Source organism: Schistocerca cancellata, chromosome 3 (assembly GCF_023864275.1).
Source record: "Schistocerca cancellata isolate TAMUIC-IGC-003103 chromosome 3, iqSchCanc2.1, whole genome shotgun sequence".
Classification (NCBI taxonomy): Eukaryota; Metazoa; Arthropoda; class Insecta; order Orthoptera; family Acrididae; genus Schistocerca; species Schistocerca cancellata.
The window spans coordinates 947,155,700-947,227,788 of NC_064628.1; positions in this window are offsets into that span (position 1 = coordinate 947,155,700).

Below are 72,089 nucleotides of genomic sequence, written 5' to 3' on the forward strand. Positions count from 1 at the left end.
GGTTATGGGTCTTGTGTCATTCAGATCATCATCTACATTTGTAGATAAGTTAGTGAACTGATCCGAAAGTTCGGCTACTTTCTCCGATACTGAACTGATTTGCTCAGTGTGTTTTTCTTAACCAAGTTTCATAGTGTCCATTTGTGTTGAAATCGTATCTACTGTGTCCTTCAAGTTTTCCTGAGTTTTTGCAAGTTGCGTAACCGAATCGGTAGATGCAACTGAGTCAGTTTTAGCTTGGAAGGTGTCGTGATTTTCATGAACAATAGTTTGCAGTTCTTTTATAGCTGCTTCGTGATTTTGTAATGCATTTTTATGACGCGAAAAAATAGGTTGAAAATGCTAACAAATTTGTGTTTTTACGTCATTACAGACTTTTTGACATTTACATTCGATTTTAAATAACTCAGCAGTTAACCCTTCACGTGTTTGTTCAAGCGTGGTGTCTAACTTTTGAAGCTGTTGCTGTGACTGTTATTGATTTTGTTCCATTGCGTCTAACTTTTGAAGATTTTGATCCATTGTCTAACTTTTGAAGATTTTGTTCCATTGTGTCTAACTTTTGCTGTGTTTGTCTCTGATTTTGTTCCATTATGTATAACTTTTGAAGCTTTTGTCCCATTTGTTGCATTAGTTGTAATAACAATGCAATGGTGTCTGAAACATGTTCCTTAGTGCTATTCGGCAGTGCATTTGAACCGGCAATATTCGCATTTTGAAAAGCAGAAAATGTGCCTTGACTTATTTGAGAAAACGGTGAGGACGCAAAACCTGAATCTACAGTATTTGCAAGATTGTGTCCTGTCATTTCGGATTCCTGTGGCGGCGCTGTTCACATCCAACTGCCCAACACTACAATAGCAAATAACAATGCAAACCAGCCCCAGACTGCACACAGCACAGCCAGTGATTTTCATACAGAGCACTACCTGGCGTTACCAACATAAAAATCTAAACAGCCCACTTAAAAGTTTTACAAACTATAAGTTCATACATCAATATCAATAATTAAGTTGAATGTAATGAAGTTATTGCTTAAATTGATAATTCTGGACAACAGTAACCGATAAAATACAAATAAGGTTTTCTTTCTATTTTTATTTTTTTGCAATTTTTCGTCTTTTCCAAAATCTAGAGACACAGGGGTACGTCTTTTCCCTTTCCTATGGGGCCCACATTATACGCAACTCACGTTTTTATTCAGTGGAACAAACCAGGGGGCAGCACAGACAAAAAAATCAAACCTGAAAAATAAGAGCCACCCGTATAATCAGGTAATGCTGAATGGTAGACAACTACATAGACAGCAAAAAAAATCGCTATACCAAAAATTAATTAACATAGAGTAACGAGATTTCTGTATTACATATGACTAGGTAACCGCTCCCTGCGGTTTATCCCCGCTAACTTGACAATTTCAAAGACTGTATTCCTCTCAGCATAGTCAAAAATTTTCTTTTTTATCTTAAAGTATTACAAATGTATGTATGTCTTTTCCAGTCTTTTCTCTAAGATAAGTCATTGCCTCAGTTTTGTCTTCTAACAATTTTTCTATTATTCTGTATGTAATTAGAGCAATATTTTGAAACTGTGACTTATTTAACTGATTGTTCGGTAGAATTATTACAGTCTTCTTGAAGTTGAGGGTTTTCCAACTGTCTCATTTATCCTGTAGTCCAGGATGAATAGTTCTGTCATGTCTTGCCGTCGCAAGAATCACTCAGATTCTGAGAGAATGTCGTTCATTCCAGGGCCCTTAATTCCGCTTCGGTTTCCAGTGCTTCGTCAGGATCTTCTCGATGTATCACACTTCCCACCTCATATTCACCTGCTTCCTGTTCTCTTTCTATGGCACTGCCTTCATGCTTGTTTCCTATATGTAGAACTCCTCTAATATTCCTGCCGTATTTCAGCTTCCCATTCGTTTCTTAGCCATGATCTGCCAGCCGAGTTCTTAATATTTATATAGTTACTTCTGTTTCATCCATATGTTTCTATTTTCCCTGTAGGCGGCATTTACTTACCTTTCCCCTAGACATGCATATTTCTACAGCTTTTGAGTAGTTCTCTAACCATTTCTGCTCAGTCACCTCATTTTTAGTCGCCTACGTTTCGCGTGGCTTATTTGCCCTGTCGTCAGTTCAATTCAATATCTACATCCATCTACATCCACAACTACACTCCGCAAGCCACCCAACGGTGTGTGGCGGAGGGCACTTTACGTGTCATTGTCATTACCTCCCTTTCCTGTTCCAGTCGCGTATGGTTCGCGGGAAGAACGACTGTCTGAAAGCCTCCGTGCGCGCTCTAATCTCTCTAATTTGACATTCGTGATCTCCTCGGGAGGTATAAGTAGGGGAAAGCAACATATATGATACCTCACCCAGAAACGCACCCTCTCGAAACCTGGCGAGCAAGCTACACCGCGATGCAGAGCGCCTCTCTTGCAGAGTCTGCCACTTGAGTTTGTTAAACATCTCCGTAACGCTATCACGGTTACCAAATAACCCTTTGACGAAACGCGCCACTCTTCTTTGGTCTTCTCTATCTCCTCCGCCAACCCTATCTGGTACGGATCCCACACTGATGAGCAATACTCAAGTATAGGTCGCACAAGTGTTTTGAAAGCCACCTCCTTTGCTGATGGACTACATTTTCTAAGGACTCTCCCAATGAATCTCAACCTGGTACCCGCCTTACCAACAATTAATTTTATATGATCATTCCACTTCAAATCGTTCCGCACGCATACTCCCAGATATTTTACAGAGGTAACTGCTACCAGTGTTTGTTCCGCTATCTTATAATCATACAATAAAGGATCCTTCTTTCTATGTATTCGCAATACATTACATTTGTCTATGTTAAGGGTCAGTTGCCACTCCCTGCACCAAGTGCCTATCCGCTGCAGATCTTCCTGCATTTCGCTACAATTTTCTAATGCTGCAACTTCTCTGTATACTACAGCATCATCCGCGAAAAGCCGCATGGAACTTCCGACACTATCTATTAGGTCATTTATATATATTGTGAAAAGCAATGGTCCCATAACACTCCCATGTGGCACGCCAGAGGTTACTTTAACGTCTGTAGACGTCTCTCCATTGATAACAACATGCTGTGTTCTGTTTGCTAAAAACTCTTCAATACAGCCACAAAGCTGGTCTGATATTCCGTAGGCTCTTACTTTGTTTATCAGGCGACAGTGCGGAACTGTATCGAACGCCTTCCGGAAGTCAAGAAAAATAGCATCTACCTGGGAGGCTGTGTCTAATATTTTCTGGGTCTCATGAACAAATAAAGCGAGTTGGGTCTCACACGATCGCTGTTTCCGGAATCCATGTAGATTCCTACATAGTAGATTCTGAGTTTCCAAAACGACATGATACTCGAGCAAAAAACATGTTCTAAAATTCTACAACAGATCGACGTCAGAGATATAGGTCTATAGTTTTGCGCATCTGCTCGACGACCCTTTTTGAAGACTGGGACGACCTGTGCTCTTTTCTAATCATTTGGAACCTTCCGTTCCTCTACAGACTTGCGGTACACGGCTGTTAGAAGGGGGGCAAGTTCTTTCGCGTACTCTGTGTAGAATCGAATTGGTATCCCGTCAGGTCCAGTGGACTTTCCTCTGTTGAGTGATTCCAGTTGCTTTTCTATTCCTTGGACACTTATTTCGATGTCAGCCATTTTTTCGTTTGTGCGAGGATTTAGAGAAGGAACTGAAGTGCGGTCTTCCTCTGTGAAACAGCTTTGGAAAAAGGTGTTTAGTATTTCAGCTTTACGCGTGTCATCCTCTGTTTCAATGCCTTCATCATCCCGGAGTGTCTGGATATGCTGTTTCGAGCCACTTACTGATTTAACGTAAGACCAGAACTTCCTAGGATTTTCTGTCAAGTCGGTACATAGAATTTTACTTTCGAATTCACTGAACGCTTCACGCATAGCCCTCCTTACGCTAACTTTGACATCGTTTAGCTTCTGTTTGTCTGAGAGGTTTTGGCTGCGTTTAAACTTGGAGTGAAGCTCTCTTTGCTTTCGCAGTAGTTTCGTAACCTTGTTGTTGTACCACGGTGGGTTTTTCCCGTCCCTCACAGTTTTACTCGGCACATACCTGTCTAAAACGCATTTTACGATTGCCTTGAACTTTTTCCACAAAAACTCAACATTGTAAGAGTCGGAATAGAAATTTTCGCTTTGATCTGTTAGGTAGTCTGAAATCTGCCTTCTATTACTCTTGCTAAACAGATAAACCTTCCTCCCTTTTTTTATATTCCTATTAACTTCCATATTCAGGGGTGCTGCAACGGCCTTATGATCACTGATTCCCTGTTCTGCACATACAGAGTCGAAAAGTTCGGGTCTGTTTGTTATCAGTAGGTCCAAGATGTTATCTCCACGAGTCGGTTCTCTGTTTAATTGCTCGAGGTAATTTTCGGATAGTGCACTCAGTATAATGTCACTCGATGCTCTGTCCCTACCACCCGTCCTAAACGTCTGAGTGTCCCAGTCTATATCAGGTAAATTGAAATCTCCACCTAAGACTATAACATGCTGAGAAAATTTATGTGAAATGTATTCCAAATTTTCTCTCAGTTGTTCTGCCACTAATGCTGCTGAGTCGGGAGGTCGGTAAAAGGAGCCAATTATTAACCTAGCTCGGTTGTTGAGTGTAACCTCCACCCATAATAATTCACAGGAACTATCCACTTCTACTTCACTACAGGATAAACTACTACTAACAGCGACGAACACCCGTCCTAAACGTCTGAGTGTCCCAGTCTATATCTGGTAAATTGAAATCTCCACCTAAGACTATAACATGCTGAGAAAATTTATGTGAAATGTATTCCAAATTTTCTCTCAGTTGTTCTGTCACTAATGCTGCTGAGTCGGGAGGTCGGTAAAAGGAGCCAATTATTAACCTAGCTCGGTTGTTGAGTGTAACCTCCACCCATAATAATTCACAGGAACTATCCATTTCTACTTCACTACAGGATAAACTACTACTAACAGCGACGTACGCTCCACCACCGGTTGCATGCAATCTATCCTTTCTAAACACCGCCTGTACCTTTGTAAAAATTTCGGCAGAATTTAACTCTGGCTTCAGCCAGCTTTCTGTACCTATAACGATTTCAGCTTCGGTGCTTTCTATCAGCGCTTGAAGTTCCGTTACTTTACCAACGCAGCTTCGACAGTTTACAATTACAATACCGATTTTGCTTGGTCCCCGCATGTCCTGACTTTGCCCCGCACCCGTTGATGCCGTTGCCCTTTCTGTACTTGCCCAAGGCCTTCTAACCGCCCAGTCCACGCCACACAACCCCTGCTACCCGTGTAGCCGCTTGTTGCGTGTAGTGGACGCCTGACCTATCCAGCGGAACCCGAAACCCCACAACCCTATGGCGCAAGTCGAGGAATCTGCAGCCCACACGGTCGCAGAACCGTCTCAGCCTCTGATTCAGACCCTCCACTTGGCTCTGTACCAAAGGTCCGCAGTCAGTCCTGTCGACGATGCTGCAGATAGTGAGCTCTGCTTTCATCCCACTAGCGAGACTGGCAGTCTTCACCAAACCAGATAGCCGCCGGAAGCCAGAGAGGATTTCCTCCGATCCATAGCGACACACATCATTGATGCCGACATGAGCGACCACCTGCTGGTGGGTGCACCCTGTACCCTTCATGTCATCCGGAAGGACCCTTTCCACATCTGGAATGACTCCCCTCGGTATGCACACGGAGTGCACATTGGTTTTCTTCCCCTCTCTTGCTGCCATATCCCTAAGGGGCCCCATTACGCGCCTGACGTTGGAGCTCCCAACTACCAGTAAGCCCACCCTCTGCGACCTCCCGGATCTTGCAGACTGAGGGGCAATCTCTGGAACAGGACAAGCAGCTATGTCAGGCCGAAGATCAGTATCAGCCTGAGACAGAGCCTGAAACCGGTTCGTCAGACAAACTGGAGAGGCCTTCCGTTCAGCCCTCCGGAATGTCTTTCGCCCCCTGCCACACCTTGAGACGACCTCCCACTCTACCACAGGTGAGGGATCAGCCTGAGTGCGGGCAGTATCCCGGGCAAGCACAGTCGTAGTCTGATCGGGGGATGCGTGGGACGAGCTGGCCGTCCCCGACAAACCCCCATCCGGACCCCCACAGTGATGCCCATTGGCAACAGCCTCAAGCTGTGTGACCGAAGCCAACACTGCCTGAAGCTGGGAGCGAAGGGATGCCAACTCAGCCTGCATCCGAACACAGCAGTTGCAGTCCCTATCCATGCTAAAAACTGTTGTGCAAAGAACGTCTGAACTAATCTACAGAGAGCGCAAACAAATCGACACAAAATTTAAACGGTTATTAAAATACAAGATTGCCTAATAAATGCAGTAATGCTGCTACTTGCGCACTGCTGACACACTGCTCGGCGGCGGAAGGAGACTACGCGATTTTACACTATTCAGGTACTAAAACGCGATGCTGCAACTCTCAAATACTGTAATACGCCCGAAATTTATGAATTAAACAATGCAAGTACCAAAAACACGCAAAGAATTTAAGAATTAAACTATGTAACAAATGAGTGAGGTAGGAGTATACGACTTGCTGCTGCAGCTGCTTATCCAACGGCGGCAGGGAGCCTACTGAGTTCTCCAAATAATCGCACTGCAGCTTCTCTTGCCACATTTCATCCTAAACTTCTGTTTCATGCCTAAAATTAGCCACTCGTCATCTGTTTCTTACGTAACCCCTGTTTCAGTCATTCGTGACCTAATGTTCTCTCTGAAACTGTCAAAAACCTCTGGTCGTTTGTGTTTCACCAGGTTCCATTTACTTTGTTTTTCAACACCTTCAATTGTAATCTACAATTCTAAATCGATACATCCCACATGACCTTCTGGAAGTGTAGTACTGTTTGAAATACGTATTCGAAATCCCCAGCCTATCATAACATAACCAACTAGAAGCCTTTATCCAGGGTGAGTTACTAAATATTGCCACCAAGAATAACTCCGGAAATGTGATAGGAGCTGAAAAGTTTGTCGGAAAAATGTTGCATGGGACAACGGGGGCCTTAATACGACGTTGGTTTTTTGTTGCTAGGTGGGGTCACTTCAGAGATATGAAGGTCAACTTCGTTTCTTTAAATGCGGTGCTATAGTTCGGTACTTATTTTCTGATAGCGGCTACCGAGACAAATCCAATTATGTGAAGCAGTAAGGTCTTTGAAGATCAACGAAGGTCACAAAGGTGGCATGAACGTCCATTTACAGAAGGCGTTAGAAGTGATGACCATTGGTATCAATGCAGTGCTGCAATCTTCTTATCATGGATTGAGTGGTATTCCTTGTCTTTGGCACTTGTCGAAGCACATGCTCTGAGAATTATATATCGTATGCCGTGCAAATAGTAAATATTCGCCGAAGACTTGTAAACACCATTTACGGAAAATACCAACGAAATTCGGTGAGAGCTAGAGACTTAAACGCTAAAAGATATACTCAACGTACTCGCCCTACATGTCGTACATTTGAATATGTGTATGATAAAATGAGAACAAGTGGATCTTTAACGCATCGGAAACATATCCCGCAAAGGAAAGTTACTAACGAGGGAACGAGAATTGGTACCCTTGCCACTGTGGTTCGTTTTCCTTGCGTTAGTTCGCGTCAAATCGCAAGAGAATCTGGCATGAGTCAGACTAGTGTTGTTCGTGTTCTGCATCGCCATAAATAGCATCATTATAGTATCAGTCTCCATCAAGAATTAACTGGACGGCTTTTATGCGTCGCATTGAATTTTTCCGATGGGCTCAACTTCAGATTCAGAGGGATGACACATTTATTAATTTGATTTTATTTACTGACGAGGCTACATTCACGAACCATAGAAATGTTAATTAGCTTAGTATGCATTATTGGGCAACTGAAAACCCGTGTTGACTGCTGCATGTTGCACACCAAAAACTGTTGTCGGTGAATGTATGGTGTGGAATTCTGGAGAACGGAAATATAGGCCGCTTTTTCATCGAAGGAAATTTATTATTAGTGCGTCATCTAATCGTGGAAACGTCGCTGAACAATCTGCATCTACATCTACATCTATACTCCGCGAGCCACCTTACGGTGTGTGGCGGAGGGTACTTATTGTACCACTATCTGATCCCCCCTTCCCTGTTCCATTCACGAATTGTGCGTGGGAAGAACGACTGCTTGTAAGTCTCCGTATTTGCTCTAATTTCTCGGATCTTTTCGTTGTGATCATTACGCGAGATATATGTGGGCGGTAGTAATATGTTGCCCATCTCTTCCCGGAATGTGCTCTCTCGTAATTTCGATAATAAACCTCTCCGTATTGCGTAACGCCTTTCTTGAAGTGTCCGCCACTGGAGCTTGTTCAGCATCTCCGTAACGCTCTCGCGCTGACTAAATGTCCCCATGACGAATCGCGCTGCTTTTCGCTGGATCATGTCTATCTCTTCTATTAATCCAACCTGGTAAGGGTCCCATACTGATGAGCAATACTCAAGAATCGGACGAACAAGCGTTTTGTAAGCTACTTCTTTCGTCGATGAGTCACATTTTCTTAGAATTCTTCCTATGAATCTCAACCTGGCGCCTGCTTTTCCCACTATTTGTTTTATGTGATCATTCCACTTCAGATCGCTCCGGATAGTAACTCCTAAGTATTTTACGGTCGTTACCGCTTCCAATGATTTACCACCTATGGCATAATCGTACTGGAATGGATTTCTGCCCCTATGTATGCGCATTATATTACATTTATCCACGTTTAGGGAAAGCTGCCAGCTGTCGCACCATGCATTAATCCTCTGCAGGTCTTCCTGGAGTACGTACGAGTCTTCTGATGTTGCTACTTTCTTGTAGACAACCGTGTCATCTGCAAATAGCCTCACGGAGCTACCGATGTTGTCAACTAAGTCATTTATGTATATTGTAAACAATAAAGGTCCTATCACGCTTCCTTGCGGTACTCCCGAAATTACCTCTACATCTGCAGATTTTGAACCGTTAAGAATGACATGTTGTGTTCTTTCTTCTAGGAAATCCTGAATCCAATCACAAACCTGGTCCGATATTCCGTAAGCTCGTATTTTTTTCACTAAACGTAAGTGCGGAACCGTATCAAATGCCTTCCTGAAGTCCAGGAATACGGCATCAATCTGCTCGCCAGTGTCTACGGCACTGTGAATTTCTTGGGCAAATAGGGCGAGCTGAGTTTCACATGATCTCTGTTTGCGGAATCCATGTTGGTTATGATAAAGGAGATTTGTATTATCTAAGAACGTCATAATACGAGAACACAAAACATGTTCCATTATTCTACAACAGATTGACGTAAGCGAAATAGGCCTATAATTATTCGCATCTGATTTATGACCCTTCTTGAAAATGGGAACGACCTGCGCTTTCTTCCAGTCGCTAGGTACTTTACGTTCTTCCAGCGATCTACGATAAATTGCTGATAGAAAGGGGGCAAGTTCTTTAGCATAATCACTGTAGAATCTTAAGGGTATCTCGTCTGGTCCGGATGCTTTTCCGCTACTAAGTGATAGCAGTTGTTTTTCAATTCCGATATCGTTTATTTCAATATTTTCCATTTTGGCGTCCGTGCGACGGCTGAAGTCAGGGACCGTGTTACGATTTTCCGCAGTGAAACAGTTTCGGAACACTGAATTCAGTTTTTCTGCCTTTCTTCGGTCGTCCTCTGTTTCGGTGCCATCGTGGTCAACGAGTGACTGAATAGGGGATTTAGATCCGCTTACCGATTTTACATATGACCAAAACTTTTTAGGGTTCTTGTTTAGATTGTTTGCCAATGTTTTATGTTCGAATTCGTTGAATGCTTCTCTCATTGCTCTCTTTACGCTCTTTTTCGCTTCGTTCAGCTTTTCCTTATCAGCTATGATTCGACTACTCTTAAACCTATGATGAAGCTTTCTTTGTTTCCGTAGTACCTTTCGTACATGATTGTTATACCACGGTGGATCTTTCCCCTCGCTTTGGACCTTAGTCGGTACGAACTTATCTAAGGCGTACTGGACGATGTTTCTGAATTTTTTCCATTTTTGTTCCACATCCTCTTCCTCAGAAATGAACGTTTGATGGTGGTCACTCAGATATTCTGCGATTTGTGCCCTATCACTCTTGTTAAGAAAATATATTTTCCTTCCTTTCTTGGCATTTCTTATTACACTTGTAGTCATTGATGCAACCACTGACTTATGATCACTGATACCCTCTTCTACATTCACGGAGTCGAAAAGTTCCGGTCTATTTGTTGCTATGAGGTCTAAAACGTTAGCTTCACGAGTTGGTTCTCTAACTATCTGCTCGAAGTAATTCTCGGACAAGGCAGTCAGGATAATGTCACAAGAGTCTCTGTCCCTGGCTCCAGTTCTGATTGTGTGACTATCCCATTCTATACCTGGTAGATTGAAGTCTCCCCCTATTACAATAGTATGATCACGAAACTTCTTCACGACGTTCTGCAGGTTCTCTCTGAGGCGCTCAACTACTACGGTTGTAAACATCTTGCAGTTTATGCAACACTGAGATTAACATTTATTTGCTCTAATAACTGAAAAAACAGCAATAGTAATTAACAGACAACAAAGTTCTGTAAAACTCGAACCAAATTACAAAATAACGCTAACATCGCGGGGAAGTACGAAAAAGTGTGGGACGCTGTACGGGGAAGGTGCAACAATATCTGCTCGTGTCGGCAGTTCGCGAAACCAAAGCTAACGATACGACAAGGTATTATGTTACACCAAGATATTATGTTACACCAGTTGCGTAGCAATGCTACCGTGTAACGAGCTGCTCTGAATATCGATCTCACTACCGCAGAACGTTTCCCTGAAACTAGCAGACCACGCGCGCATCAGCACCAGACGAACGGCTGCCAGGCGGCGAGTGGCACTAGCGGCGAGCCTCGATCGGACGATCACATAACGTTGATCTTCCTCCGCAAACTATATGGAGCGGATGACTCACTGCTGTTACCATTTTGACGGACGAGAACGCCGGCAGGTGTGGCCGAGCGGTTGTAGGCGCTACAGTCTGGAACAGCGCGACCGCTACGGTCGCATGTTCGAATCCTGCCTCGGTCATGGATGTGTCTGATGTCCTTAGGTTAGTTACGTTTAAGTAGTTCTAAGTTCTCTTCCAAATTCTGAAGGTGGCAAGGGTAAAATACAGGGAGCGAAAGGCTATTTACAATTTGTATAGAAACCAAATGGCAGTTATAAGAGTTGAGGGGCATGAAAGGGAATCAGTGGTTGGGAAGGGAGTGAGACAGGGTTGTAGCCTCTCCCCGATGTTATTCAATCTGTATATTGAGATAGCAGTAAAGGTAACGAAAGAATAATTCGGAGTGGGTATTAAAATCCATGGAGAAGAAATAATAACTTTGAGGTTCGCCGATGACATTGTAATTCTGTCAGAGACAGCAAAGGATGGAAGAGCAGTTGAACGGAATGGATAGTGTCTTATAAAATGAACATCAACAAAAGCAAAACGAGGATAATGGAATGTAGTCGAATTAAGTCGGGTGATGCTGAGGGTATTAGCTTGGGAAATGAGACACTTAAAGTAGTAAAGGAGTTTTGCTATTTGGGGATCAAAAAAACAGATGATGGTCGAAGTAGAGAGGATATAAAATGTAGACTGGCAATGGTAAGGAAAGCGTTTGTGAAGAAGAGAAATTTGTTAACATCGAGTATAGATTTAAGAGTCAGGAAGTCGTTTCTGAAAGTATTTGTATTGATGTAGCCATGTATGGAAGTGAAACGTGGACGATAAATAGTTTAGATAAGAAGAGAATAGAAGCTTTCGAAGTGTGGTGCTACAAAAGAATGCTCAAGATTAGATGGGTAGATCACATAACTAATGCGGAGGTATTGAATAGGATTGGGGAGAAGAGAAGTTTGTGGTACAACTTGACTACAAGAAGTGATCGATTGGTAGGACATGTTCTGAGGCATCCAGGGATCACCAATTTAGTATTGGAGGGCAGCGTGGAGGGTAAAAATCGTAGAGGGAGATAAAGAGATGAATACACCAAGCAGATTCAGAAGGATGTACGTTGCAGTAGCTACTGGGAGATGAAGAAGCTTGCACAGGATAGAGTAGCATGGAGAGCTGCATCAAACCAGTGTCAGGACTGAAGACCACAACAACAACAACAACAAGTTCTAGGGGACTGATGACTTCAGCTGTTAAGTCCTATAGTGCGCAGAGCCATTTGAACCATTTTGGACGAGAACATATATTATTTGACGAAAAATGGGAAATTCTGCAGAAACAAGCCATGCTTGGTGTACAAAACGCTCCTTAACAAGTAAGAGGATAATACTGGGTTGGAGCAGTGTCTCCCATGAATTGGAGGGCTTCTTTGCCCAAGTACAACGATGGGGCGACTCAAATCGATTGAGTACACCAAATTTTGGAGCGAAAGCAGCTGACCTTCTCGCGCTGGTTGGCAGTGTCAGTGCCTCGTCTTTGACGTCTGAACAGAATAGGCAAAAATGTCGAGCTCGGTTATTTTCTGGGGATGTCAGCGGCGGCATGGCGCCATCTGCTCAGGGCCAGCAGAGACGCCGGGTCTGCGAACAAAAGCACACACCAGGCTGCCAAGCCTTACTTCGGAGAAAACTGCCCGGCTCCCAGGGGACCTAATAAGATTCACACCGCGAGAACGCATTCCCAGTGAGAAAAACGCAACACCTTCCTGCCAACAAACGTACCCAGTACACTCTAAATAAAATTAACCGTGAAATAATGGCAAAAATGAATCAATACCGCGTAGTGACGTATGACAGTAATGTCACAAGTTCAACAATTAATTACTCTTATACAGGGTGAAAAAAAGAAGTATTCCATAGTTTCATAGGTGGTAGTACAGATCAAAACAAAAAAAAAATCCAGTAAACAAGGGCTCGTAAATGCATACCTTCACAGGTTTACTGCGGAACATTTCTCTTCCATTACGAACTCTTTGCTATTACGAATTATCTACAGAACGCAGTAAACGAATGAATAAACGAATAATAATGGATCTTTCTGCTACGGGGAAACAGCAGAACGTGTAACCTAGTCTGTTTACTGGTACGTACGAACTTCATCTGTGAGCCGTCACTGAAGGAGGTGCACAATATGGTGCCCATTCATAGTAAAACACGCCCTTGCCGCCGCTTTAGGGAATCACTTCCTCTATGCAAACTCCAGGCTGGTCTCGGAAGAGCTGCAGGTACTGATGACGCTTCCCTGTAGTGTCTGTACATCGTTAGTGTGGCCTGCCTACACTAAAGACTTCAAGTGTCCCACCAACCAATAATCCAAGGGACTCAGATAGGAGAATCGAGCTGCTAAACGTACTGGACCCCCCCCACCCCACCCCTCGACCAATAAATTGGCCGTTAAATGTCTGTGTGACTTGGTCTAGGACATTTCGGAGAAAATGGGATGGTGCTCCATCCTGCGTCATCTACATCTCGAGCCATTGTTGGAGTGGTACCTCTTCTAGCAGCAGAGGCAACTCGTTTGATAGGACCTGAAGATACCTTGCAGCAGTCAACCTGTTATGTAGCGTTAAGATCATATAACTCAACTGCCAATAGTTCCTGATAGAAAATTGAGTGAAAAACAGCGCTGACGCCTTGCTTCTTCAACTGCGTGCGGATTTGCATCCGCCTACACATGCTGACAATGCCATCACGCGTGAAACCAGCCTCATCTGCGAACACTATCATTGTTGTCAAAAGCGGACCTTGAAAATATCTTTACAACTGCGTTCTGGCAGGCTGATTTTGTGGCCGAAGGACTTGGACACGCTGTACATGATAAGGGTCTGTTTGCATCCACATCTGCGTTCACATTCCGGAAGCCACTGTGGGATGCGTGTGCCTCTACTAGTCGTTTCCTTTCCTGTTCCAGTCGCAAGCAGAGCGAGGGAAAAACGACTCTAGATATGCCTCCGTATGGATCTTAATTTCTCTTATCTTATATTCGTGGTCCTTACGCGAAATATATATTGGCGGCAGTAAAATCGTTCTGCAGTCAGCTTCAAATGCCGGTACTCTAAATTTTCTCGGTAGTGTTTGCCGAAAAGAACGCCGCCTCCCCTCGAGGGATTTCCACTGGAGTTCCCGAAGCATCTCCCTAGCACTCGGATGTTGTTCGAACCTACCGGTAACAAATCTGGCAGCCTGCCTCTGAAGTGCTTCGATGTCTCCCTCTAATCCGACATGGTGTGGATCTGAACGCTCGAGCAGTACTCAGGAATAGGTTGCACTAGTGTTCTACATGCGGACCACTTTGCAAGTGGACCACGCTTTCCTAGAATTCTCGCAATAAACCTAAGTCGACCATTCGCTTTTCCTACCACAATTCTCACATGCTCGTTCCACTTCTTATCGCTTTGCAGCGTTACGCACAGATGTTTAAACGACGTGACTGTATCAAGCAGGCACTACCAATGCTGTACCACAACATGATGGGTTTCCTTTCCCTATTCATCCGCACTAACTTACACTTTTGTACATTTAGAGTCTGCTGCCACTCATCAAACGAACTAGAAGTTTTGTCTATTACATCTTGTATTATCCTACAGCCACTCAACTTTGGCACCCTCCAATATACCACGCATCATCAGGAAACAACGGCAGATTGGTTGGTTGGTTGATTGGTTGTTTGGGGAAGGAGACCAGACAGCGTGGTCATCGGTCTCATCGGATTAGGGAAGGAAGTCGGCCGTGCCCTTTCAGAGGAACCATCCCGTCATTTGCCTGGAGTGATTTAGGGAAATCACGGAAAACTTAAATCAGGATGGCCGGACGCGGGATTGAACCGTCGTCCTCCCGAATGCGAGTCCAGTGTCTAACCACTGCGCCACCTAGCTCGGTCGGCAGATTGGTGTCCACTCTGTCCCCGCCATATCGTTTACGTATACAGAAAGTAACAGCCGTCCTATCGCACTTTCCTGCAGCACTCCTGACGATAGCCTTGCCTGAATGAACACTCGCCGTCGAGGACAGCATACTGCATTCTATTACTTAAGAAGTCTTCAAGCCACTCACGTATCCGGGTACCTATTCCTTCTTTCGTTAGCAGTTTACTGTGGGATACCGACTCAAATGCTTTCCGGAAATCTAGAAATATGAAACCTGCCTGTTGCCCTTCATCCATAGTTCGCAGTAAATGATGTGAGAAAAGGGCAAGCTGAGTTTCACACGAGCGATGCTGTCTAAGACTGTGCTGATTCGTGGTCATAAGATTTTCGGTCTCTAGGAAATTTATTGTATTCGAAATCAGAATAACTTCTAGAAGTCTGCAGCACACCAATGCTAGAGATATTTATGTAGCACCTGTTTATGCGTGATCGCCCAAACTAGAGGATGAGTAATCCCGATAGATGCTGAAATTCTACGCACACGAGTTCCAGGATCTTGTTCTACTCGCAGAGGTACTCCGTTCCTCCATAACAGGGGAGCGAACCACCGTTGTTGGAGCTATGGAGCCAGCGTCTCCTAGTCGCTGGAAAAGACGGCTGAATAACTGTGCCTTCTGCACGTTGTTCAGCCGGGGCACGACGGTTGCTTCCACTTGTCACACCGTAACGGAAGACCGTGTCTGCTACTGCCCGTCTTGAGTGCTAGGCTTCTGTTATGCTTCTTAGTGCTAAAAGTAGAGTCTAACATCATTTTACAAACTTGCTCCATCAGAAATATTGCATACGCTGCACTAACGAAGAGGTAGGAATACGACTCATAGTAACAGTTACAAATGTTTACTGAATGCTGTATCTATGGATAACATCAGAGCAAAGTGACCTCGTTTGTTCACTGCATTCTGTAAGTCGATCCTAACAGCAAAGAGTTTTTAACAGTAGAGATATATTTCACAGTAGTGCTGATGAAAAGTGTTCAGAGCTCTTAAGGTATGAGTTTTAGAACGCACGTTTACTGGATATTTGTGTGTTATTTTGAGCCACACTACTGCCTCTCAAAAAATGGAATAGTTTAGTTTAACACCTTGCAGGGCTGTACCATACTGGGAGAGGTGTCTTACAATGACCTTACTCTTGTAGCTCACTAGTCTATCCCCTTCAAAAGAGGGTTACATTATAACAATCTGTAACGGTACGTATTGGTTCCTGTCCACAACGGACGTGTGCTGTACCATGACTGATTCACACTCTTTACGGAAACACACACATCAGCTCACTAGTAGTAACAACTGCAGACGTTCTGTTTATTCTGTTATCTGCCACATAGACGTAGATATCCAACTTTTCTGTTGCTCCGCATTTATCTAACACAGTTGCTCTCCGAAATGGAATACGCTCTTCTCTTGCTTATTGTTACGTGGCTCTTGGCTCTATAATGTCGAGGTTTCACTGGTGAGCTTATGTGTACCTAGGTACGGCCTCTGGTAAGGAATCCTCCTGTACTACGCTGGCTATCATACTACAGCTCATAATCGTGATGATCTTTTATTTATTCTATGCTGATGGCTACTAGTTTTGTTTTCTCAGGTTGTCTTGTTTCACAGCTTCTAGTTTCCCTAACTGCGTTTCCAATTTCGGCCAATTTCAGTCTCGGTCGGAGCGATTTCCAAATTTATGTGGTCTTGTTACCATGTCCCTGTTTCACCTGCCCAGCCGTCCACTATTACCTAGAGATACGTTATCGCACTACTTCCCATTCAGCAAATTAACATCGCTACGTTTGCTCAGTACGACCGGTCCTGTGTAACGCGTTTCAATGAGGACCTTCCTCACGTGAGTAATGTGCGTTCTTTCATATTTAAGATCAACGAAATTTGACAGCCATGGCAATACACAATACTGGAAATCTAGCAGCGAGAAAGCTGGATGTTCAGCCTCTACCGCCACGTATTAATTTGTTCGGCACATGACTATAAGAAGAGAAATTCGTTAACATCGAATATGGAGTCCGCCGCTCGTGGTCTCGCGGTAGCGTTCTCGCTTCCCGATAACGGGGTCCCGGGTTCGATTCCCGGCGGGGTCAGGGATTTTCACCTGCCTCGAGATGACTGGGTGTTTATGTTGTCCTCATCATTTCATCATCATCCAGGAAAGTGGCGAAATTGGACTGAGCAAAGATTGGATAATTGTACGGGCGCTGATAACCACGCAGTTGAGCGCCCCACAAACCAAACATCATCATCATCATCATCATCATCATCGAATATGGATTTAAGTGTCAGGAAGTCGTTTCTGAAAGTATTTGTATGGAGTGTAGCCATGTATGGAAGTGAAACATGGACGATAAATAGTTTGGACAAGAAGAGAATAGCAGCTTCCGAAATGTGGTGCTACAAAAGAATGCTGAAGATTAGATGGGTAGATCACATAACTAATGAGGAGGTATTGAATAGAATTGGAGAGAAGAGAAATTTGTGGCACCACGTGAGCAGAAGAAGGGACCGGTTGGTAGGGCATATTCTGAGGCATCAAGGGATCACCAATTTAGTATTGGAGGGCAGCGTGGAGGGTAAAAATCGTAGAGGGAGACCAAGAGATGAATACACTAAGCCAGGGGCGGGCAAACGTTGCACGCGGCTCACGAGCGCACAGCGCTGCACGTGTGCTGCTCGCATGCAGTCGTCGAATGGGACAGTGCCGACAGCCTGCAGGTTGCGGCAGTGCCGTACCAGGCTAAGCTGCGGACGTTGATGCGAAGCGACCACTACGTAGTGAACGTTGTATTTCAAGAACCGGAAAATGCAGAGTGAAACAAGGAAACGGAGAAGTGGAGATTTGCTATCTTTTAAAAAGTAATGGGAGAATAATTTTTTCTTTGTGCAAAAACGTGAAAATTCAAAATGTTTAATAAGTGGCAGTATTCTCGCTGGTCAGCGGAAGTTTAGTATTGAAGGCCATTATAACAAATTTCACAAGGACGAGTACAATTTATTGTCGGATTCTGAGCGGATGGGGAAATTGACTGATCTTCAGAAGAGCGATCTAACGATACTAGATGAATCTGTCGTAGTTGCTGTGGTCACGAGAGATCTGCGACTTCCTTTCGTCATGTCTCTCATGTAACTGATTTAACATTTTATGGAGCACCGTTTTCAGTTTTTCAGGACGACAACAATAATAGCCTAGCAGTACGAGCTTAATATAGCGAGAGCTGGAAAACCATTTGCTGAATTAGTAAGTGTCGGTTAAGAGCAAACATCAGTGATGAAAATTTAAGTAACTGCTTGCGTTTGTCTGTATGTAGAAATTTTGTTCCACTCCACCTGTGATAATTAAATAAAACGTATCGTAGGTAATAGGTACTCTTTCAAAACACGACATCTTTCAAGCACTCCTACTAACGTTATTTTGTTCCACCCCACCTGTGATAATTAAATAAAACGTATCTTAGGTAATAGCTACTCTTTCAAACCACGATATCTTTCAAGCACTACTACTACTACTAAACTTATTCCTACATTCAATAAAGCAAGCTAGGAAACAAAACGCATTGCAGAGGAAGGAGCGGACAGAAGGTATGGTGGGGAGGGGAGATAAGCGGGTGACCAGCTTGCCCCTGTGTGCACGCAGAACACCTGTTAACTGCACGCGTGCAAGTGCACCGCACACGTGCAGGATTCCTGCCCGCCCCTGCACTAAGCAGATTGAGAAGGATGTACGTTGCAGTAAGTACTGGGAGATGAAGAAGCTTGCACAGGATAGGTTAGCGTGGAGAGCTGCATCAAACCAGAAGACCACAACAACAACAATGACTATAACGAAACTGAAACGCAAATAGTCTGTGAGTGTTGGGAGGCGGAATGATGGGGCACGAGACTGAAGAGCCGAACTACCGAGTCAGGTTGTCGCCTGCTTATGTTGCGGGCACCAGAATCGGAAAGGAAAGTATGTAGGCGGAGCAGGCGAGTGAGGAGTCATTGTAGCGAAAACACAGGCCGCAAGTTGGCCAATCCGCTGCCGTAACCGCCTTTGACAAATGACGGAGTGCAGTGGCTCAGTTGACGCGAAAAACCACCAGTGTAGGTCAGCGCTTTGCGTGCTTCTGCAGTGAGGTCGGTGAAACCACGTGTAGGCGACGAGGTGTCGGGTCCCGTCCATCATCACACAAGGCGGAGCTCAGGGGGCTGCAAGCTCTGTAAACCTCGGGCAGCGTGAGATCTGTGGCAGGCCTGAGGGCAGAGGGTGTGCGGACATTTGCCACGCCGGACATGCGCCACGATTTTACCTGCTCCGAAGGGTTGGGTCCCTTGTCTCCCCCTCCTCCTCCTCCTCCTCCTCCTCCTCCTCCTCATCGGTTACTGAGCCTTTCCGCTGGTTTACTTAATATAGAACCTGAATCTCTCTGGATTTTCCACCACACATCTAGAGGGAGCTTCGTTGTGGAAAGTATTAAATGCATCTCGCATTGAAATCCGCACCAAATTTCGAGCCTCAGTAAAACTTCGCCAATCTTGGAGATTTTGCGTTCGTCTAAATTATAGTTGCCTTTTTCGGTGCTCCTGCACCAGCTTTCTGTCTTGTTTTGTGTACCATTTGAGATCAGTACCGTCTCTTATTAATTTATTTTGTATGAGTCTCTCGAGTGCTGTTGATACTATTTCTTTGAACTTAAGCCACATATCGTCTTCATTTACATAGTTAGGAAGGATTGGAGACTGTCTCTTAGGAAGACGTCAACCGAATTTTTGGTTGCTTTTATAAACAGATATATTTCGCGTTTGGTATTGGTGAATTTCTTTGTTACAGAACTGAGCCTTGCTACGACTGTATGTTCACTAATCCCTATATCCGTCGTGATGCTCAGGATTATTTGTGGCTAAGAGATCAAGTGTGTTTTCGTAACCATTTACAATTTGAATGTCGTCGTGAACTAATTGTTAAAATTATTTTTAAAAAGCATTTAGAACAGTTACGGAAGTTATTTTCTATCTACAATAGGGTCTGAAAATATATTTTTGTCAACATACGGAAGGTAGATTGAAGTCACTGCCCACTATAATTGTATGAGTAGGGTACCTATTTGCGATATGACTCAAGTTTTCTTTCAACTGTTAAGCAACTGTTTCATCTGAGACCGGGGGTCGGTAAAAGGAGCCAATTATTAATTTATTTCGGTTGTCGAATACAACCTCTGCCCATACTAAGTCACAGGGACTATCTGCTTCAATGTCGCTTGTGAACTGGAACGTACATTACATTACTTTTCCTTAATTTGTGTTTCTTGTTTCTCTTGTAGTGCAGATCATTACAATTACAGCTTTTCCCTCCAAAACCTAGGATGCTTTCTCTGTGACCCTGTAAATACCACAGCTAAACAATGTAGAACAACAACGTACGTTACAAGCGTATTACTTCATTTCCTTATTTCTAACATTTTAAAATTGTACGTCGACTTTAAATGACATGTCAATCATAGATGTTCTTATCTCTATTTAGTGAACGTATTTTCAGTCATGTTTTGAACATTTTCCCGCTACACTTTATTAACTGATGTTTCGCCGCAAGGGATATCGCATTTTAGATTGGTTGGTTTGTTAGGGGAAGGAGACCAGACAGCGAGGTCATCGGTCTCATCAGATTAGGGAAGGATGGGGAACGAAGTCGGCCGTGCCCTTTGAAAGGAGCCATCCCGGCATTTGCCTGGAGCGATTTAGGGAAATCACGGAAAACCTAAATCAGGATGGCCGGACGCGGGATCGCATTTTAGAGAGTACATTAATATGGAGTATGTCGTTCTTCTTTTCAAACATTCACGTACACATTTCTTCTTTCCTTATATTCTTTTGGGGCATGCAGTTGTAGTAATTAAAGTAGGCACAAACGCAGTGATCAAAAAGAAATGATAAGCGTACGTTCGCATTCTCTTTACACCGTCCCCTTCTTGTTGCTGCCATGGTGATGGACTGTTTCTATCGCAATCAGTAAGCGTGAAAGGAAGCTACCGTACAGACAGAGGGATCTATATTTATATTTGACAGAACTAATTACATACTGACATAGTCGTCGGTATTGCTTTTGTTTCCCAAAAGTTATAAATATTTCGATTTCGGAAAAGAAGCTCTGTATTTCGCCAAGATGTCGAAGAAGAAGGTCCCTTACGTACTGGTTGTATCGAGTAAGATGTGGAGACGGCGGTTTGAAAGCGGACAGAAGAAGTACGAGGAAGGGCGTCCCTTACCTGAGGGATCGCTACTCAAGCTACCTGGCGAAGGGCAAGTGTGGCAAATGTCCGGCGTGGCAAATGTCCGGCATTTGGGCAGAGTACAAGCAAAAGTGTTTCGGAACGCTGCGTTTTCAGGTAACACCGTTGAGCGCAGGGCTTTGCAGAAGATAACTCCTACGTGTCGCTACGTTGACCCATCGACACGATCGTGTTAAAGTTCTTGTGCTGTTGGTGACACGGACCTGGGCTTCCGTGCGACCTATAGTGAACTCAAGTTGACGTTTTGTCAACGAAATTCGTTTGATCTGCACCCGATGTAACACCTCTGGGCCGCTATCGGATATCAGCTCCGCTCGCACGAATCGTCGGGTCTAGTTTACGAGAAATGTGTGGCCTGTGAGAAGGAATGCCTCCAGAAAGGCACAGACGACTTGTCGGATCCGTGGGACAAGAATCGCTGCCGTACCGCGTTCCCAAGGTGGACCAGAATTCAAGTGGTCACAATGTCTTCGCTCGTCACTGCATTTTCGACCACGGGACAGCAGAACGCAGTTAAGCACACACCAGGCGAAACCTTAGTCGCCCTTAGGTGATGTCACGCTAGTACAGCGTTAACACCCCCTCCCGCTCTGATACTAGCTTCAGTACAGGAAAGAATGGAGTCTACAATTTTTTTTCGCTTGAGCCGTATACAGCTGAATCCACTCACTGATAATTGTGTCTTGTAGATGTACCTGATTACCGAGATGCTGATTGTTTCACTACGTCGCACATTTCTTGTTTTAGCTTGTCAGTCATGTTGCGACAGTGTGCTTGACTCTTCGTCACACTAGTAACGTATGCATGCAGCCCCATAAACACGTCTGCACTCATCTTGAAACGCATGAATGTCCCCAGAAAACTCATCACGAAGAGAAGGGCAACGCTCGGTCGTCGAGAGCGTTGGAATGAACATCCGGGCTCACGTTGTTGGCAATGAGGCGGTGCACTCACCACGCTGCATCATCTGAGGACAGAAAAGCACGGGTCGGCGGACCGCACTAGACGCCTCCAGCAGCTGCAGCGCAGTTTGCGTGTTGTTTGACCCACGAAGTAAGTGGAGCATCGTGTGCCACTATGAACAATGGCCGTCTGGAAGGCACCTGACTCTACTGCGTGTTTCCTTACCTCGAGTCGCCCGCAAACTGATTGATATTGGCTTCCATCCACTGACAGCAGTAGACTTTCCTTGACCATATGTGATACTCATCTTTGGTGCTCGTCGGTGAGGATCTGTTTACCACGATTGTTCTAACGCAGTCTTACGTCGGTGCGGATGGTACTCCATTCTTGCTGACAACCTCGACAGTCCGCACTGATACACCAACAAATCAGGCGGCCTCTACCACAGTATGGTCTTGATCAAAACACGATACTTCTTTTCTGCCATTCTGTCATGTCAAGTACATACCGGGAGATCAAAAAGTCAGGATAAATTTGAAAACTTAATAAACCACGGAATAAAGTAGATAGAGAGGTAAAAATTGACACACATGCTACGAATGACTTGGGGTTTTATTAGAACCAAAAAAAAAAAAGAACACCCCATATTGCTAGATGCATGAAAGATCTTTTGCGCGCGTCGTTTGGTGATGATCGTGTGCTCAGCTGCCACTTTCGTCATGCTTGGTCTCCCAGGCCCCCAGACCTCAGTCCGTGCGATTATTGGCTTTGGGGTTACCTGAAGTCGCAAGTGTATCGTGATCGACCGACATCTCTAGGGATGCTGAAAGACAACATCTGACGTCAATGCCCCACCATGACTCCGGACATCCTTTACATTGCTGTTCACAACATTATTCCTCGACTACAGCTCTTGTTGAGGTGTGATGGTAGACGTATTGAGCATTTCCTGTAAAGAACATTAGCTTTGATTTGTCTTACTTTGTTATGCTAATTATTGTTATTCTGATCAGATGAAGCGCCACCTGTCGGACATTTTCTGAACTTTTGTATTTGTTTGGTTCTAATAAAACCTCATGTCATCCCAAGCATGTGTGTCAATTTATACCTCTCTATCTACATTATTCCGTGATTTATTCAGTTTTCAAATTTATACTGACGTTTTGATCACCTGGTACTCCACGAAAGGTTCAACAGCAAATTGAGGTGATAGAAATCTGTGGTAGCAAGTAATTTTTGTTATATACGAGGGCTATCCACAAAGTGCATTACGTTTTGGAATTAAAAATAAATAAAGTATTGGAATTTTTTTATTATATACAGATGAAAGCCACACTTAAATACTACTTTTCTACATAGTTGCCATTTAAAGTAAGGCACTTATCGTAGCCATGGACGAGCTTGGAAATTCCTTCGTTGTAAAATTCGGCCGCCTGCGCCTTCAACCACGTGGTTACCTTTTCTTGAAGCTGTGCGTCGTCATCAAAACGCTGCATAGCCAACCACATTTTCATTGCTGGGAATAAGTGGAAGTCGCTCGGTGCCAGGTCGGGACTGTACGGCGGATGAGGAAACAACTCCTACTTAAAAGATTCGAGAACTTCACGAGTGGCATTTGTCGTGTGCGCTCGGGCGTTGTCGTGAATCACCAAGGTCTTTGACCCCAATTTTCCCCTGCGCTTGTTTTGTATTGCTCTTCTGTGGTTGTGCAGAGTTTGGCAATATCTTTGAGAGTTTATTGTAGTGCCTCTTTCCAGGAAATCCACAAAAATCACACCTTTTCTGTCACAAAAGATAGTCGCCATCACCTTTCTTGCCGACATTGTCTGCATGCATTTCTTGGTTTTTGGGGGTTATTTGTGTGCCCCCACTGCATTGACTGCAATTTTGTCTCGCAGTTCACATGCTTAACCCATGTTTCGTCACCAGTAACGATGCGATCGAGTAATGAGTCGTCATCTTTCTCGTAAGCGTCCAAAAACGTTAACGCTGCAGCCATTCGCTGATTTTTGTGAATCTCTCTCAAGATTTTTAGTATCCATCTTGCACAAAACTTGTGGTAACCTAGCTTTTCGGTAATGATTTCGTGCAACAAACTTCGTGAAATTTGTGGAAAACTCATAGAGAGTTCCGTTATTGTGAAATTACGGTTTTCACGGACCGCGGCATCGACTTTTTCGACAAGTTCGGCAGTCACTATGCTGGGTCTTCCACTTCGCTCTTCGTCGTGAACGTTAGTTCGGCCATTTTTAAATTTTAAGACCCATTGATGCATTCCACCTTCAGTGATTATGTTGTCCCCATACACTTCACAAAGCTGCCGATAGATTTCTATCGGTGTACAGATTTTTGCAGTCAGAAACCTTATTACAGCACGCACTTCACACTTCGCGGCATTTTCAACTAACGCTGACATTTCAAAGTGTCACAGTAACTCAACGGAGTACAGCACCAACCTCTCACTAACACGGCAGGATGCCGACTGGGCGACGGAATGCCATCACACCAAGATGGCCGCGCTAACACCGCCCCTAACGGACACAAACGAAAACGTAATGTATTTTGTGGATAGCCCTCGTATAATGGAATAAAAAGAATTCTTTAGGGAATATATCAGAATAAAACACGCGAACAAAGTTAATTCGATAAATGAAAAAGCAATGCACTGCGTACGTTCTACAGGATTAGTTTATACTGGTTACCTGATTTTGGGCTTTCAGACACGGTGGCGATAGTTTGCACCTTGCAATGATTCAGTTTCTAGAACTTGGATGTGATTAATCTGACATTTTCAGGAACACTTTTCCACTAAGTGTTAATCTTCATTACGCGATGGATGGTTTTGATATCGAAGACTGTGAGATCAGTATAATAAGAGGCAGAAACAGGACATAGGTCGCACGGTATGTGTGCAGGCTGACCTCATCTTCCCGGAAACGGCGAATAGTGTGCGGGTGCGTCGGCAGAAGTTTGTCAGTCCAGCTTACCGCGTGAGGTCCCACAGGGTCACACGGGACTGCTCGGGGTCGTTTCACGTTAGGACGTCGGCGGCCTCTCAGACCGGTTGATAAGAGCCCGGACACAGTCTCCACCTGAACTCTTATCAGTGTCAGTGCCTTGCAGTCGCATCTGAAAATCTTGTTGGACAACACACAGGAATTCTGGAATGTCCTAAAGCCGTCGGCACACGGACCGTGCTGTCGAACGTTAATGTTGAGCGTGCCAAGTTCGACGTGCTTCTGAACGCTCAGGAGCGATGCGACTCGTGCATACGGTACGTGGGCCCCAACGTGGTATACGCGATCGCAACGCACTCCAGCGGCAGCTGAGGGATGTTTCTAGTTTGTAAATCACACTGTTTACTCAACGGGCGCGCGTAAAATTCTCATGTTAGCTCTATTAAAACGCACATTTCTTCCATCGTCCCCGAAAAGGAAAGTACCGTGTCCAATCGATAAGGACACAGGCTTATAAAAGTTCCGTTACAAACAGTGCGTCACAAATTTGGAATACTTCTCCGCATAAGATAAACATTATTTCATGATTCCCACATTTAGTAAAACCCCGAGGTCAGTCTTACTTGATCACTGTTCCTACCCGGTAGCGTAAAAGAAGAAGGAGTAAAATATCTTTTATACAAGTAGCGCAAGCTGTCCTTTAGATTAAGCCAATCGAACAAAGTCACCCCCCGCCAAAAAAAAGGTGAACTTGTATTTACATAACATCAAATATTATAGTCTAGACTTGTATTAAACTAATAATAAAGTATCGGAACCTAATAAAAACGCGAATGTTAAGAAAAAAAATTGGTTGTGTCACGACGCGAACCACCGCCCCAACAAAATGAACCTTTCTGTGGACATTGACGCTATTCATTACGCTAAACCAACTTATCAACTTTTACCTCTAATCATAGTACCTTAGCGCTTGCTAAAAACATTAATCGTAGATATGTTACTAACTGATATTTAATTATAACAAATTGTACCAAGAACAATGCGTTTTGGGTGGATCTTCAGTGTGTCGCTGCCTTCAAATAGCATACTCCCATTATACGCAAGTTACAATAATTCTTTTTCCACGAATATGATGTTTCACATTATTTTATTGGAACGAATCACACAGTTAACAACGGGTTTTGCAGAGATTCTCAATTTGCTGGTGCTCGGAACGGCATATATACATATAGGCTTGAAATGAATGGCAATATGGCGCCTCACAACTCTGTACCGAAGGGAGACGGCGTGCGTGTGACGTAGGTGGCGTTGTGCCATCTCATTGGTCAACGCTCAGACGCACGCTCAGAATATCTGACGTGCCAGATATTCCTCTGCACGTTCGGAATGACTCCCGAGCGTGCTGTTCCACGCTATGACGTCAGAAACTCGGCACGCTCAACGCTCAACTTTCGGATGCACGGTCCGTGTGCCGACGGCTTAAGCAACATACCGGCGACATCAGCCGATACATACGCCAGGCTGCTTCCTTCGAATTTTTCGCCGACTGGTGTCCGATTCCTGGAATTTTATTTAGATGCCGAAGTAGGGACAAATTCTAGAAGATCCGACGCCAAACCCCAAACTGAAGTTGGTGGTAGGAAGGCTGTCGGAAGACTGAGCAGAAATAAAAAGTGTGCAGGGAATTCTATGATTACGACTCACCGCCTAGACTTGAAGGGAAGTAAATCAGACGTTTGCTGGAGAGCCAACAGTTTTGAGAGAGGGTCTTAGATCTGGCCACCCGTGAGCAACGGACGTCTTCCGTGTCGGCTCTTGTTGGCGATGGACGGACTTGCAGTCTTATGCTCTCAAGCGAAATTGTGTTTTAGCGAGCGGTTTGGCTACTATACTTGCGAACTTACACGATTCTGCACTTAGCATTTAGGGTGGGAGTTCTCGTCTTTTACGCAGTATATGGTGAACTTAAGAGAACTTCTCTTGTTTTATGGCTGGGAGTTCAGGATCCTCGTCTGCTGCCTGCAGAGAAGCTACAAGGCAGTGTTCAGATTTAGTAACTTGTGGACCGCAGTCTGATGTCTAAGATCTCAAGTTTTAGTGTTCAGAGTATTCTGTACGGCTGCAGCTTTGCCGATGGCGCATATTTCTTCAATAACACGCTTTATTCACGCTTATATTGTATTATAGGGCTGTGAAAGCAAATTGCTGTGAGCACTATTAATGTATTTTTGTCTTCATTGAGGTTTGACATTGTTTGGGAGTGGTTTCCTCTAGAGTTTCGTACTTAAGTGATGTCAGTCATTTAGCATGTTATTTCACAGATCTCGTAACCAAAAACAGGGCGAGTTGATTGGTAGTATTTAGAGTGATCCATTGGACGATTATGTCATCCTTTCACCTTCTTTTATATAGATTGTGACTTAAAGTAAATTTGTATAGTGCAGACTTGCATTTATTCTTTCAGTTGGGATTAATTTTCGTTGATCGTTGGCTTTCATTGTTTTGTGTTTTCTGTTTAATTTTTTATTAGTAATATTAAGATGCAATTGATAATTTGTAAGAGCTTGCGGATAAAAATATAGTCTGACTATCCTAGAAAACCCTTGAATAATCCGGCGAATATGCTCTAGTTGTAGGATAGTAATTGTGATGTAACTATGTGTTGTTCTCGATTAGATACCTCCAGGGACACACTTCATGTTGCGTTAGTTAAATCTGTTGCTTAAATTTACACACTTGTAGCTACTTTCGGTTTGTCTGCCTCAAAATGTTCAAATGTGTGTGAAATCTTATGGGACTTAACTGCTAAGGTCATGAGTCCCTAAGCTTAACCTAAATTATCCTAAGGACAAACACACACAACCATGCCCGAGGGAGGACTCGAACCTCCGCCGGGACCAGCCGCACAGTCCATGACTGCAGCGCCTCAGAACGCTCGGCTAATTCTACGCGGCCCTTGTTTGCCTCCATACTCCGTGTGTTAAGGGATGTTAAGTTGTCAAAGACGTTACAGTGTTAGTAAACAACGATGGAAAACATGTCACTCATCTAGACTTAGACACCAACTTACAGTATGTGTCTCATTTCACAGTGTGGTGTTAACGTAGTTTAAAAGGTAAGGTTTCGAACACTAAATTAATGCTAAGGAAGCGAACCTTGGAAAACGTGAAATTTTCCCGTCTCCTCTATATCTCTTTTGTTAATGATAACCTTCCGTTTTACAATAACCTACGTAACCTTCCATTAGGAGTTCTATCTCTTGCTTAACAACAAAAAATGAAATCTTCCCTTTGAAATTTATTCTATTTCTCAATCTTCGCATACAAATTTCATTGCTCCTTATTAAAAGTGATTTTCTAATTATTTCGACGAAACATAGAATGTGTTGTCGTCGTGGCCCTCAGTCGTTATCTGCAATAACCCAAAACTGTTCCTTACCCTTTTTTACTGTTACTGGAACGCCCTTTGACTGCTACATCGAACTGCGACACGAATATACTTACTGTGGTTTACTATACTCTATTAACTGCTGGTGGTCTGTCATAATAAGTGGCTGTATTTATTACCAAAGCTAACGTTATTCTTTATTAGCAAAGCTGACGTTATTCTTTAATTAATTTGACTGAAGTTACGTAATTTATAGTTACACTTTTTCTTGACAACAATATAATTTTTGCAGAGTTTTATGTTGATGTTTTTTGGGATGGATTATAATCAGTAATGCAACATTGCTGGCAAATTAATTATATTCTGAAAACGCTTCAAATATTTACTGTTGGTAACGAAATGATTTTACAAACGTTCAAATGGGACTTACTTTTTACAATAATCTTACAACTAGCATTGCGCAAACATACCTTCAGTAGTCTTGAGTTTCGCAAAGAAAAGAATTCAATAATATTAATTCCTTTTATGATAATAGTTAGTTGATGTCTCTGTACATCCGTTTATAATCTCTTGTAAATCATAGTTGTTGGCTGGCAGGCACACTACTCCTCTCAACCTTTCGCTTCAGACCTACTACCAACTCGCTTCACATCTAACTTACTACTGACTTCCTATGAACGCTAAAGCGCGGTCTCTCCTGCCAACAATGCTTTCTGGTGCAGACAATCCTTGCTGCCATTACAAAATGTATCAGTGCGCGGTCTTTCCCGCTCTTTTCTTAAAATGTATCCATACGTGGTCTCTCCCGGCCTTTTTAAAATTATATCAATTACTGGTCGCTCTTGCCAACAACTTTGGTGCAGACATTCCCTAGTACCACAATTATTTCCAACATGACAAATATTAATTATTCCTACTTAATCCTATTAATAAAATATAAACATCTTTCATAAATTGTGGTTTGACAATAGAAATATACACGTCTTACAAACTTAACAGAAAACTTGGAAAACAATGGTTACGTAAGAACAAGGTACGTTTGCCACGATAGAGGGAAGAGTACTGTACCTTTCAACAAGCGTGATTATGTGGATAAAGTTAATTGTTTCCTTAGTCCCAAACGTTTCCAAGTCCATCTTAAAGACCCTATTAAATCGAGATGTGATGTTAAATGTCCAACCGATTAAGGCAAAAGGTTATTTTCTGATTTTGAATCAAAATTATGAAGTAATATGGACTCAGCTTCTCGCGGACTGTATGGGCTGTATAAACTACATAAGAAAGGTGTTCCCATACGTCGAGCTGCATCATAGTTCACTGATCCGTCTTACATATAAATTGGTTAGTTGGACCTGTAACTAAACGCGAGACTAAATTCAAGTCAGAACTGCGGATCTCGTAAATAAGATGAAATACACCACTGACCACTAAAATTGCTACACCAAGAAGAAATGCAGATGATTAACGGGTATTCATTGGAGAAATATATTATACTAGAACTGACATATGATTACATTTCACGCAGTTTGGGTGCATAGATCCTGACAAATCAGTACCCAGAACAAACACCTCTGGCCGTAATAACGGCCTTGATACACCTGGGCATTGAGTCAGAGTGTGGATGGCGTGTACAGGTACAGCTGTCCATGCAGCTTCAACACGATACCACAGTTCATCAAGAGTAGTGACTGGCGTATTGTGACGAGTCAGTTGCTCGGCAACCATTGACCACACGTTTTCAATTGGTGAGAGATCCGGACAACGTGCTGGCCAGGGCAACAGTCAAACATTTTCTGTATCCAGAAAAGACCGTACAGGACCTGCAACATGCGGTCGTGCATTATCCTGCTAGAATGTAGGGTTTCGCAGGGATCTAATGATGGGTAAAGCCACAGGTCGTAACACATCTGAAATGTAACATCCACTGTTCAAATTGCCGTCAATGCGAACAAGAGGTGACCGAGACGTGTAACCAATGGCACCCCATACCATCACGCAGAGTAATACGCCAGTACGACGAAGACGAATACACGCTTCCAATGTGCGTTCACCGCGATGTCGCCAAACACGGATGCGACCATCATGATGCTGTAAACACAACCTGGATTCATCCGAAGAAATGACGTTTTGCCATTCGTGCACCCAGGTTCGTCGTTGAGTACACCATCGCAGGCGCTCCTGTCTGTGGTGCAGCGTCAAGGGTAACCGCAGCCACGGTCTCCGAGCTGATAGTCAATGCTGCTGCAAACGTCGTCGAACTGTACGTGCAGATGGTTGTTGTCTTGCAAACGTCCCCACTTGTTGACTCAGGGATCGAGACGTGGCTGCACGATCCGTTACAGCCATGCGGGTAAGATGCCTGTCATCTCGACTGCTAATGATACGAGGCCGTTGGGATCCAGCACGGCGTTCCGTATTACCCTCCTGAACCCACCGATTCCATAATCTGCTAAGAGTCATTGGATCTCAACTAACGCGAGCAGCAATGTCGCGATACTTTATCAAAGTCGGTAAACGTGATGGTACGCATTTCTCCTCCTTACACGAGGCATCGCAACAACGTTTCACCAGGCAACGCTGGTCAACTGCTGTTTGTGTATGAGAAATCGGTTGGAAACTTTCCTCATGTCAGAATGTTGTAGGTGTCGCCACCGGCGCCAACTTTGCGTGAATGCTCTGAAAAGCTAATCGTTTGCATATCACAGCATCTTCTTCCTGTCGGTTAAATTTCGCGTCTGTAGCACGTCATCTTCGTGGTGTAGCAATTTCAATGGCCAGTAGTGTATTTATCTATCATACAGTGCAAGTCAGTATCCATTGATGCATTTTGTTTTGCAACATGCTATGTAGGGGAACGTGTTGATATTCCGACTGAAGTTGGCCCCTCTCAATCGTTACGACGTCACGGAGGAGCCCACAGCGACAGCGCGAGTCCGGGACGCGTGCGGGCGGGTCCAACAAGTGCCTGCCGGCGCGGCGGCGGCGGCGGGGGCGCTGGCGCAGCCGCGTGCAGTGGCGGCGGGCGGCGGCGGCGGCGTCTGGCCTCAGTAGCGGCCGCGGCGCCGACCTGGCAGCACGTCTCGTCCCGGCACGCCGCCGCTCCGCCCCCGCCGCAGCAGCGCACGCGACATGCCAGCCGCCGCCGCAGCCGCGCGCCCCCGCAGGTAGGACGGCCGCCGCCGACCACTTGTCACTGACAGCACCCCCTTAGCAGCCCGTCTCGCTTCTCTACATTCCCGAAAGCTAACACGTGGTTTCTCCCACAACTCCAGATCTGATTCCCGACTTGCAACTCTAGCCAAAAACGTGACACATCGATCCCACAAGTCGCTTACCGTCACTTTTTTGTATGTTCCTCTGTCACGTTTCCTGTAATTCGTTCGGTTTACGTCGTGTTTGAAACTTGCAATACGTATTTACACTTTACAATTTTTTTTTACCTCCCATAAGCATTACTAGTGGCGTGAATTAACATTATGAAGCAGATAACTTATTTTCACATTTCCGTTTTGACGTCAGGTCGCTGAGAATTGACATCGATCACTGAATATGTCGATTTCCGTGGTGTTTATCCACAACCGTGCCATTATACGACTATTTATTTTATTCTCTGTCATATATGTTCAAATAAGTAATGTACACTCAATACTAATGAATACATTGAAGTTGAGCAGTTAATAGAGTTGTTATTTACAGATACAGATTACGTAGTAAGAATGTGTTGGTACAAGTAATTTGTTGATCTTTGAACAAATATAGAGTCCCTTTTCATATGTACTTCCTAGCATCTATTGAATTCCTTTGCTACTGTATATAATTATAACACGCTCCAAAGAAACTATCAAAAACTTACAAAAGTTAGCAAGTTTACACGGTTTAAAACAATTAAAAAATACGCTCACAATTTCACGTTTAAGCCTGCGACAGAAAACCAAAACCGTAGAAGAATTAACGGTAGTAATTTACTCTCTCTATTCTAAGAGATAGGTAGTTTTGTGTAATTTTATTTCTTTTTTTAGATTTTAATGCTTCCTACTTATAAGGGCGATGTTTGGTTCGCCACCGAGCTGTAACGGGAGACTGTAGAAACGATTTTATCCAATGGTAATTGTCAGAAACCACGACACTAAACTCGCGCTACAGGTCTGGGCGTGACACATGTTGCTGACGCCCGTGCAAACGTATCAGCACCCGACAGGCGAGCTATCGGAAAAGCGTAACGCTCAGTGAGTGCTGATACTAGCCGCCTAGCCCATGATTCCTTGCATTATTCACACTGAACAGAATATTTACAGTTTCGTGTCACTCCAGGCAACGCATTTTCCACTCTTGAACTGGAACACCAACGATGCCATTTACTGTCTTATTTGTCTCTTAACAGTACCTTGAGAATTAAGCTCATAATTAGCTCCATACACGCAACATAATCAGTTAGCTGACTATGACGCTGTATGGTTTCCGGTGTATTACTATTATTAAGAGAACCTTGTCTATTGTGGTGTCTCTTGTGCCTTTCGGCCAACCGCGTTGACACCTCATCCACGTTCTGCTCTACCAATACAACCACGGACATCCTACTATTGATTCAATACTATTGCAAGTCACAGAATTGTGAAATAAACCTTTTGTAGAAGATTTCTTTCTCTGTCTCCCTCCCTTTACGACATTTCACACCCGGCAACAGTATCAACAGCTTATACAGATAGAACTAATCGAAATTCTGCATCTAGCAACGGGTAGGAATGACGCTATACATTCATATTTATTAGAAGTTTGAACCAAAAATGGAAATTTCCATCTCCTTTGCTACAGAATATTGCGAATTCTTTCGTTTCACTCGTTTCCCAGGGAGAGACCGGTCACAGAAAACTATGCACACCGGAGATTTAGAAAGTAAACTTCCGCCTAGTTTTATGCAACAATGCGTGAAACCGGTCCCTGTCTGAAACGGCAGCAATATCCCTCGCATTGAAAACTGTTGAACAGACACAAACGTTAACGTCGAGTGGATACACTGATTCTAAAGAACGTGTGTTTCGCTATAAACTTTAAATATCTTAATTTTGCGGGAGTCTTTCTGCAGATGTTACGAGCATTCGTAAGACATTACGTGACCGATGGCTGTGAAACGGCCGCCTGCTGTGAGCCCACGTTTATTTACGAGCCTTATGACGCGCCTGCCCGCAGCCGGCGGCTGCGCGCCCGCCGGCCGCAACAATGGGCCACGCCCCTCGCAGCGGAGCAGCGGGCGGCGCGCCTCGCGAGGTAGGCAGGGCGTCTGCTGTTCAGCTGACCTCACGCACGCAAACAAACCTGCCTTGTCCAAGTTCAGAGTCTCAGACAAAAGTTAAGGGTCGTAAAAAAATGGAACTAAGATAAGTATTGCAGTATTTTAGGAGGCACCAAGCAATTAAGTTGTGAAACAGTGGTGAAGGCGCACACTACAGATTCAAAGATGTCGGGTTCTATCGCTAGTCGGTCCCAAGATCTTCACCTGTCGCTTGACACTTCTTTCACACTTTGAAATGTTCGCTGATGTGAAAAATGCCGACTTGCACCGTGTTTCTCACTGCACGTTAAGCTGCGGGTCCACCCCACACCGCGCGCTCTTAAGTGAGTCCAAACTCCAGTAGGACCGAGCGTAGTAAAGAATTGTGCTGCTCTAACATACCTTCGGATTAGTGGCAGCTTCAATTCTCATACGCTGTATAAATTGTCTCATCACTATGACCTCTGACATTCTAATGGAAGCGATACGGCACAGTAGACCATTTGCAAGTTGGAAATGGCTCAGTAGAACGGAACGACGAGAGTGAATCACTGCTTTGCCTGATATTCATAGATTATATGACAGGTCACGACTAGGTTTCAGTCAACGTCTGTTCTAACAGTCAATCAGAAATGAGGCGTCGATTCAACACACGTAAGAGAACTGAACGCTATGTGCGCCAGGGACGCAGTCTCCGTCAAATTCCTCAGGTTGACGGGGGATACAGAATAAGAAGAGGAATTATGCAAGGCGTTCCACATCACCGAAACCATTTTCAGCAACTCATAGCTGAGTTTTCACTGAAAGCTGGTGAAGAGGAACGAACCTCTCAACAGAACGTTGTTGAACAAGTACGTTTTGCCTCCACTGCACGGAAACTTAGAAACTGTGTCGGAGACCTAGCTAATATGAATAAAATAATTTAGAACGAGCATATGGAAAAGAAAACTGTGGAAGTTAACACTGAAGTGGTAGAACAAGCTGGTGACTTTTCACATTTATGTCAGCTAAAGATAACAGCTGGATGGACAGTAAATAAAAGAGTTGAAATAGCGTGGAATACCTTTGAAAAGAAAAAAACGAAATACATTTTGAACTGAAGTTTCTGGTATGTCTGATCTCGTTCTTGTGCTCGTGTCTTTGCCCCGCGTTGTCGCAGGGTCGGCACGGTTGGGAGCGGACTTGGCAAGGTTGGTGTTAAGTGGCGGTCGGATGGTCACGACGTGTTCCTCGGGAAGGGATTAGTGTACCCCAGCAGTGTGTGTCTAGTGGAACGTGTTCAGATGTCTGCGAGTCGTGTAACTGAGCGGAACGTGGGGCCAGCCCGGTATACTCCTAGTGGGATGTGGGAAATCGCCTAGAAACCACATCCAGGCTGGCCGGCACAACGGCCTGCATCGGTAACCAGCCGAGCGGATTCGATCCGAGGCCGGCGCGCCTACTCGAGTCCAGGAAGCAGCGCATTAGCTTTCTTGGCTAACCTGGATGGTCAAGTCTCTGATATGTCTGATATGTAAAGTTTAATATTAGCGTCTATTACCAGTTCTGATTTATGATGGTTAGATGTGTCCTTTGATGTGATAACGGTTCAAAAACTGAGGTCTTAAGCGAGCAATGCGTAGAAGTGCGACGGGGCTTTCTAGCGTAGTCAGGGAAACGAATGATTGGATGTGGAGGGAAATACCTAACGATGAGAATAACAGAAAGCAGAAGTAATTGGTAGGGAGGCGTAGAGAGACCAATTGACGCTACAGAGAGTAATCAAGTTCTTTCATAGATTCCATCAGATAAAAGACCGAGAGGAGGATCTAGCAGAAAATGGCTAAATATATTCAGAAAACTTGTATGGCGTAAATGTGTGTGTTTGGTTCACAACCATAATACAAAATGGCTCTGAGCACTATGGGACTTAATATCTGAGGTCATCAGTCCCCTAGAACTCAGAATAAGTAGTAACTAACCTAAGGACATCACAGACATCCATGCCCGACGCAGGATTCGAACCTGCGACCGTATCGGTCGCGCGGTTCCAGACTGAAGCGCCGAGAACCACTCGGCCGGACCATAATACAGGTAAGCCTCTAGACTAGCCCATGTCTCCTGGTGAACCAAAACATTGTGACCGGCCGCTGGACAGCGCGTTGGGACGCCTTTGGCTCACGGTACAGCAGTGGTTCTGCGCGGCTTGGATTCGCCAGGCCCTCGGCGGGCTACTTCGGGTGTGGCTCACCACGCACACAGGCTACCTAACACCCGGTGGTTCGTGAGCACGGAACTGGAACCCCTGTAGCCTCCCATAAGGATTCCATCGGGCTGAGATCAGGCGAATTTTGTGGGCGAGAGATTAACTCGATCTCCGCATTCTGCGGAAACGTGATATCACCACCAGGAAGCACACCATGCGTCAGGGGGCGGAATGGTCCGCAGAAGTTTTGATGTAGTCCGTAGCTGTCGTGGTACCTTCACGTACCCCCACGGTTCCCCTGAAAGCCCATATGAACGTCCCCTATAGCGGAGTACTAACCCCACCGTTGTGCGACCGGGGTGGGGTGCGTATTTCGAGCAGCCGTTTGCCTAGATGACGGAGTGTCTGAACACGAGAAAGGTGACTTAACGTACAGGCCTGACGCCCTTTGTCACGGTTCTCGCGGCCAACCCAGTCGGAGGTTCGAGGCCTCCTTCGGCACGGGTATGTGTGTGTTGTTCTTAGCGTAAATTAGTTTAAGTTACATTAAGTAATGTGTAAGCTCAGGGACCGATGACCTCAACAGTTTGGTCGCATTGGAAAAAAAAAAAAAAAAACACTTAGATGCCACACGTTTCAACTGATCCATGATCCACCATCGACGATCCTGTGTGCACTGTAACCGTAATGGACGGGTCAAAGTGGGGTCACGTAGGGTCCTTCCACTGCGGAACGCCCTCATTGAAACAGTGTGGCCTGAACCGTGTCTTCCCAAACACTCGTGCCTGCTCCAGCATTGTACTCTTTCCTCAGCCCTGCCACAGTGTCGGACATCCGCGTCCTGTGAAGGGACCAGGAAGCCCGGCACCTTGTCGCCTTCTCACGCGTCTTTCGGTCATTTTCCACAGATGACGAGATTTTCATGGCCAGGCGATAGACCACAGCACTGTGCCCTTTGTGTAGTCGCTTATGTGAGTGTGTTTCCCCACATATGGCCCATATCATCACTGGACTCAATCTGCATTCGCCTCTTACGAGATTATGTGCTTTTCTTAACGAGACGCATGCCCGTGACACCAACAGGAGCCGTTGAGTCTCGCGTTCTGCAATCATCACAAAGTTTTGACCGATCAAAGTGTACATCTCATCAAACTGCAAGGATAGCTGAGCCGGCCAGGCTGGATGTGGTTTCTTAGGTTTTTAGGCGGTTTCCCACATCCAGCTAAGTGAATACCGGCTGGTACGCCACGCGGGTTAGCCGTGCGCTCTCAGGCGCCTTGTCGTGGCTGGCGCGGCTTACCCCGTTGGAGGTTCGAGTTCTCCCTCGGCCATGTGTGTGTGTGTGTTGTCTTTGGCGTAAGTTAGTTTAACTTATATTAGGTAGTTTCTAAGTCTAGGGACCGATGACATCAGCAGTTTGGCTCCATAGGAACTGACCACAAATTACCAGAGGCTGGTACCCACGTCCTACTTTAGATACACGCATAAAACGTTATCGCACTTGACCGTGAGATGTGCACCAGACGCAGACAGGTGGGGTACACAGGTTCCTTCCCGGGCGGAGTGGTGGTGTCAACAGGAGGACCTGCCACTGACACCGCCGAAACAGCTTCATAACAATAATGATCCCGTAGTAAAACGGGAGAAGCGAATCGGTAAGAAACAGAATATGAACACAATGACCAGAAGCTTAATGTAAAATTATTAAGGCTCTCGGCTATCGACACTTCACAAAAGATTCAGGAAGAAAATACAGAGATACTGGAACCGTTCCGAGACGGAAATGCCTCGATAGGAGTTCAGGCCTTGCAGGTACGTTTACACTGTTTCGATTACCGACTTCCATGAACGTTTCGATGCACAATGCACGTAACCAGCTTGTTTTCTGCCTTTGCTAGTCTCCAACATGGCCTCTGTTCCTATGCACTTCGTGCAATTGTCTGCGCAGGGCAGTTTCTACATCTACAGCCATACTCCGCAAGCCACATGACGGCGTGTGGCGGAGGGTACCTTGAGTACCTCTATCGGTTCTCCCTTCTATTCCAGTCTCGTATTGCTCGTGGAAAGGAGGATTGTCGGTATGCCTCTGTGTGGGCTCTTATCTCTCTATCCTCACGGTCTCTTCGCGAGATATACGTAGGAGGGAGCAATATACTGCTTGACTCCTCGGTGAAGGTATGTTCTCGAAACTTCAACAAAAGCCCGTACCGAGCTACTGAGCGTCTCTCCTGCAGAGTCTTCCGCTAGAGTTTATCTGTCATCTCCGTAACGCTTTCACCATTACTAAATGATCCTGTAACGAAGCGCGCTGCTCTCCGTTGGATCTTCTCTCTCTATCTCTTCTATCAACCCTATATGGTACGGATCCCACACTGGTGAGCAGTATTCAAGCAGTGGGCGAACAAGTGTACTGTAGCCTACTCCCTTTGTTTTCGGATTGCATTTCCTTAGGATTCTTCCAATGAATCTCAGTCTGGCATCTGCTTTACCGACGATCAACTTTATATGATCATTCCATCTCTCCTAATGCCTCCTCCCAGATAATTTATGGAATTAACTGCTTCCAGTTGCTGACCTTCTATATTGTAGCTAAATGATAAGGGATCTTCCTTTCTTTGTACTCGCAGCACATTACACTTGTCTACATTGAGATTCAATTGCCATTCCCTGCACCATGCGTCAATTAGTTGCATATCCTTCTGCATTTCAGTACAGTTTTCCATTGTTACAACCTCTCGATATATCACAGCATCATCCGCAAAAAGCCTCAGTGAACTTCTGATGTTATCCACAAGGTCATTTATGTATATTGTGAATAGCAAGGGTCCTACGACACTCCCCTGCGGCACACCTGAAATCACTCTTACTTCGGAAGACTTCTCTCCATTGAGAATGACATGCTGCGTTTTGTTATCTAGGAACTCTTCAATCCAATCACACAATTAGTCTGATAGTCCATATGCTCTTACTTTGTTTATTAAACGACTGTGGGGAACTGTATCGAACGCCTTGCGGAAGTCAAGAAACACGGCATCTACCTGGGAACCCGTGTCTATGGCCCTCTGAGTCTCGTGGACGAATAGCACGAGCTGGGTTTCACACGATCGTCTTTTTCGAAACCCATGCTGATTCCTACAAAGTAGATTTCTAGTCTCCAGAGAAGTCATTGTACTCGAACATAATACGTGTTCCAAAATTCTACAACTGATCGACGTTAGTTCATGCAGGTTTCCGTGCTGGCAGAGTTACGCTATGACTGTGATCGCGGGCACAACGTATAAGGCTCAGTTGCAAAAGGTGTCCGTCGCGAAAGACAGACGCTTGCCGCCTTGGCCACACGTTCTGTCGAGCAATGGCTGTCAGGGTGAGAACAGACTCTCTCTCTCTCTCTCTCTCTCTCTCTGTGTGTGTGTGTGTGTGTGTGTGTGTGTGTGTATTCGTGGCGGTGGCGAGGGGTGGGGGGGAGGGGGAGGGGTCGGGGGCACCTGGCAGGCTACGCAATGCTGCGTGCTCGCAGCCCCCATGTGCATCTGCGTCGGACTGAAACCGGCGATGCCTGAACACAGTCTGGGGCGAGTCCCCGTTTTATATACTGAACGCTGTAGTGAACTATTTTTACTTTCTTAGCTACACAGCTCTTGCATACGTTTACAAATGACACAATTATTTGATTTCATAAGTTAACAGTAAAGTTTCCATACATCACGCCCTCGTTCTCTGTTACATATTGTCGCTTCGAGTAAGACAAGTGGCACGACAGGCTTGTACCGAGGACGCTAATAGCTGTCAGTCATGCCGGATTTGTGGTCTGGAGAGAGGTATCTATCAGAGCGAAGGGATTTGTTCAAATGGCTCTGAGCACTATGGGACTTACCTTCTAACGTTATCAGTCCCGTAGAACTTAGAACTACTTAAAAAAAGCACTCCGTCTTCAGGCCACGAGTGGCCTTCCCGGACCATCCGACCGCCGTGTCATCCTCAGAGAAGGATGCGGATAGGAGGGTCGTGGGGTCAGCACACAGCTCTCCCGGTCGTTATGATAGTATTCTTGACCGAAGCCGCTACTATTCGGTCGAGTAGCTCCTCAATTGGCATCATGAGGCTGAGTGCACCCCGAAAAATGGCAACAGCGCATGGCGGCCTGGATGGTCAGCCATCCAAGTGCCGACCACGCCCGACAGCATTTAACTTCGGTGATCTTACGGGAACCGGTGGATCCACTGCGGCAAGGCCGTTGCCCAGAACTACTTGAACCTAACTAACCTAAGGACATCACACACACCCATGCCCGAGGCACGGTTCGAACCTGCGACCGTAGCGGTCGCGCGGTTCCAGACTGTAGCACCTAGAACCGCTCGGCCTGCACTCTGCTTCTTGCCCTGGTCTCCGTAATGTGGAGAGGTTTAACACTGTCATTCTGCGGAGATGAGCAGGCTAAAACAAGTGTGCTTCCCGCATGCTTTTTAGTGATGTTACTCGGCGTCGCGGAAGTTTCTGACTGCCGTCTTCATTTACGAATGAGTGGGTGAATAATTAGAAAGTACCATCCTGTCCTGATCTGACAATTAGTGGTTTCTCAAAACCGTTGTCATTCATCGTATGGACCACTAGTTCCAGTAGCTACAAATGAAATAATCGTACGGAGTTACTTTCTGGAAGACTCCACTTGGAGTTTTTCGGCAGCGTAATGCCACTTCGGCGAAATGCGCGTCGGTGAAGAAATAATTAGGACAACAGAAGCACGCAGTTCCCGAACGAATAAAATTTCCGTCTCGGCCGGAATTCTAAATCGGGACCACGAAATATAGGGACAACGACATTCACCACTAGAGCACCAGCTGCAGAAACAGTAGCTACAGAGCCTGTGTAAAGCAGACGCACGAAGAAAGGTATCCCCTGGGTGGTAGAAGCCTCTGCTTGTTACAGTGCACTGAGCCGGGTGGTTTGTTACGACGTCAGCACAATGTGGAAAGCCATCGGAATGATTCCCTGCGGTGGCCCTGTGGTCGGTCCCAGAGGACTGTACTGTGGAGCACGCTGGGGGCGCATCCAGCCCAGACAAGCCAGCTGGGAAGGGGAGCCGGCAGCGACTTCAGGTCTGCCCAAAACGGCGGCTAACGCGCTGGCAGCTCCGGCAAGTGCTCACCTTCCTGTTATTTGCGGTGCTGTCGTAAGAGTCGACGAGCAGACAGAAGGGGCACTCACGTGACAGAAGACAGTCAACGAGCGTTGCCACTGAGCATCGTGTGTTCTGTGCAGGTGTCAGCGTGGCTGTGGGCACCCGAAGCAGGTAGAAATAAAGCAGCGGATTTCTAAACGTTAAAACTGGGTGTGTTGTCAGCCCGCACAACCGGGTCGTGGCAGGTGTCAGCCAGAGATGGAGGAGAGTCCGAAGACAGTGGGAAGAGAGAAGTCGAAAGGCGTCTTGCGGGGGTGACAAGGGAACCGCACCTACCCGTCAGCACCGATTTTGTCCAGCGCAAAGTCCCAAGCGAAAGTGCAGGCCACTCCAGTATATGAGAAGGTTAAAGAACGGGCCCACAGTATTACTAACCAATACTCACAACATCGGTTTGCTGCACAATCCTTGAACATATTCTCAATTCGAATACAACGAATTTTCTTGAGACCGAGAAGCTTATGTCGACGAATTTGCTTGGTTTTAGAATGTATCACTCCTGCGAAATTCATCTTGCCCTCTCTCAAATGATATATTGCGAACCATGTATGAAGGGCAACAGGAGAACCCATATTTCTAGCTTTCCGGAAAGCTTTTGACACGGTGTCCCACTCTAGACCGTTAACGGAGGTGCGGCCTTATGGAGAAGGTTTCCAGATGTGTGACTGGGTAGAAGATTTTTTAAGTAACAGAACCAAATTGTTCTCGGCGGCGTGTGTTCGTCACACGAGTGCCCTACGGAAGTGTGATAGGACCGTCATTATTTTCTGTATACATAAACGAACTGGCCTACCAAGTGGGCAGCAATCTGTGGTTGTTCGCTGATGATTCTGTGGTGTACGGTAAGATGACGAAGCTGAGTGACTGTAGGAGGATACGAGATGGCTTAAAAGAAATTTCTAGTTGGTGTGATGACTCGCAGCTACCTATAAATGTAGAAAAATGTAAGTCGCAGTGGCTGAGTAGGAAAAACGAGCCCATAATGTTCTGATGCAGCATTAGTAGTGCCTTGCTTGACACAGTCATGTCGTTTAGCTGTGAGGGCGTAACGTTGAAACGAGCCTGTGAGCATTGTGGTAGGGGTGACGAATGGTCGACTCCGGTGTTATTGGGAGAGTTTTGGGAAAGTGTGGTTCATCGGTAAAGGAGGTCGCATATAGAACGCTATTCCCACATATTCTTCACTATTAATCGAGTGTCTGGGATTAAAGGAAGACACTGAAGTAGTTAAAAGTCGGGCTGCTAAGTTTGTTAGCAGTAGGTTCGAACAACACGCAACTTTTGCGGACACACTTCGGGAACTAAATGCAAACCTTGGAGGGAAGGCGACGTTCTTTTCGAAGAACGCTGTTGAGAAAATGTAGAGAACCGGCATTTGAAACTGATTCCAGAACGATTCTACTGCTGCCAGCATACATTTCGGCCAAGATAAGATACGAGAAATTAGGGCTGATGCGAAAGCCTCGCTGTGTTTGCGAGTGGAATAGGAAAGAAAAGGATTACCCGCAGCACGGCAGGGTACCCTCTGCCATACACCGCACAGTGGCTTGTCATATGTATGTAGATGTAGAAATTTATGGTACAGTCCACTCGCGATAGTTTCAACCTCAAGGGACAAGGAAAAAAGTTCACATTTCCGTGAGTTAAAAATAACAGGTCTTCAGATAATCGAGAGAGAAGGAAAAAATTCTAATCAACGAGTGTTTTATTGGAACTACATTGTACTACATGCGTATCATCCATATTTTAATAACATGCAAAATATCACGTACATACATACATATGGTAATATATACCTTACATGACAAATATACCAGTGAAAATTTTACAAGTCATTTTGAAAAATGGTCTGTAATTTTCTTATGAGAGAACGACTTCCATCTGGTATTTTCCAGCGAATTTTGGATAGGTATGAGCGCTCAGAAGAAATCCCCATTCATTTGCGTTATAAGGGCGTTGGAGCGTAGGGTAAAGTCAAATGATCTTGTCTCGATCAATGTGACTGGAAAAGGCTGTTGTGTTTCGTTATGTTCCTCCTCCCTTATCCTGTCAGACCAACAGTTCAATATCGGTTAGAACACCGAGGGTACCGACGTCATCTTCAACACCAAAAAAATACTTGAAGTTTAACTCAATACAACTGGGTGCGAGTTCACAGCCTGAGACTGGCGGGATGGAAGCCGTTAGTTATCACCACACTGATGGTTGTTCCGCATTTCTTCTTTGCATTATAAACCGTACTTTATGGAGCAGTTATGAACAATGTTAGGGCTGATATTTTTCCAGGCCTTATCAATCATGGCTACAGCGGTCAAAACAGTTATGTTCGCCTTGTCACCTTTTTTAATGCTATTCAGCACAAGTGAAACTTTTATTTGCGGTAGGGAGTTAAGAAATTGTATTATGTCCTGGCTGAATTATTTTCATCCTAACGTCGTGATGAGTGGCAAAAAAATCAATTTTACGTGATCTCATGGTGGTGAGTTTCTAGGCTCGATGCAGCTGTCCAGAAACAGTAATATTTTCCATTTCTCCTTTTTCATATCACTATTGACGGATATCAGCAAATTGATTAAACAGTTCATGGTTATCTGTGATTTTTCTTTTGAGTGATATATATATATGTCAGGTTTCGTCTGTGCTCAGTATGACGCGTAGGTCGCAGCCATTCAAAACTTATTTTGATTCATCAATCCATTCAATACATAGGAAATTGTCCACGCTGGTACTCTCTCGGCAGTTCCTTTTCTTCTGTATTGACTTGACTTTTCTTTTTTAAACTTGAGAGCCACACGCCGTTTCCCGTAAATCCTCCAATCCTGGGAGGCTGAGCACGGGACTCGGCTTTTTCCTTCATCACGAAACAACCCAAGGGAAAATTTTGTCCTCGATACCGATTCATCCACTTTGAGCAGCACCTATTTCTTTCTGTGCCTGAGACACGATCTTTACTTTTTAAAATCGTCGAAAATGTGCTCCATAAAATACCGAACTATTTTGCAATACCCTTTTCCTAAATTCCAATCTCCACAGATTCAATAACAGGCTTCTTTTCGTTAACTGCAAGACACATGTTGCTTCTAGCGCTCATGGTATCTCACAGTTTCAAGAAACAACACACCATGTAAGCAGACTGGGATATAGGTCGGAGAAACAAACGATAAAAGGTGTAAACCTGCGCAGGCAATCCAGAAGCAGAGGGACATCAATGGGAGTCACAGAATTAGGAGACTTCAAATTATGAAGTGTTGGCGAGACGTGTTTATCACTACAACGTTAAATTACCGATGGGGCTAAAACACAATGAAACTCATGCCCGGTCCCTTGAAAAAATACTCACAAGGGAACCTCCCCATCAAACCCACCTCAGATTTAGTTATAAGTTGGCACAGTGGATAGGCCTTGAAAAACTGAACACAGATCAATCGAGAAAACAGGAAGAAGTTGTGTGGAACTATGAAAAAAATTAATAAAATATACAAACTGAGTAGTCCATGCGCAAGATATGCCACATCAAGGAAAATGACAGCCCAGGAGCTCCGTGGTCCCGTGGTTAGCGTGAGTAGCTGCGGAATGAGAGGTCCTTGGCTCAAGTCTTGCCTCGACTGAAAATTTTACTTTCTTTATTTTCGCAAAGTTATGATCTGTCCGTTCGTTCATTGACGTCTCTGTTCACTGCAATAAGTTTAGTGTCTGTGTTTTGCGAGCGCACCGCAAAACCGTGCTATTAGTAGACGAAAGGAAGTGCCTCTCCAATAGGAACCGGAAACATTAGATCGCAAGGTCATAGGTCAACCGATTCCTCCACAGGAAAACACGTCGATACGACAGTGGTGACGGCATGTGCGTCACATGACAGGAATATGTTGTCGACCCACCTAACTTGTACACTTAGCGAATGGGTAAAAAAGATTCTTCTACCTTGCCCGATTTAGGATTTCTTGTGGATGTGATAATCACTGCCAAAAAAGTGATGAAAACATAAGAGTTTGTCACATAAACTGAAAATAAAAACTAAAATTTTTCACTCAAGGGAAGACTTGAACCTAGGACCTCTCGTTCAGTGGCTGCTCTCGCTATCCACGGGACCACGGCGCTCCTTGACTCCGATTGTCCTTGATGTTGCCTATCATCGGATGGACTACTCAGTTTGTATATTTTACTATTTTTCTTTGTAGTTCCACACAACTTCTTCCTTTTTTTCTCAATTGATCTGTGTTCAGTATTTCAAGGCCTATCCACTGTGCCAACTTATAACTAAATCTGAGGGGGGTGCGATGGGGAGGTTCCCGTGCCAGTTATTTGAAAAACCTCAAACTATTAGGAGTTTCAAATTATCGAGCGCCAACTTATCGACAGAGCAATGCATATGCAGCGCTTTGCCGGAAACGAAGTGACAGAAGAGGGAGTTCCAGATGACCAAGCGTTTAGAATTTGGCTCTGGGCACTAGGGGACTTAAATCTGAGGTCATCAGCTCCCTAGAACTTAGAACTACTAAAACATAACTAACCTAAGGACATCACACACATCCATGCCCGAGGCAGGGTTCGAACCTGATGATTTCGGCATACATATCGCGTGATATGAATCCCATGGAACATTTATAGGACGGAAACGAGAGGTCAGTCCTTGCATCGGCAACATTTCCGCAGTTATCGAAGGCTGTAGAAGCTGCATGGCTCATATTTCATCTTACAACGACTCGTTGAGTCAATGCCCCCTCAAGTAGGTGCACTACCCCGGCAAAAGGAAGTCCGACACGATATTAGGAGGCACTGCACGAGTTTTGTCCCCTCAGTGTACGTCAATATATCCTTAATTAGGTATGTCATTAAATTGCGTTTTCCTTGTGGGGTGTCCCGCAATAGAGCAGAAATTGCTTCTGTCTTCACTTCACAACAAAGAAGACCTAACTGGCAACACAACACAGTAGGGCGCAGACTGTCATATTCTTACTCTTATTATTATTATTATTATTATTATTAGCGTCAGTGGTCAGACTCAAAAGTGTTGGCAGCATGACGCCTTCGAAGTATTGCAGTCTCGGAGGTAATGAGTCCAGTAATTAAGTGATTTGCAAGCAAAAACTAAGTGCGTAAATTCTGACTTGCTTGATTTTAATTGAGGGCGCCAGGGTGTGAGAGAGGCAAGTACCGCTAGGGGCAGTAATGCTGCAGAGGGGGCGTCCTTTGTGCCAGAGTGTGGACACACTCAGGGTGGACAGCTTTCTTTTGTGAGAAGGATTTTTAGGTAGCACTCAGGCTTCACAGAGATGTGCATCATCCTTCTATGAAGAAGGGTTATTACAGTGAAGCAGTACCAATTGCCTGATTGTGCTGGTGACAGCTTATGCCAGCAAACAAATCGTACCGATAACATTTCTTCCTCGAGGCATTCAATGTCCTGGTGTCTAGAAACAGCATACATTCTTATGGTGTAAGGTATAACATTAATTCATGGTTTCATAAAACAGCTATAAAAATAATATATCGTCTACCTTTCATCGTTTTAGAAAAGGAGGCGATCAAAGAAGCTTCTTTTTCATTATAAATACAGGGTGAGTCACCTAACATTACCGCTGGATATATTTCGTAAACCACATCAAATACTGACGAATCGATTCCACAGACCGAACGTGAGGAGAGGGGCTAGTGTAATTGGTTAATACAAACCATAAAAAATTCACGGAAGTATGTTTTTTAACACAAACCTACGTTTTTTTTAAATGGAACCTCGTTAGTTTTGTTAGCACATCTGAACATGTAAACAAATACGTAATCAGTGCCGTTTGTTTCATTGTAAAATGTTAATTACACCCGGAGATATTGTAACCTAAAGTTGACGCTTGAGTACCACTCCTCCGATGTTCGATCGTGTGTATCGGAGAGCACCGAATTACGTAGATCCAAAGGGAACGGTGATGGACCTTAGGTACAGAAGAGAGTGGAACAGCACATTACGTCCACATGCTAGCACCTTTTTATTGGTCTTTTTCACTGACGCACATGTACATTACCATGAGGGGTGAGGTACACGTACACACGTGGTTTCCGTTTTCAATTACGGAATGGAATAGAGTGTGTCCCGACATGTCAGGCCAATAGATGTTCAATGTGGTGGCCATCATTTGCTGCACACAATTGCAATCTCTGGCGTAATGAATGTCGTACACGCCGCAGTACATCTGGTGTAATGTCGCCGCAGGCTGCCACAATAAGTTGTTTCATATCCTCTGGGGTTGTAGGCACATCACTGTACACATTCTCCTTTAACTTACCCCACAGAAAGAAGTCCAGAGGCGTAAGATCAGGAGAACAGGCTGGCCAATTTATGCGTCCTCCACATCCTATGAAACGCCCGTCGAACATCCTGTCAAGGGTCAGCCTAGTGTTAATTGCGGAATGTGCAGGTGCACAATCATGCTGATGCCACATATGTCGACGAGTTTCCAGTAGGACACACACTATTTTACTTCGTAATTGAAAACGGAAACCACTGGTGTACGTGTACCTTACCCCTCATGGTAATGTACATCTGCGTCAGTGAAAAAGACCAATAAAAAGGTGTTAGCATGTGGACGTAATGTGCTGTTCCAGTCTCTTCTGTACCTAAGGTCCATCACCGTTCCCTTTGGATCCCTACGTTATTCGGTGCTCTCCGATACACGCGATCGAACAGCGGAAGAGTGGTACTCAAGCGTCAACTTTAGGTTACAATATCTCCGGATGTAATTAACATTTTAGAATGCAACAAACGGCACTGATTACGTATTTGTTTATATGTTCAGATGTTCTAACAAAACTAACGGGGTTCCATTTAGAAAAACGTAGGTTTGTGTTAAAAAACATACTTCCGTGCATTTTTTTATGGTTTGTATTAACCAATTACACTAGCCCCTCTCCCCACGTTCGGTCTGTGGAATCGATTCGTCAGTATTTGATGTGGTTTACGAAATATATCCAGCGGTAACGTTAGGTGACTCACCCTGTATAGTCCGGCGCTTATGTTTATGGTGTTGGTGTTAGGTTATGAATTTCGTCAGTCATACTTCCACAATTCATAACATAACATTAAACCTTTTCGTGACAGGAACTTGCATTTCATCGCATTCGAGAGCAAAAATACATCTTGTATTCAGACAATTTACACACGAAAATTTGTGACCGAAGACATTTTATAATTCATATTTCCAGTGTATTTACCAGAATGTTTGCGACCTGTATACGGCCGACCGTGCCTCACGTAGTCTCAGCAGATCAGGCGTCCACAGAGGACACCGAACGACATCCACACTGCACTGCGCCCATAGCCCTAGCGATGGCACGCCGCATTCCGGAAGCGCTGACGACACAGAATTTTAGCCAGGGTATTTGTTGGGTGGACCACGTATACCTGATGTCCGTTCTCCAGCACATGCAGCACGCTCAGCAGTTCAGAGACGCCGTGATGCGCCTCCAGGGTGCTCTTCAGTGGGCGTCTCACGCAGTCCCTTCCGAATACCAGACCTGTGCGCCAAGACTGTCCACTGTCTCGACCTTACACTGCGCCCTGACACTGGAAGATCTGCTCTGCGGCCTCCGGACTAACGTAACGTGACGTCACATAACAGCTTATGTAGGCGACCTGGGGTGCTCCACAGTGGTGACGATGTAACCAACGAACTAGATTCGACTGACACATACGGTGTGGCTTGCGGCATCTGACTCATTCTCGCAAAATCGCTCCTCATGGACATAGGAGTCAGGATAGCGCCAGCGTGTGTCGACTTCCTGTGACTTAGTGGTACCGTCAAATGCCTCTGAATAGGGGCTCAAGATGAAATCTGTGCACTTCGGCACTTAACTACCGCTGCTTGTTACAACAAATTCGGGTCAAGATCGCTAACCATTGTCTACGAACGCTCGATATTTTTCAAAAGAAGTACTTCGTCAGTATTTATTTAGCGGCAAGCGTTCCACACATAGGGCATGTACTTCCAGCACCGTCACTGATGACTCGATATACCTGTATATTGGCGGCATTTTGAACCTCCGTCACTACCGGCATGTTCTTTAAAATTATTTATGAATTGCTGGTCCTTCCCCCAGGTATAGGAAGCCTCGGCCAAGTGCACGTCCACGGCGGAGCGCAGACCATGTTTGCCACCTCACACATCAAGCTGTGGCGCCAACGCCCGGACAATTTGAATGCTTTGCTGGCTCCGCACTCGCTTACGCCCGCTCTGACAGTGCAAGACATATCCCCGCCTTTCTACTGCATCAGTCACTTTAATCTTGAAAACAGTTATTTCCGCATCGTCCTGCCAACCACGAGGGAGATACAGGGTGGCACAAATAAAAGTGGCCCCGAGACCAGAGTTTACAGTACAAAGAAACACACCAGGAGAAAGGAAACACAGTATTAACCCGACTGTAGTAGATCTTGAAAGCAATCATCATACACCTTTTGGGACGTCTGGCCCCTGATCACCAAGTCACTGAGATCGGATCGAAGCTGGGCTGCTGGAATTGGCTGGTTCAAATGGCTCTGAGCACTATGGGAGTTAACTTCTGAGGTCATCAGTCCCCTAGAACTTAGAACTACTTAATCCTAACTAACCTAAGGACGTCAGACACAGCCATGCCCGAGGCAGGATTAGAAACTGCGACCGTAGCGGTCGCGCGGTTCCAGACTGTAGCGCCTAGAACCGCTCGGCCACCCCTGCCGGCTCCTGCTGGAATTGTTGAAGTGTTGTGTACATAGTTCCGCGTAGTCAGCGCGTACACAACTTTCCCACTAGAGCGCGGCCCGCTAAGCACAACAGCTCAGGCGCAGCGTTCGTCCATCTCCGCACTACGAGATGGCGCTCCCATAGAGACGGACCAAATTCTGCTTTCGCCGATCTGCGTATTAATATGTAACGCAGCCAATGAGATTGCTGCTAACGTAGAACCTTTTCTCCTCGCGGATCACACTCGCGCAGTTAGACATGAACGGGCGAGGTATTATAACGAGTGTAAAGACCTCCGATTAGTCAGTCTGCATTAGTCTGTACCAGTCTGTACGAGTTCTACATTTGTCTGTACGAGTCTATAGTCAAGTTTCAGTCTGCGCCTAATAAGATTACGATATTCCTGTACGTAGCCATGAAGATAAATGTATAGACACTTCTGTCAAGTATCAGAGATATACGTGAGAATAAGATTAACATACCAGTACCAAAGGAACTTCAGATTGTCAATTGTAAATAGCATCCAGAACCAAGTTAAGTAATTTTTAATGTTATTATTTTAATAAAGGTGTGTGAAAATTAATCAAGTTCTGTTTAAAGTTGGTCTACGTCCATCTGCTACTCTAAGCATGCAAGTGGCATTTCTATCGTCTGACCTAACGGCAGAAGATAAACACGCCACGATAAGACCACGAGACATATTGCTGACACTCGCCTACTTCGTTAGAGCGACAAGTCAAATAATCTGATGGTGTGTATACTGAAGGTCTTACAGTACGCACACCACACGAAGTGTCATCCGAAGCGTTATGCTGCAGTTCTTAAAGACTATGAGAGTTGTCGCGAGCACCTTAGACTTCAGGGGTCCCCACACCATGTAATGGCACACTGGCAGAGCAGGTGAACTAACACCTCAGTCAGGCGTGAAGATTATGTGAATGCGATCCAACTTTCTTCCGGCTGTGTGGGTCATTGCTCCATCCTGTTGGAAGTAACCGTAGGTCATTTCCTCCTCCGTAATGCAGCCAAGAGTGGTTTCGTCCGGGCAACTTTTATTTGCCCTACCATATATAGTATGTCGCCTACAAGGAGGCGTCCACCAAACGTGGTGGAGGCGAACAATCTTGATGTTAGTTGGAAGGCGGTGTGACGAACACGGCTACGCTAGATACAGACGTCCGAACCAAATGGTACATAACAGTCAATGTTAGACACGTCAGCTGATCGCACGTCCACAAGATACATATGGAGGACTTGCCCCTACGCGTGGAATGCGGAATACCAGACACGGACGAGCACCATTTCAAATGGGGCGCAGCAGAAGATGTATGGCGCTTGGTGCGACATCTTTCGGCGTACTTTCTACCAGTGACCCGGATCGTATCGCACATCGGCTTCTACTTTCCCGGATAAACTACATTTCCCTCACATCAAAAACCAACGAAGTAACGTGGGTCCGTGGGCACAGCGTGAACTGTGTATTTCACGATGGATCTAAATATGTATTGGACTTCTGGAACTACTTACAAGAACGCCATTGTGTGGAATCAGATGTCCAGACAATATTTATCTAATAACTTGGGGAATGACCTACGTGACCCTCCAAGCTGCTGGATTGAGAGTAGGACGAGAGACCTATTGATGGAACTGACGAGAACACGATCGGCTAACGGTGGAATAACCTACGACATGCGCAAAGACATACCTGGATGACTAAGCGTAAGGCGAGCAGCGGCGCAGCCCTGTGCGTCGTGGTGCGTAGCGCATTTTCCGTTTCCCCATATACAGGTTGGCCCACTTAAACCTTTCAGCGCAAATATCAAAACAATGGTTCAAATGGCTCTGAGCAGTATTTGACTTAACATCTGAGGTCATCAGTCTCCTAGAACTTAGAACAGGGGCGGGCAAACGCTACACGCGGCTCATGAGCACACAGCGCTGCACGTGTGCTGCTCGCGTGCAATCGTCGACAGGGGCAGTGGCGGCAGCCAGCAGGTTGCGGCAGTGTAGTATCAGGCTAAGCTGCGGACGTTGAAGCGAAGCGACCACTACGTAGTGAACGTTGTATTTCAATAACCGGAAAATGCAGAGTGAATCAAGGAAACGGAGAATTGGAGATTTGCTATCTTTTAAATAGGAATGGGAGAATCATTTTTTTCTCTGTGCAAAAACGTGAAAATTAGAAATCTATAATATGTGACAGTATTCTGGCTGGTCAGCGGAAGTTTAATATTGAACGCCATTATAATAAATTTCAGTATGTTGCCGTTCTTGGTGCAATAAAAGAGAAATTTCTCAAGCGATTTGGGGATATATCTTATTTACCCCAAGGTTTTGAATAGTTCTCGAGACAATCTGCTGTTTCTGTAGATGATATTCATCCCAGTTTGCAAATGGAATTAATAGATCTACAGCGTAATTCTCGTCTGAGAGACAAGTTCCTTTTGGCAAAACGTGTAATAGATTTTTATCACGACTTTTCACAGCAAGAGTTTCCTCGTCTCCATCGTGAAGCCATGAAGATAATGTCAATGTTTGGCTCGACATACGTTTGTGAGAGATTTTTTTCTGTTATGAAAGTCTCAGTTAAGAGCAAACATCAGTAATGAAAATTTACGTAACTGTTTGCGTTTGTCTGTATGTAGAAATTTTGTTGCAGACATTAAACGTATTGTAAACTCCACCTGTGATAATTAAATAAAACGTATCGTAGGTAATAGGTATTCTTTCAAACCACAATTACTTTCAAGCACTCCTACTAACCTTATTCCTTCATTCAATAAAGCAGGCCAGGAAACAAGACGCATTACAAAGGAAGAAGCGGTGAGACGGTATGGCGGGGAGGGGAGAGAAGCGGGTGGCCAGCTTGCCCCTGTGTGCGCGCAGAACACCTGTTAACTGCACACGTGCATGTGCACCGCACACGTGCAGAATTCCTGCCCGCCCCTGACTTAGAACTACTTAAACGTAACTAACCTAAGGAAATCACACGCATCCACGCCCGAGGCAGGATTCGTCCTGCGACCGAAGCGGTCGCGCGGTTCCAGACTGTAGCGCCTAGAACCGCTCGGCCACACCGGCCGGCCGCAAATATCTTTTTAACGACGTTCGATACAGAAAAATGACTTTCACAACTATGAATGTAGGGCAGGGGATCATACTATGAGACGCTCTACAACTTATGCAAATATAACCGTCGACGCAAACTTTTTCTTTAAATGGAAACCCCGTATTGTTTCTTACGCGCTTAATACTACGAAAAATTACAAGAATAATAGCGTTGGCTGCATCGCAGTACGTTAATTAAATCCCGAGTAATTGTAAAGTGAAGTTGACGCTTAAAATAAAGCACATCGCGAGTTGCAAGTGCGAACCACAAGTTGCTCGTAATATTGATGTGATTGACGTGCTACGATGCAAAAAACGCTGTAGTTATTGCTGTTTTCCCTGTTATTAACTGGACTGGAAACAATAAAGATGTCCAGTCTACAGTACATCTACAACTTACCTCTCTGTTAGATCCATGGTTAGCCAGTAGTTGTCCGCAGCTCGTGGTCGTGCGGTAGCGTTCTCGCTTCTCGCGCCCGGGTTCCCGGGTTCGATTCCCGGCGCGGTCAGGGATTTTCTCTGCCTCGTAATGACTGGGTGTTGTGTGATGTCCTTAGGTTAGTTAGGTTTAAGTAGTTCTAAGTTCTAGAGGACTGATGACCATGGCTGTTAAGTACCATAGTGCTCAGAGCCATTTGAACCATTTTTTGAATCGGCCAGTAGTTATGTTTACCCTGGCCGGTGATATTCTGTTTATCGTTACCGTTATGTCCATTCTAGTACTGCAGTGAATATCAACAAAACACGAATGGACAAACCCTTCCCTTACTTTTCATTATGTGTGACCGGACACACACAATGTTACGTGGTCCGCCGCTCGTGGTCTCGCGGTAGCGTTCTCGCTTCCCGAGTTAGTCCGCCGCTCGTGGTCTCGCGGTAGCGTTCTCGCTTCCCGAGCCCGGGGTCCCGGGTTCGATTCCCGGCGGGGTCAGGGATTTTCACCTGCCTCGAGATGACTGGGTGTTTGTGTTGTCCTCATCATTTCATCATCATCCAGGAAAGTGGCGAAATTGGACTGAGCAAAGGTTGGGAAATTGTACGGGCGCTGATAACCACGCAGTTGAGCGCCCCACAAAACCAAACATCATCATCATCGCTTCCCGAGCACGGGGTCCCGGGTTCGATTCCCGGCGGGGTCAGGGATTTTCACCTGCCTCGAGATGACTGGGTGTTTGTGTTGTCCTCATCATTTCATCATCATCCAGGAAAGTGGCAAAATTGGACTGAGCAAAGATTGGGAAATTGTACGGGCGCTGATAACCACGCAGTTGAGCGCCCCACAAACCAATCATCATCATCACAATGTTACGTGAGTTTACTGTTCTGTAAAGGAATAACGAATCTTCTTCAAATCGGTTTTGCTCCTCGTTCCGGACGGGATCCGTTGCATGTCGGTTCCTACTGGCATCGGATTTCATTTCTGCTGTGGAAACGATTACTTTTCAGTACTTATGCATGAAATATCCTATTTATGATACTCTCTCCAATAACATTAACAAAAACAATTAAACGTACAGAATTTGAACCAGAACCGCCTATGTGGTAGGTATCAACTACACTCACTTGCTCGGTATACGAGACGGTTACGGTTATAGGAGGTACGCATAAAGATATCAACATAGATTTTCTCGGGAAATAGAAGCTGTCGTACGAAAAGCCGCTAGCCAGGCACTCAGGACAGACTCCCCTATAATATACCCGAGATGCATCGAAATCTGTGACTAGTGGTTCTGAACGGCTGGCTTATCAGCAGCAACATCTCCATCTTAATATAAATCTAAATATACATGGGTACTCTGCAAATCACATTTAAGTGCCTGGCAGAGGGTTCATCGAACCATCTTCACTATTCTCTATTGCTCAAATCTCGTACAGCGCGCGGTAAGAACGAACACCTATATCTTTCCGTACGACCTCTGATTTCCCTTATTTTATCATGCTGATCGTTTCTCCCTATGTAGGTCGGCGTCAACAAAATATTTTCGCATTCAGAGGAGAAAGTTAGTGATTCGAAATTCGTGAGAAGATAGTTCCGCAACGAAAAACGCCTTTGTTTTAGTGATGTCCATAACAAATCCAGTATCATATCAGTGACTCTCTCACCGCTATTTTGCGATAATACAAAACGTGCTGCTCTTCTTTGGACTTCTTCGGTGTACTCAGTCTCCCAGTAGATCTGTTACGTTTCATAAGTTTCCTGCCAATGAAATGAACAACATTTTCTGTGTGTTCCTTCCAATTTCAAATGCTCGTAATTGTAATTCCCAGGTATTTAGTTGAATTTACGGCCTTTAGATTTGATTTATTTATCTTGTAACCGAAGTGTAACGGATTCCTTTTAGGACTCATGTGGATGACCTCACACTTTTCGTTATTTAAGGTCAATTGCCAATTTTCGCACCCTACAGATATCTTTTCTAAATCGTTTTGTAATTTGTTTTGATCTTCTGATGACTTCACAGGGCGATAAACGACAGCGTCATCTGCAAACAACTTGAGACTGCTGCTCAGATTGTCTCCCTGATCGTTTATGTGGATAAGGAACAGCAAAGGGCCTGTAACACTATGTTGGGGAACGCCAGAAATCGCTTCTGCTTTACTCGACGACTTTCCGTCATTTACTATGAACTGTGACCTCTCTCACAGGAAATCACGTATCCACTCACTCCCTATTAATGTACAGTGTTAAGTTTGGTTTATAGTATCGCTAAGCATTGTCGCTGAAGTATTGCATTGCTGTGTATAAAATGGTACCGTAATCCGTAACAAAGGCAGCAGAACGTGCACTGTCTTTTTGTAATAATTGGTGTTATTTACGTGTAGCTGGCGTGTTCGTTACGAAAGGTGCGGTCTAATGGATCTTAAGGCTTCATGTGAGTACAATAACCAACAACATTAAAAAAATAGAAATTTAGTGTCCACGTAGTGCGTAATATTTATGCAGAGGGGTATTCCTTCATGAGTAGTTGAGATTTCTTATGCAAGTGCGAGCGACATAGTGTCTCTGGAACATTGGGAACGCCACGAAAAAATCTCACTTCTCTCCATAGTAATTCTGCGTGCACTGACATCTTGTTTCTTACCCTAAACGGGCGCCTCTGACAACTGTTGACGAAGAAGTCTCGTTGCCACTCAACGACTCCGCCTCGAAAAGAGTAAAGCACAGTTTGTTATATCGGATTGTCTCTTCTCTCGTAATATCCGTATATGTGGCGTCGAACAGGATCTACTTGGAACGAGTCCAACTTCGTCACTCGTTGTTCCGTCTTCTTGTTTCCGTAGGTTAGACGAACCAACACCTTCCTTTTCTGGACGGAATTTTTTCTTACTAACTTCACAGCAGCACTTGTACCACTCTTCTGAAATTAATGTACTGTCCTTTACATCTTTGTTAGAAGCAGTAGATTCGCAACATGTGCTCTTTCTTTTTCGAAATATTCCCGCACAGCCCGAACTCACGTGTCTGAGCACGCAAACCGTTAAGTGGGCAGGTCACTGAACATTTCGTTTAGCAGCCAAACTTATCTGCACACTTCTTCTGCAACTGTCAGCTTACTGGCCACAAGCGTCGTCTGCAAGACACTAGTAAATGCTACTTGCGGTGGGCAGAACGACTTGACAGCAGTGAATGGAGCAGAGGGCGCGACCAGCCACTTTGTTACTGTGACCCGAGTATCGTCAGGTGACAGCGGTTTGTAGGGGTGCGGGCAGTGCAGCGCACTCCCGGCTGTTATCGAGGGCCGCTACTCAGCTGGTATGGCAGTCCTCCCACCAAGGAAAAGTCCCTGGCAGTACCGCGAATTGAACCTGGGCCACACTGATCATTCAGTATTAGCAAACGGGAATGAGGTACAACCATTGTGGAAGTGAAAGTAACATTGCATGAAAATCGTGGCAGTACAAATCTCCAGGTTTAAGGGGTATAAGAAATAACTACAAAAGGAAAAGAAAGGTACAGCGCAATAACCTGTCGTCGTGCAGCTCCTTGCAGAGGGAACTCCAACTCGGCAGTATAAGCCGGCCGGTGTTGCCGTGCGGTTCTAGGCGCTGCAGTCTGGAACAGCGTGACCGCTACGGTCGCAGGTTCGAATCCTACCTCGGGCGTGGATGTGTGTGATGTCCTTAGGTTAGTTAGGTTTAAGTAGTTCTAAGTTCCAGGGGACTGATGACCACAGATGTTAAGTCCCATAGTGCTGAGAGCCATTTGACCCTTCTTTTTCGGCAGTATAGACCAAGGTGGGAAATTCGACCCTATGTTCAAATAAGACGTCATGGATTTCGTATTGGGCGTAAGGTGGATCGGGACCGACGGCTGAAGTCTCCACGCCACTTTGTCCCGTTACAATACGGAGGCGAGTGCAGTGAAGAGTCAAGAACACAGAAGCGGAAGTCAAGGGGAAGCGCTCCACAGTGCCGGCGCAATTACAAGAACAGGGAGGCTGGCGCGGCGCTCCTTATCTGAGAGGCATGTGGGGCGCAGCCGACCCTGCCAGGGTTGTGTTTACTTGGGGCCCGCGAGGGGCGGGATATCTCGTTAAATATTAACGGTGGCTCCGGGACGGAGAGGCTCGGTGTATCAGGATCTTCGGAAGTGTCTTTTTCTGGTGCGTTACAGCCTCGTGATACGAATGTTTGCTAAGGTCACCAATCGTGCCGTCACATTTCGGCTTGAATCCTGCTGCGACAGCTACACATGCGCTTAGTGTCCGACATTAGGCGGATATAAACAGGTGCCGGACCACACCACGCGGCTTCACCAGGGAATCGACAGATATGGCGCAATGGTAAGACACTGGAGTCGCATACAAGCCAACCACTCTCTGGAAAGTGGAGTGGCACTGCAGTTCAGTCAACAGGTGGACACGCGCAGTGGCACCTCTGTCGCACAGGTCCACGATGCCAGGCGGAGCGTGACATGGACGCTGTTGGTGGCCACAGCTGATGGCGAGGACGCGGCATGGTGAGCAGTTGCAGCGTGTCATGGCACCGCCGAGGACACAAGTGTGAGGTTTCAGTACAAGACAAGGAACCACAAACGCACTGTTTCGAGTTTTTCGGTGCCTTAGTTGTATGTCGTCAATAAGTAGAAACTTACAACAGTATCTACACACCTCGATATGTCTCCGATTTTAACACACTCTAAACATTCCCGTTTGTGTGAAATTGGCCCATGAATGAACAACAAGGTGAAATGTGCTCTAGTGAACCAACTTTCAAAGCATAACGGAATTTACAGGGCCTTGAAATGGAAGTTAAGGCGAAATAAATTGCAACCAAAAATATTCAATTGTTGTAATGCAATATTTTGATGAGTGTTGTTGTATTACTCCTGATAGGAGTAGTTCAGATCTTACTGCTCACTATATTTCCTAACATCTAACGGTGGAAAACGATTCATTCGAAAGCAAAGTGTGGGAGTCGTCACCGCTGCAGCAAGTGTCTTCTCGAACGTCCACTGTGAGCACAGTTACCTTATTTGGCTAAAGAGTCCAAAAGAAATAAGAGTAAATTGTGGTTGCAGATGACAGTTCAACAAACCCTTCATATATGTTTCACGTCAACGTGATGGTTTCATGAACAAAGGCTTACGCAAGCGCAAGGTGAGCGTTAGAGATCAGAGGATTGAAATATGACTTTCTAAGAAAACGAATCCCCGAGAGGGTTGATTCTAAAATGTTGCGTTATTTAAAAAAATGATACAAAATGTAATGAAAAATGTATACAAATGACGTCCAACGGACCACATAGCTGTAAATAACCATGCATTTATAAAAGATGGAAAATAACCCCGCATTGCTACTAATCCTACTAATCCCCGTAATACTATTAAATGAGTGAAAGGACAGTGACGTAGTCAACTTTTAAGCTACAACAACCTGATATGAAGTAGAAATTAATCACCATGTCTTCCGACAAAGACCTGACTCCCACAAAGACCAGGCATTGCTCGCATGAAACACGACTGCGAAGTACGTCTGGTAAATAAACCTGAAAAACCACTAACATACAATTACGCGACTGCCGCGTGAGCAAGCAAGCAACTAACCAATGTCATGAACAATGAGGCCGTTCCAATGTCGGAAGATAAATGTCCGCACTTCACAAGTCGGCAGCTGGCAGAACAAGTCCAAAGTTACAGGCCGGAATCAAGGGGAAATGTGTTACACAGCCCACACTCCCATACCGACCCCTAGTTACCTCCCTAACCAGTATGATTGGCTAGCTGAACTCAGCATTTAGAGTACTGTCTAAGTTGTTGTTCTCAGTTAAGCATAAAGCTGCTTGGTTTCAGCAGCCTGTTGATTGTGTGAAGTTCAACTGAAGTGTGTTGAATGTTATCAGTTTTTATTGATAAAGATTAACAAAAGCTATTCTACATCGGAAATACAGGACCCATCAGGGAGCTGTTACACTTTTCAAAACAGTTTAACGCATTTACTTCTTAATAAATTTCAATTTTTATGTTTCTTAAAGATTAAAGATACAATGCCATATAGCCAAAGAAGAATCGATTGCCATTCAGGTGCAAAGAATTACATCTTCCAACAGGCCGCCGTTCTGGCAAGCGAGTGGAAAAGTACACCTTTTAAGCATAGTAAATGGAACTTGACGAATTTCTCGAGTGATGGTTTCCCTTTAAGACTTCTGAAAGGGCTTCAAGAGCCCACGGTGTCAGTGTAAACTTGAGATTTCAGACAGCCCCATAAGAAATAATCGCAGGAAGAAGGAACTGAAGATCGAGGCGGCCACTCCACATCCCCACGCTAAGAAATGAAGCGAAATGGAAAATGTTGCTTTAGAAAACCCGTGGGAAGTCTTGAGATGTGGTCGCGCGTAATGGCCACGAGCTTTGAGGCGCCATGTCACGGATTTCGCGGCCCCTCCCGCCGGAGGTTCGAGTCCATCCTCGGGTATGGGTGTGTGTGTGTTCTTCTTAGTATAAGTTAAAGTAGTGTATAAGTCTAGGGACCGATGACAGCCGTTTGGTCCCTTAGGAATTCACACACATTTGAACGTTTTTTTTTTTTTTTTTTTTTTTAACTTGAGATGTGGGAAGTAGCCCCATCCTGTCGAAACCAAACTTTATCATGTGAAACCCAGCTCGCGCTATTCGTCCACGAGACTCAGAGGGCCATAGACACGGGTTCACAGGTAGATGCCGTGTTTCTTGACTTCCGCAAGGCGTTTGATACAGTTCCCCACAGTCGTTTAATGAGCAAAGTAAAGGCATATGGACTATCAGACCAATTGTGTGATCGGATTGAGGAGTTCCTAGATAACAGGACGCAGCATGTCATTCTCAATGGAGAGAAGTCTTCCGAAGTAAGAGTGATTTCAGGTGTGCCGCAGGGGAGTGTCATAGGACCCTTGCTATTCACAATATACATAAATGACCTGCTGGATGACATCGGAAGTTCATTGAGGCTTTTTGCAGATGATGCTGTGGTGTATCGAGAGGTTGTAACAATGGAAAATAGTACTGAAATGCAGGAGGATCTGCTGCGAATTGACGCATGGTGCAGGGAATGGCAATTGAATCTCAATGTAGACAAGTGTAATGTGCTGCGAATACACAGAAAGATAGATCCTTTATCATTTAGCTACAAAATAGCAGGTCAGCAACTGGAAGCAGTTAATACCGTAAATTATCTGGGAGTACGCATTAGGAGTGATTTAAAATGGAATGATCATATAATGTTGATCGTCGGTAAATCAGATGCCAGACTGAGATTCATTGGAAGAATCCTAAGGAAATGCAATCCGAAAACAAAAGAAGTAGGTTACAGTACGCTTGTTCGCCCACTGCTTGAATACTGCTCAACACTGTGGGATCCGTACCAGATAGGGTTGATAGAAGATATAGAGAAGATCCAACGGAGAGCAGCGCGCTTCGTTACAGGATCATTTAGTAATCACGAAAGCGTTACGGAGATGATAGGTAAACTCCAGTGGAAGACTCTGCAGAAGAGACGCTCAGTAGCTCGGTACGGGCTTTTGTCAAAGTTTCGAGAACATACCTTCACCGAAGAGTCAAGCAGTATATTGCTCCCTCCTACGTATATCTCGTGAAGAGACCATGAGGATAAAATCAGAGAGATTAGAGCCCACACAGAGGCATACCGACAATCCTTCTTTCCACGAACAATACGAGACTGGAATAGAAGGGAGAACCGATAGAGGTACGCAAGGTACCCTCCGCCACACACCGTCAGGTGGCTTGCGGAGTATGGATGTAGATGTAGATATCGATGTTAGTCTAAGACGTTCTGAATTCTGGCATTAAAAAGTCTCGCAACATCTTGTGGTAACGCAGTGAGCTGACAGTCACCGTACGTCAATTTTATCGGAAAAACTAGAGTCCAATGATATGAAATCAGGCTAATCCACACCACAGAGCTGCTTTCTCTCTATGTAAGGGCCTCTCGTGGGGTTGCAGAGGATTATTTTGCTACTAGCACCGGAAATTGCGTTTGTTCACAGAATCCAGTAATTGAAAATGAACCTAATAACCCATTATCACAGTAATGTCATTTTCTAAGGATTCCAGCAGTCTTTCTGAAAATGTATGCCGCTGTACGTAGATATGTGGTCTAGTTGTCGAACGACCATGATTTTAAAAGCATGAAAGTGGGGCTCACAGTGGAAAATGCGTCGAACTGTCCTTTCTGAAGTGCACAAAGCGCGAACCTGCCGCACCACTGAACGCTGAGAGCTGGCCTCCACACCCTGTGGACCTGTCTCGACGTTTTCTGCTGTTCTAACTCCCCGAGCTGTTGCAGGTTTCACTGCTCCTCTCGTTCAGGAAATGTTGAATCACTTTATTACTGAAACTTCCTGGCGGGTTAAAACCGTGTGCCGGACGGAGACTCGAACTCCGGACCTTTGCCTTTCGCGGCAAGTGCTCTACAATCTGAGCTACCCAAGCACGACTCTCGACCCGTTCCCACAGCGCTAATTCCGGCAGTACCTCGTCTCCAACCTTCCAAACTTCACAGAAACTCCCCTGCAGAAATTTGTAGAACTAGCATTCCTGGAAGAAATGATATTGCAGAGACATGGTTTAGCCACAGCCTGGGGTATGTTTCCAGAACGCAATTTTCACTCTGCAGCTTAGAGTCCGCTGATATGAAACTTCCTGGCAGATTAAAATTTTATTACTGCTGAACGAGATGGGACAGCATTGTGACGACCAACACTGAACTGACAGCGGAATTTCGCTGCGTCTGCACTACCGAATCACTGATTACAACAATGGCCTCGTAAAGAAAGACGCGTTCTTCAATTGATCAAGGCTCCACAGCAACTGAAATGACAACTGATAACGAATATATATCGAGCATTGCGCATGCGCTAGTTGCCCCACCACATAACCCTTGGCACACTCTAAAACGTAACACCCCCATGCCGGAGCGTGATAGTAAAGGGCCGTAGAGGGGAACAGGGAGAGTGAAGGGGAAGCAGTGACGTTTATACACAAAGCATCTTCCACCACACATAGCAAGGAGTGACGTTTATACACAAAGCACCTTCCACCACACATAGGCTGGAGTAGTTTGAGCCGTCACCGTATCTCCAGTTTCAAGCAGGTTCCATAGAATGTAGGATTCACAACCCAATCTGTATGTGAACATTTGCATAAAACACATTGCATTCGTCAGTTCTTTGACGTGCCTGTTTGAAACTCATGATATTGATATGGTCTCCTCTCAGTTCTGTGAGTGAATTTGTGATTTACTTTCAGAAAATTTGCAGTCAGTAGTAGCTGACGGGAATTCATATTCTGAACCGATGTGATGGTTCCCAAGGAAGTGTTATAGACCTTCTATTGTTCTTAGAGCGTATCAACGATTTACGAGACTCTCTGATTAGCCCTCTTCTATTGTTCGCAGATGATTCTGTCGTTTACCGTCTAATAAAGAACCAGAAATCAAAACGAATTGCAACATGATTTAGACAAAATATCTGCTTGTTGCGAAACGTGATAATTGATCATATTAAAAAATAAATGTTAGGTTCTCCAAACAAATACTAGAAAAATTCCATTATATTTCGATTACTCCCTAAACAACACAAATTTACAGGTAGGTGGTTCAACTAAATGCTCACGGATTAGAGTTGCCGGACGGTGTGGCCGAGCGGTTCTAGGCGCTACAGTCTGGAGCTGCGCGACCGCTACAGTCGCAGGTTCGAATCCTGCTCGGGCATGGATGTGTGTGATATCCTTATGTTAGTTATGATTAAGTAATTCTAAGTTCTAAGGGACTGATGACCTTGATGTGTCGACAGAAGAGCCGACACAGTGTTATTTTGAGGGGGCCGATATGCACGCTATAAGCTCACCCAGAATATCGTGAAGTCTGAAACAGGACGCTCAATGAATGCTAATAAGAAAAGAACGTAATGTCGGTTTACTTAACTTTATTATCCTTGCGGTACATCGCTATTGACGATACAAATTAGACTATCTTCAGATACGGTTAATGGCGCCTTGCTAGGTCGTAGTCATGGACTTAGCTGAAGGATATTCTGTCTCTCGGCAAATGAGAGAAAGGCTTCGTCAGTGTAGTCGCTAGCAAAGTCGTCGTACAACTGGGGCGAGTGCTAGTCCGTCTTTCTAGACCTGCCATGTGGTGGCGCTAGGTCTGCAAGTACTGACAGTGGCGACACGCGGGTCCGACATGTACTAATGGACCGCGGCCGATTTAAGCTACCACCTAGCAAGTGTGGTGTCTGGCGGTGACACCACAGACCTCAGAAGTTAAGTCCCATAGTGCTCAGAGCCATTTTTGGATTAGAGTTACAAGAGATTAAATTGGACGCTTCAAATAGAAAATATTGAGGAAAAGGCGATCGAAAGACAGCTTTTACTTGGCTGAACGCTTAGAAGGTGTACCATATCTACTAAAGAGACAGCCTACACTACCCTTGTTCGCCCTATCCTGGAGTAGACCTGCGCGGCATGGGATCCCTACGAGACGGGATTGACGGAAGACACGGAAAAGCTTCAGACAAGGTCAGGTTCCTCTGTATTATCGAGAAATAGGGGGAGAGAGTGTCACGGACGTGACACGCGAGTCGAGGTGCCAGTCATTACAACGCAGCTGTCTCTTGTTGCGGAGAGATCTTGTCGAGAAATTTCTATCATCTACTCTCTTCCCAGTTCTAAGCAAAGTAGGAAAAGCAGAAAGGTGGAAGGAGTATATGGAAGGTCTAAACAAGGGCGATGTACTTGAGGACAATGTTTTGGAAATGGAAGAGGATGTAGATGAAGATGAAATGGGAGATACGATACTGCGTGAAGAGTTTGACAGAGCACTGAAAGACCTGAGTCGAAACAAGGCCCCAGGAGTAGACAACATTCCATTAGAACTACTGACGGCCTTGGGAGAGCCAGTCATGACAAAACTCTACCATCTGGTGAGCAAGATGTACGAGACAGGAGAAATACCCTCAGACTTCAAGAAGAATATAATAATTCCGATCCCAAAGAAGGCAGGTGTTGACAGATGTGAAAATTACCGAACTATCAGTTTAATAAGTCACGGATGCAAAATACCAACGCGAATTATTTACAGACGAATGGAAAAACTGGTAGAAGCCAACCTCGGGGAAGATCAGTTTGGATTCCGTAGAAAGGTTGGGACACGTGAGCAATACTGACCTTACGACTTATCTTAGAAGAAAGATTAAGGAAAGGCAAACCCACGTTTCTAGCATTTGTAGAGTTAGAGAAAGCTTTTGACAATGTTGACTGGAATACTCTCTTTCAAATTCTGAAGGTGGCAGGGGTAAAATACAGGGAGCGAAAGGCTATTTACAATTTGTACAGAAACCAGATGGCAGTTATAAGAGTCGAGGGGCATGCAAGGGAAGCAGTGGTTGGGAAGGGCATCTCCCCGGTGTTATTCAATCTGTGTATTGAGCAAGCAGTAAAGGAAACAAAATAAAATTTCGGAGTAGGTATAAAAATCCATGGAGAAGAAATAAAAACTTTGAAGTTCGCCGATGACATTCTAATTCTGTCAGACACAGCACAGGACTTGGAAGAGAAGTTGAACGGAATGGACAGTGTCCTGAAAGGAGTATATAAGACGAAAATCAACAAAAGCAAAACGAGGATAATGGAATGTAGTCGAATTAAGCCGGGTGATGCTGAGGGAATTAGATTACGAAATGAGACACTTAAAGTAGTAAAGGAGTCTTGCTATTTGGGGAGCAAAATGACTGATGATGGTCGAAGTAGAGAGGATATAAAATGTAGACTGGCAATGGCATGGAAAGCGTTTCTGAAGAAGAGAAATTTGTTAACATCGAGTATAGATTTAAGTGTCAGGAAGTCGTTTCTGAAAGTATTTGTATGGAGTGTAGGCATGTATGGAAGTGAAACATGGACGATAAATAGTCTGGACAAGAAGAGAATAGAAGCTTTTGAAATGTGGTGCTACAGAAGAATGTTGAAGATTAGGTGGGTAGATCACGTAACTAATGAGGAGGTATTGAATAGGATTGGGGAGAAGAGGTGTTTGTGGCACAACTTGTTTAGAAGAAGGGATCGGTTGGTAGGACATGTCCTGAGGCATCAAGTGATCACAAATTTAGCATTGGAGGGCAGCGTGGAGGGTAAAAATCGTAGAGGGAAACCAAGAGATGAATACACTAAGCAGATTGAGAAGGATGTAGGTTGCAGTAGATACTGGGAGATGAAGGAGCTTGCACAGGATAGATTAGCATGGAGAGCTGCATCAAACCAGTCTGAGGACTGAAGACCACAACAACAACTCTCTTCCCCGAGCGGCAAAAAGGTTTCCTCGACTCGCACCCACCTACCATCGAAATGAAATTCCAGAGCTCACACGAGAAGATTTAGGTGTTTGTTTTTCTCACCTGTTTTTCGAGAGCTGAAGAATCGAGAATAACGAGAAGCCTCTTGGAAAGACTTAGATGTTGCAGAATAATGATGTACACATAGAATACTGTAGAATACTCTGAACGGTTTAAAGCTGCAGCACTGTCGAGGATAACTGAAATCTCTGCCGCCACCCTTCCTTCGTAACTTCGACTTTTTTTGACATGCGAAACGCATATGTGAGTGGTCTTGGTACCGAAGAGTGGACGTAGCGTCGCAGTGTGTGCAAGGTCGAGTATTCCGCGGCCAGCACCGACCGCGGCGTCTGCCCCACGTTAACCCGACCGCGCGCCCAGCAGCGCCAGGGCCCGCTCTGTCCACTGGAAGGCGGGCGCGCGCGGCTCCGGGCGGGCGCGCCTCGCTCCAGCTGGCAGCCCTGGAATCCCGGCTGATTAGGCCCCTGCTCCGGCTGGCGCGCCCCGCTACTGTGCCGCTGCGCCGGCGCCAGCTGGTTTCTTCTGCCAGCCCCGCGGTCGTAACAGTCGGAAGCGCCGGGTGAGATCACTGCCGCGTATATTGGCGGCCGCTCTGCTCGACCTCGTCCGTTATCGCGCCTGTCAGCCGAGCCATTTGTACGCGCGAGATGCGAGGGAGAATAAGCAGCAGCCAGCCAGCCGGTGCGCCCTGCTTACTAATATCCCGGCCGCTGAAATACAGATCCCGGCAGTTTTATGAGCAGAGTCGTAAAGCCTCAACGAACGCCTTCTCCTGTGAAAATTTTATGGTTTATCAAACAGAGTGGCCGCAGTGAATCGCACTTACACAGAGCAGCTACGAGCCTTAAACACGATCTGAGCACCACTGTACATTTACATCATCAATACCTCAGGGCGAAATTTTCACTATAGTTCACACAATTACTCTATATCTGTGTTATTTTTTTGATACTGGGGGTTTACAGTTTGTACAGTAACCAGATGGCAGTTATGAGTCGAGGGACATGAAGGGGAAGCAGTGGTTGGGAATGGAGTGAGACAGGGTTGTAGCCTTTCCCCGTTGTTATTCAATCTGTATATTGAGCAAGCAGTGAAGGAAACAAAAGAAAAATTCGGCGTAGGTAGTAAAATCAACGGAGAAGAAACAAAACTTTGAGGTTTGCGGATGACATTTTAATTCTGTCAGAGACAGCAAAGGACTTGGAACAGCAGTTGAACGGAATGGACAGTGTCTTGAAAGGAGGGTATAAGATGAACATCAAGAAAAGCAAAACGAGGATAATGGAATGTAGTCTAATTAAGTCGGGTGATGCTGAGGGAATTAGATTAGGAAATGAGACACTTAAAGTAGTAAAGCAGTTTTGCTATTTGGGGAGCAAAATAACTGATGATGGTCGAAGTAGAAAAGATATAATATGTAGACTGGCAATGGCAAGGAAACCGTTTCTGAAGAAGAGAAATTTAACATCGAGTATTGATTTAAGTGTCACGAAGGCATTTCTGAAAGTATTTGTATGGAAATGAAACATGCACGATAAATAGTCTGGAGAAGAGGAGAATAGAAGCTTTCGAAATGTGGTGCTACAGAAGAATGCTAAAGATCAGATGGGTAGATCATATAACTAATGAGGAGGTATTGAGTAGGATTGGGGAGAAGAGAAGTTTATGGCACAACTTGACAAGAAGAAGGGATCGGTTGGTAGGACATGTTCTGAGGCATCAAGCGATCACCAATTTAGTATTGGATGGCAGCGTGGAGTGTAAAATTCGTAGAGGGAGACTAAGAGATGAATACACAGCACATTCAGAAGGATGTAGGTTGCAGTAGGTACTGGCAGATGAAGAAGCTTGCACAGGATAGAGTAGCATGGGGAGCTGCATCAAACCAGTCTCGGGACTGAAGACCACAACAACAACTGTGGGTTTGGGTTCGCTGGGTTGGGGGAGGAGACAAGACAGCGAGGTCATCGGTCTCATCTGACTAGGGAAGGAAGTCGGCCGTGCCCTTTCAAAGGAACCATCCCGGCATTTTGCTGGAGCGATTTAGGGAAATCACGGAAAACCTAAACCAGGATGGGCGGTCGCGGGATTGAACCGTCGTCCTCCTGAATGCGAGTCCAGTGTGGTAACCACTGCGCCACGTCGCTCGGTTCTTAATACTGCCGGTAGACGTCTATGAACTCTACTAATTCGAATTATACAGGGTGGGGTGTTTCACAATCCCTGCTAACACCTCCTGCATGTTCCAGAGCACAGGTGTTGATAAGGAACTTGACTCTGGAAATGTACCGTTCGACATAAAGTAAGTCTCAAGGTCGGATCGCTTTGAAATCTCCCGCTTGACGGTACGCAACAAACAGAGGAGGAGGCCGTCGTTAGGCATCACCGTACTTACGGGTATGACGTCGCATACCATTTTCATGCGACTACTACAACGGCTGCGAGACCCCGGTGCCAGGAGAGCCAACTGGTGCTCCACGGACGTGCCGCACCCTCGACTTTGAAGAGGACGTGCTTCGTCTCGTGGAAGACAACCCGGCGACGGGTACTCGAGACGCTTTCGGCGCCCTGGGTTCGTGTAGACTGCACGGGTCACAGCTCCTGTCTCCGCTGCGTTTGTGCCGCGAAGAGGCGGGCGGACTTGATGAAAATACTTACATCGAAACGCTACATTACGGGACATGGCTTCCTTGTATAAACTTCATCAGTTACAAACTAAAAATGGTTCAAATGGCTCTGAGCACTATGGGACTTAACAGCTGAGGTCATCAGTCCCCTAGAACTTAGAACTACTTTAACCTAAGGACACCACACACATCCATGCCCGAGGTAGAATTCTAACCTGCGACCATAGCAGCCGCGCGGTTCGGGACTGAAGCGCCTAGAACCGCTCGGCCACCGCGGCCGACAGTTTCATGCACTCTGTAACCTCTTGAAGCATGTTATATGAATTGTGAATCCGTGTACTAGTTTACATTGCGATAAACAACCATTCCGTCAGTGACGAAAAATTAGATTGAAAGTAGAAGTAATCGTACTCACAGGACACAAATCCAATAATACAATAGTAATGGCATTGAATACGTGTTTATGCCATTGCCTTCCAGTTGAACATAGTGACTATATCGTTAAACAGAGTGAGAAGGAAATGCATTGATTTAGATACAATTGTTGTTGTTGTGGTCTTCAGTCCTAAGACTGGTTTGATGCAGCTCTACGTGCTACTCTATCCTGTGCAAGCTACTTCACGTCCCCGTACTTACTGCAACCTGCAACCTTCTGAATCTGCTTAGTGTATTCATCTCTTGGTCTCCCTCTACGATTTTTACCCTCCCCACTGCCATCCAGTACTAAATTGGTGATCCCTTGATGCCTCAGAACATGTCCTACCAACCGATCCCTTCTTCTAGTCAAGTTGTGCCACAAACTTCTCTTCTCCCCAGTTCTATTCTATACCTCCTCGTTGGTTATGTGATCTACCCATCTAATCTGCAGCATTCTTCTGTAGCACCACATTTCGAAAGCTTCTATTCTCTTCTTGTCCAGACTATTTATCGTCCATGTTTCACTTGCATACATGGCTACACCCCATACAAATACTTTCAGAAACGACTTCCTGACACTTACATCTATACTCGATGTTAACAAATTTCTCTTCTTCAGAAACGCTTTCCTTGCCATTGCCAGTCTACATTTGATATCTCCTCTACTTCGACCGTCCTCAGTTATTTTGCTCCTAAAAAAGCAAAACTCCTTTACTACTTTAAGTGTCTCCCTTTCAAGACATTATCCATTCCGTTCAGCTGCTCTTCCAAGTCCTTTGCTGTCTCTGACAGAATTGCAATGTCATCGGCGAAACCTCAAAGTTTTTATTTCTTCTCCATGGATATTAATACCTACTCCGAATTTTTCATTTGTTTCCTTTACTGCTTGCTCAATATAACGACTGAATAACACCGGGGATAGGCTACAACCCTGTCTCACTCCATTCCCAACCAGTGCTTCCCTGTCATGACCCTCGACTCTAATAACTGCCATCTGATTTCTGTACAAATTGTAAATAGCGTTTCGCTCCCTGTATTTTAACCCTGGAACCTTCAGATTTTGAAAGAGAGTATTCCAGTCAACATTGTCAAAGGATTTCTCTAAGTCTACAAATGCTAGAAACGTAGGTTTGCCTTTCCTTAATCTAGCTTCTAAGTTAAAGTCGTAGGGGTCAGTATTGCCTCACGTGTTCCAACATTTCTACGGAATCCAAACTGATCTTCCCCGAGGTCGGCTTCTACTAGTTTTTCCATTCGTCTGTAAAGAATTCGCGTTAGTATTTTGTAGCTGTGACTTATTAAACTGATTGTTCGGTAATTTTCACATCTGTCAACACCTGCTTTCTTTGGGATTGGAATTATTATATTCTTCTTGAAGTCTGATTGTATTTCGCCTGTCTCATACATCTTGCTCCCCAGATGGTAGAGTTTTGTCAGCACTGGCTCTCCCAAGGCCGTCAGTAGTTCTGATGGAATGTTGTCTACTCCGGGGGCCTTGTTTCCACTCAGGTCTTTCAGTGCTCTGTCAAACTCTTCACGCAGTATCGTGTCTCCCATTTCATCTTCATCTACATGGTCTTCCTGCTGGACAAACTGCTTATGGTGCGCTGTTCGTCGTAACGAGTTTTAGATTCCAGCACGATTGCGGGGAATCAGCAAAATGAGCAAAGTTGTGTGGCTTTGTGAACGATAGTTGCAGCTCCCTCGCACTCGGCGGTTTCGATTTGCGTGCGCTGTTTGACCGGGGCAGGGGCCAGCGATCGCTTTCGGCCACGGCCTCAAACGCGCCGCCAAAGATTACTGAACCGGAACGACACTCTCGCGCCGGTGAAATTCGCATACCCGAGCAACCGACGAAAATTTTTGCATCGCATTTTAGCGGTGAAGAAACACATCACGTATCAGTACATATTTGCTGCATACATGTGCGACATAATGAATTATATTATTAGCTAGGTTCACAAGCTATGAAAGCTCTTTGGTGCTGAGGTCAGAATGCTTTCCAGGTATTTGTGTCTTGCCATTTAATTTTGCAGTTCATCACGTGTAAGACTTTTCATATCTTTTGTGATGGTGCCGAAGCAGCGTGGTCTTGGTCTTCCAATAGGTCATCTTTTTTTAGCGTGTTCTGAAAACGTTTGATGGGTTTTGAAAGTTATGCTACAGAACTCAGAGATGTAGGGGGGAGATGGGGAGGGAGAGCATTTCTCTGAGCACGTCCGACGTTAGCTGAATGACGCAGTTCCAGGACGATGGATTGGAAGAAGAGGAGCAGAAGATGAACTTCATCACCGGTAGCCGGGAGAATGTCGAAGCGATTCCTTAGCGATTCCAAATACCGAAACGAAGTTTTCTGCAATTGGTAGTATGCTCAGGTGCGCGTAATTTTTTGTGTGGATAATGCCCTGAACTTCAGTATTAAACGACATTTTGAAACAAGTATGGCTTTTTTTATGGAACTCTATACTTCTTATGGCTACATTCAATAGCTCATGGAAATACAATTACTGTGATATGGTGTTTGTTAGTATTGACCTTTAGCAAACGAGTCCAAGAAATGCACCGAAATCGGAAAGCAATGCTGCCAGAGTCGGTTATTGCACCAAGCAAAGTTACCATCCCACGCTCCGCCGTTATATGCAGCAAGACAGGCCTACGCTGGGAAAACAAAATCTCATTTCTTATACTACATAGATACAGGATCAGCTACGTTTTTTGTCTATGGAACTATGGCATATACCAAATTCTGTTGCATTAGACCGGTCTTAGGAAAACTATTTCAAATTTGCATAGTACGTTTCCAGGATTTTTGTGGGAACAACTGCAGTTTCGTGAGACAGTTTTCCATTACCATTTCGACAGCATCTGTTTGATACTCACCGTATAGAAGTAACATGTCTAGCTTTTCCACAGTGGTGTACGTGTCTGCAGGCAATAAATGTTGAAGCAGAAATGACCTGCCAATAGACAGCACAGTTCCTGCCCATTCTGCAGCGCAGACAGGTGGAGAGTCGACGGGTTGATACAACGACGTAGCCTGATATGAGCGTATTCACAACGCATTAGCCGATGTCGTCCCACTTGCTTTTCACCGTTAGAATATTTCTCGGATTGTTCTGCGAAGAATTTCAACCTCAAAATTAACAATCATGATATCCCTGTACTCTCCTTTTCAAGCACTTTCTGATGCCGTTAAAAAGCAAATCATTCTATTAAAAAATCATACTTGCTTCAGTATCTAGACTGGCAGAGGAGTTTATGTTTTTTA